At 50.7% G+C, this 71,056-nt stretch overlaps 1 protein-coding gene across 2 annotated transcripts; it reads right to left on the bottom strand.

Moving 5' to 3' along the window:
• Positions 1-22,029: 22,029 nt before the first annotated feature.
• Positions 22,030-54,343, bottom strand: LBH (LBH regulator of Wnt signaling pathway). 2 transcript variants are annotated; one of them, XM_075535351.1, is made up of 3 exons: positions 54,251-54,343; positions 44,574-44,676; positions 22,030-24,593 (listed from the first exon to the last, which is right to left on the bottom strand). In XM_075535351.1, the coding sequence occupies exons 2-3, from the start codon at positions 44,649-44,651 to the stop codon at positions 24,405-24,407; spliced, it is 267 nt and encodes an 88-aa protein (XP_075391466.1). In that variant the 5' UTR covers positions 44,652-44,676; positions 54,251-54,343; the 3' UTR covers positions 22,030-24,404. The 2 variants fall into 2 exon arrangements, with proteins under 2 accessions (XP_075391466.1, XP_075391467.1); XM_075535352.1 differs by lacking the exon at positions 54,251-54,343 and adding an exon at positions 47,354-47,621.
• Between the last annotated feature and the right edge of the window lie 16,713 nt (positions 54,344-71,056).

Raw genomic sequence — 71,056 nt, 5'->3', positions numbered from 1 at the left:
GGAAAAAGAGAGAGGGTAGTGCTTGCTGGCGGAATGTGGATTGTGGGATCCAAGAAATGTCTGCTACAGAGAGGAGAGAATGGAGCAACTTAGAACATTGCTGGGAAGGAGTGGGGAGGGGCTGGAGAAACATGAAGGAGAAAGGATCATCAAACTTGGGAGGGGTGGGAAATGACTCAAAGTCCTGGGGAAGGGATTTGAATCAGCTCTGAGACTCGCCGTCTACTGGGCTAGGACAGAGGCTGCTGAAATGGATACCTTTGTCCTTTAGGAAGCTAAGGAAGGTCCTGCTCATCTGAGTGCCTTCATCTTCTTGACGAGCTCATCTGAATGAGATAAGTGTGTGTCCTGGGAGTTCTCTTTGGAGGTGAGCGGTAAGAGGCTTGGAAATTTGAAAAGAAGTTGGAATGTGGAAAATTGAATGAGATACAGTAACTGTAGAAGTCAGTATAAGAGATCTGCGGGAAATGCTGATTGAACATTTATAGCTGTGAAAGTCTAGAATTTTCTGAGCCTGCAATGTAATTATTGATTGCTGTCTAGCAAGATGTGTATATACCAGGAAATCCAGTCAATACAACTATTATTTAAATTTATGCGCCAACCACAAAAGTTTGTGGGGGCAGCAATTGAGGAATTCTACCGACATCTTCAGCCTGAAATTGGTCAAACATGCGATGATGATGCATTAACAATTATTGGTGAGTGGAATCCAAAAGTTGGAAACAAAGAAGAACGAATAGCAGTTGAAAAAGTTGGCCTTACAGGGACTCCAGGGTGGATGATACCTTCAGGACTAGGGGTGTGAGGGGCGATGCTGGGAGAGTGGAGGGTGGGTGGGTTGGAAAGGGGGACCTGATTGCAGGGATCCACATGTGACCTCCTCCCTGGGAGAGGGACGGCAGAGAAGGGGGGGAAGGGAGACTCCGGATAGGGCAAGATATGACAAAATAACGATGTATAAATTACCAAGGGCACATGAGGGAGGGGGGAGCAGGGAGGGAGGGGGGAAAAAAAGAGGACCTGATGCAAAGGGCTTAAGTGGAGAGCAAGTGCTTTGAGAATGATTGGGGCAGGGAATGTATGGATGTGCTTTATACAATTGATGTATGTATATGTATGGATTGTGATAAGAATTGTATGAGTCCCTAATAAAATGTAAAAAAAGAAAAGAGAAAAAAAAAGAAAATGATTAGGGCAAAGACTGTACAGATGTGCTTTATACAATTGATGTATGTATATGTATGAACTGTGATAAGAGTTGTATGAGCCCCTAATAAAATGTTAAATAAAAAGAAGAAAAGAAAAAGTTGGCCTTGTTGATAGAAATGAAGCGTGTGTGTGGGCGGGGGGGGAGGGTGTCACAAGATAGAATTTCATAAGACCAATGGAATCTTCATCACGAAACCTCTTTTCAACAATTCCAAAAGTGACTGCACATGTGAACTTCTCCAGATGGAATACAGAAAGAAAGCTGAGGGTATCTATGGGAAGAGAAGATGCAGAAGCTCATTAGCAGCAGCCAAAACCAGGCCAGGGGCTGGTTGTGGAACAAACTATCCATTATTCATAAGTTCAGGTTGAAGCTGAAGAAAATTAAAATAATTCCCTGAGAGCCAAAAATATGACCTTGAGCCTATCTGCCTGAATTTTGAGGACATCTCAAGAAACAGATTGGATGCATTAAACACTAAGGACAGAAAACCTGAGATGTGGGGTGACATGAAGAACATCTTATATGAAGAAAGCAAAATGTTAGTGAAACGATTGGGAAAAAAGATCAGTATGGATGTCAGAAGAGACGCTGAAACTTGCTCTGAATTGTGGAATGCAAAAACCAATGAGAAGAACTGATGAAGTCAAAGACCAGAACAGAAAATCCCCAAGGGCAACTGGAGAGGACAAAGGAAGCTATTACAATGAAATGTGCAAAGATCTAGAGTTGGAAAACCTAAAGGAAGAACACACTCAGCTGATCTTAAACTGCAAGATCTCAAGAAAAAATCCATTCCTTGAGTTGCAATATTGAAAGATTCTATGGTCAAAAGATTGAGTGAACAAAAAAATAAATAAATAAATAAAATAGATTGTGGTGCTGATTGTTAAATTATATATATGTGTGTGTATGTATATATATATATATATATATGTATATATACATACATATATATATTCAGAAAGCATCAAAAATGGAAAGAATACAGAGTCCCTGTGCTGAAAAGAATAGTTCACATCCAAGTACTTCAGGAGGTAGCATGTGAGCAAGAACTATTGGTACCACAGGAAAAGAATCCAAGCTGCACTGAAAGCATTGATCTAAAACAAGGCTCTAGGAGTTGATGGAACACCAACTGAAATGCTTCAACACGCTGATGAAGCACTGGAAGAACTCACTTGTCTATGCCAGGAAATTTGGAAGACAGCTACTTGGCCAACTGACTAGAAGAGATCCCTATTTGTGGCCATTCCAAAGAAAGATGGCCATGTAAAATATCATGGATATCACATGCAAGTCAATTTTTGCGGAAGATTATCCAACACTGGTCGCAGCATTGCATTGACAGGGATCTGCCAGAGGGTCAGGCTGGATTCAGCAGAGGACGTAGACCAAGGAACATCACTGCTGACATCAGATGGATCTTGCCTGAAAGTTGAGAATGTCAGAGAGATGTTTCCTTGACTCTGCAAAGGTCTTCAACTGTGTGGGTCATGAGGAACTATGGATGGCTTTGAGAAGAATGGGAGTTCCAGGACACTTCGTGGTACTCGTGTGGAACCTGTACTTGGGTCAAGAGGCAGTTGGTGGGAACGGAACAAGGGAAGACTGCCTGGTTTTAAATCAGGGAAAGTGTGTTTCAGAGCTGTTTCCTATCAGCATACTTATTCAATCTGTATGCAGATTGCTGAGCCAGAACTGACCCAGCAGCACCTAACAACACCAAGTTGTGCAAAACTAGTTAAAACAATCAACATTTTAAAAATTTCTGTTTTGGATCAGGAATTTGGGCATCGCTGATCTGGGTGCCTCTGCCTCAGTGTCTCTCATAAGACTAGAATCGAGGTGTTGGTCAGAAGTGGGGTTTTCATCTGAAGACTCAGTGGAAGAAGTGAACTTCTTCCAAGTGCTCTTAGGACGGAATGGCTGCCAGGCTTTCGTTTCTCATGGGCGATTGGACAGAAAGCCTCTATTCCTCACTCACTGGACTGGCAGCCGCCTCCAGCTCTTCCACCAGGGCCTCTCCATAATGCAGCTCATAACACGCTTAACGGACTTCCTTCACAGCAAATGGAAGGCACAGTCTCTGTGTAACCTAAGCTAGAACTGATCTCCCTTTGGGTTTCTTTCATCCACGTCGTAGAAACAAATCACTCATGGACTTCCAAGAGGCAAGGGGTGATCACTGAAGACCATTTGCTTTTCAGAGACGATGTTTAGAGGCTGCCGACCACACTACCTGCATCCTGCTTTACTGGACAGGAGGCTGGAGAAGGGGTCTGGTGAAGCTGAAGGGTTACCTGAGGGGCCTTCAAAGAGTTATTTGAAAATGGACCAAAACCTTTTTGGAAGTCCTTCATGGGTGCCCGAAAGGTTTGCAGTCGTATCCCCTAGACCGTGTGCAGTCACAGGCCATTCGTACAGCAGGAGGGTGGTAGATCAGGTTGTCAAAGTTCCTCCCGTTAAAGTTGATGCTCTAAGAGGGGAATCCACCAAGAGGGACACAGGCCAGAGGGCCTGGGGCACAAAATTCCCTGAGGTGCTCAGTCATGGATTTGTGACAGTACAGATTAGTGTGACACTGAATCTCAAAAATGTTGGGCTAATCAGCATGGCTTAATGTGTTAGAATATGCATTAGAATATTCTAGAGCGTGTGTTAGAATATGCGCAATACCTGTTAGGCTCATCACCTCTAGCCCTGTGGATATAGCCCCATGTGGGAATAAGGTCTTATTTGCTATGTTAGTGGAGTCAGATCAGCTTAGCGGGTGCCTTGAAACACACATGTTGCGGATAGTCAACACGCAGAGTTGGCACCGAGAGCAGCAGGCAGAAATGGGAGCGATCCATGTCAAGAGCCCTAAGGAGCTAGGGAATGCTGGGACTAGAGACGCAGACACAGGCTTTCCCGAAAGCCTACATACAGACTTCCGGCTTCCCAAACTGTGAGAAAAGAAATACTTTCTTGTGGAATTTCCATTACAGAGGCACCAAGAAACTAAGACAGTAAGTTGTAGGCACCTGAACATGAGGTCATCCTGCAGTCATGGCTCTGAACACTCTCAAGCCACGGAGCCCGATGACTTTCAGGGACCATGGGCACTTGGCTTTGGTGGATCCTTTCTTTTATGTTAAAACAAACAGACACGGTCGTTGGAAACTCTAGCTTACATTTGGCAGACAGTCCAGATTATGCTCCTATCTTTCTGATTTAAAAAGAAGCCAACGCATGTTGCTGGGCCCCTCTGTGCGTGGTGGGACATCTGCATGGGGACTCCTATCCCTCATGGGGAGACCGGCCCTGGCAGGGCTGGCACAACCCTGGGACCTTGCGTCTTTAGAATGGGTCTGGCAGCAGAAGCGGGGCGGTGGCTGCTGTTTTCCTTTTTTCATCACAGTACAAAGAAGAGAATCTGCGCACGAGCGCTTGGCACATGCACAAGCGTCACACGCACGCACGCGGGGCATCATGCTTACTGTTCTTGCTGAATTGCTGTGGTGGTGTTCCAAAGATCGCAGGCAGGCGGGAGGGCATCTGAGTGTGGTGGAAACACAGGCTTCTCCAGCCTGGGCCTGCTGACTGCCACCCGTTACCATGGCGGATTTGATGACCAAGCCAAAGGATGCGTGGATGGCGCCTAGGGCTCTTGAAGGCATCCTAGAGCATTTACCTTCCTGCGGAAGCCTGTTGGTCCTTTTTCTCGATCAGCCTTATCTTCGGGGATTAGGGATGGGAGGTTTAGCTGAGAGATCTAAGAAGAAGGTGACCTGTGAGAGGCCAGGTGACTCAATGACCCTGAGAGTGAGCTCTTCATGTTGCGGATGGCTGGGTGTGATTTCCTGCCTTGCAAAGAACATCCTGGTTTCTGATGGAGCTGAAAGGGAAGCTCCCCGGGCCATTAGGACCCAAAGTCTCTGGAGGAATGACTTCTCTTTACACAGGGGGCCCTGTGTGCAAAGACACGACACCCAGAAGGGGACAGAAGAGTACTTCACCGATGAATTCACCAGAGTTTCTACCGGAAACAGGTCTCCCTACGACCATGTGTCTCTTGAAGCGTGTTTTAATTCCCTGGAATTTGTAAGTAGTCTGTTGGCTTTTAAGAACCCTGACGACACTCTGTATTAGGTGTTGGATCGCTAAGCACAAGGTCGGTGGTTCAAACCCATCAGCCCCTCCTTGGGAGAAAGACGAGGCTATCTGCTCCCATAAAGATGTATCATCTCAGAAACTCTGCATAAGCTTGCTATGAGTTGGCATGGTCTCCGTAACAGGAGCGTTGGGCCTTGGTATGTGGGAATGTGGATGGATCACACCTCAATGTGGAGAAAACGCACATCCTCCCCCTTGTACCAATCAACCATCTCACAATAAACAGAAAAAATAAATGGAAAGAGTCAAGGAGTTCATGTTTCTTGGATCCACAATCAACAACCCAGGAAGCAGTGGTCCAGAAATCACTCAGGAAAAGAAAGCAAGCAAAGTCTTGCCCTGCGCGAATTTGCTGCCAAACACCTGGGAAGACCCTCGGTGTGATGGAGTGACACAGGGATGGCCTCAAAGGGCCCCAACACGACAGCTGTGAGGATGGCCCAGGACAGGGCCATGTCTCATTGCGCTGTACATAGTTGCTCCAGATTGGGACCGGCTTGATGGCACCCGACAACAGGGCAGTTAGTATGTGCGTGGAGAATGTTAATCACGTCTATCGGAGTCTCAAAGAGGAGCATTACCCTCACACTGATTGATCACCGCTGTCCCTGGGGATTCGGATGTGATCTCAGAGATCAGCCTCTAGCTTCATGCCCAATGTTGGGTGGTGTGCAAGCTCCCAGGGAAGTGTGCTGTGGGTTCGACTGCACGCACACATCTGGGGACAGAAGAGGTACAAGGTGCCAGCTGCCGGTTACTGCTGAACCCTCCCACCCTCATCTCTGAAGGGAAGGGATTCGTGTTTCCACAAGCAGGCTGTGGCTCAGGAGCAGCTATTCCGCAGCTGTGCACAAATCATGGTACCTCGTGATGAGACCATCTCCAGGTGGATTGCGGTTTCTCCTCATTCCTCCTTCCAGGCGCTTGTGCTTGTGTGTCAAGGACCCACCTCAGTCACCAGGCGAGCATTGAGCAACTGTCCTCTGGAGAATGAGTCTCTAAACCCACAGAGCCCTTTAATACTCTCCTGTGGGTTCTTTTCTGCCCCAAGCAGAGCCTCAGGCAGTCTGCAGTGTCCTTTGGCCAAGGCAATGCCAGCTCTTCTGGGCCCTGCACTTCCCTGAAAGGGAGGTGACAAGGAGAAGGGTCACCAGGCTTGGATAATTTAAAGGCTTGCAGAATGACTCAGACATTCCAGGGCTCTTATTTTCCTTTGTGTCGATGTGTGAATGGAATGGCAGTCATTTTTTCCATCCACTTGATAAACAGTGATTATCATGACAGCCTCTGAGCTGCAGCCATCTCCAACCAGTGCACACGACAGAGTTCTCTCTCTCCCACCCTCCAGCACCAAGTCTGAGGTCAGAGGTGTCCTGAGCCCAGGAAAATTAGCCAACGTGCAGAATGCAAAAGGAGGCTGTGCGGGCGGGGCAGGGCGGCCGGCGGTGGTGCAGGGCAGGAAGCTTGTGAGCTCCCCGGGGGACACAAATTGAAGACTAGCAGCTCACACCCACGAGAGCCCCGAGAAGAAGAAGCTGGGTGATCTCCTTTTGCAAAATCACAGCCTCGCAGACGCCACAGCCACAGAGCCACTCGGTAGCCCGCGGAGTGCCCGTGAGCTGGAATGAACTTAGCCGCCTGTGCGCTGAGTGCCGGAGCTCTGGCCTGCCCCCCTCCAGCCCGCATCACTTGTTACCTGGGACGAGGGAAGGGAAGCGTCGGGCATGTCTCGTGGTGTAGCCGAGATGTTCAGCAAGAAAGGGAGAGGAGGCCAAGGAGGAGTGGTGAACACGGGTGGGCCAGCTGCTATGATAACTACCTCCTGCCACACATGACGCCCGCGGTCCTTGCAGCCGAGGAGGGCTGGGGAAGACGGAATGCGTGCAAAGGGAAGGGGCGGAGGCGTCCTGGATATGCTAGCTACTCCACCTGTGCTCAGCATCACCTGGAGTTGGTCAGAAAGGCAAGCTCTCAGGTCTCGCCTGGACCTGCAGACTCAAAACCTGCGTTTCAGCCTGGGCTCCTCAGACCAACGTTGCAATTCCTGGGCCAGACAGCTTTCCCCTCTTCAGGGGATTTCTCTTTGGTGGCGTCTGGATGTCACAGCGCAGGCCTGTTGAGAGACCTCCAGGCCAGGCTCTCCTACAGCAGCGGTTCTCAACCTGTGGGTCGTGCCCCCTTTGGGGGTTGATCGAGCCTTTCACAGGGTCGCCTGATTCATAACAGTAGCAAAATGACAGTGATGAAGTAGCAACAAAAATAATTTTGTCGTTGGGGGGTCCTCACCACAGGAGGAACTATCTGAAAGGGCTGCGGCATGAGGAAGGTGGAGAACCACTGTCGTAGCGCAAATGTTTGCGATGAAGACTGTTCGCGTCACTTGAGGACTTTGAAAGGAGCCTTGATGGCCTAGGGGATGACTCATTGGGCATAAGGTCAGCAGCTCAAAGCCACAAGCCATTCCATGGAGAAAGATGAGGCTTTCTGCTCCAGTCAGGATGACAGCCTTGGAAACACACTGGGGCAGTTCTACTTGCTCTAGCCCATCAGGTCGCTCTGAGATTAAATCAGCTTGATAGCAGGGAGTATTAGTAGTGTGCGGGGAGTTTTAACAACTCCTGACACCTAGCAGCAGCTCCATGGTGGCCCTGAGGGCAGGGAGTGTGGTTTGGGTTTTGGCTGTGGGGGACCAGGGCTCACTTCCCAGCCAACACCTCTTCTCCCCTGCCACCACCTGCCTGCCAGCCGAGGCTAACGTGTTGCCAAGATGTGACACAGGTTTCAGTGGCGCTTCCAGACTGAGACAAAGTAGGAGACAAAGTAGGAAGAAAGGCCTGTGGAGCTACTTCTGAAAATCCACCAGTGAATCACAGCAGACCTATCACGGGGATGACACACGACTGGGCAGCAGGCCATCCCATTGCTTGTGGGTCCCTACAAGGTGGGGCTGACCCAACAGCAGCTGACAATCACGAACATACAACATACGGATGCCTGGTCTCACCCCCAGAGGCGCTAGCTTGGTTTTCATTTCAAAGCTTTGTAAAGCTCCCCCCCTGAATGCCAATGGGGAGCAGTGGGTTGATAACCACCACCCTGCAGTCTGCGTGGGCCTGAGGGGAAGCGGGGCAGTGGGAGAGCCAAGCCGAGGAAACAGAGGGGACCCTCCCAGCCTTTCCCAGGCACCCAGCCATGGCGTCAGCACGGACTGTGGCCCAGATGTGCAGTGCTCAAAGAAAAGGATTCCTTTTTCCCAAAACCCTTTCCTGGGAAGTCAATGCCGCTATCATAGCATGCCACAGTCCAATCACATCAAGCAGTATGGTTCAGTGGTTACCACAGTTTCAAAACACCCTTTTCCTTCTTGAGCTCCTTGACCTCAGCTCCCTGTTACTCACCCCCTCCCCTCCACCACTGTAGCCCAAAGGAAATGATTCTGTTGCAATTCTACCTCCCTTCATTGGCCATGGGTCCTGAGCCTGCTAGTCAAAGAGTGGGTCAACTGTCCCACTCTGTGCCTCAGTTTCCTCGCTTGAAAGTGGGGCTATTTATGCCTTCAGCCAGAAAACCCAGCAGTTTCCCACCTCCTCTGTCCCTCTCCTGCTTCATGGTCCAGCGAATTCGGCCTTCTCTTTCTCTCCCCTGCCTCCGGCTGTCAACACCAGGCCATTAGTCGGTTCAGGTGAGCAGTACTCCTGTAAGCAGATCATTCCATCAGCAGGAAGTTCAGAACTAACCTCTGATGGCAGAGGTCAGAGTGGTGGTACCTCTGGTGGAGTCGCTAGCAGTGAAGGGGCACCAGGGAGCCCTCTGGAGTTTTGATATCATTCTGTATTTTGATCTATGGGTGGTTTAAACATTCAGGAGCCGATTCCCTGGGGATTGTGCACTCAGTTATGTGTGCATAAATTAAACACAAAGGGTGAATAGCACCCAACAGACCCGCCCCCCAGGGGCATGACAAACATGCAGGTCACATGGCAGACAGGAGCTGAGGGCTTAGAGGACTTGGGAACTCAAGCAGAAATGAAGCACAGGGAGGGAGAAGGAGAGCCAGAGAGACCTTTGGGAACAGAGATGGGGACAGAGAAGGTGCTTATGAAAATTACTTGCCCCTAGATATGACAAAATAATAATTATAAATTATCAAGGGCTCATGAGGGAGTGGGGAGCAGGGAGGGAGGGGAAAAAGGAGAACTTGATGCAAAGGGCTTAAGTAGAGAGCAAATGCTTGGAAAGTGATGAGGGCAAAGTGTACAGATGTGCTTTATACAATCGATGTATGTATGGATTGTGATAATAGTTGTATGAGTCCCTAATGAAATGTTAAAAAAAAAAAAGAAAGAAAATAACTTGCCCTTAAAAGGAAATAGAGGAAAGAACTAGGAGGCAAAGGGCATTTATAGAGGTCTAAATACAGGCATATACATATGTAAATATATTTATATATGATTATAGGAAAATAGATCTATGTATATATATTTACATGTTAAATATTAAGGTAGCAGATGGACATTGGGCCTCTACTCAAGTACTCCTTCAATGCAAGAACACTTTGTTCTAATAACCTGGCATTCCGTGATGCTCACCTTCCCGACATCACTGAAGACAAAGCGAGTGTCTAAACAATTGTGGTGAAGAAAGTGATGGTGTTCAGCTATCAAAAGATATATCATCTGGGTCTTAAAGGCTTGAAGATAAGCAAGCGGCCATCTAGCTGAGAAGCAACAAAGTCCACATGGAGGAAGCACACCAGCCTATGTGATCATGAGGTGTCTGTGGGATCAGGTATCAGGCATCAAAGACCCACAACAAAAAATCATATTAATGTGAACGAGGGGGCACGTGGAGTGAAGACCTAAAGCCCATCTGTAGATAATTGGACATTCCCTTACAGAGGGTCACAAGGAAGAGATGAGCCAGTGAGGATGCAGTATAGCACCGATGAAACGTACAATCTTCCTCTAGTTCTTTAATGCTTCCTTCCCTCCCCCACTCTCATGATCCCAGTTCTACCTTACAAATCTGGCTAGACCAGAGGATATACACTGGTAAAGATAAGAGCTGGAAACACAGAGAATCCAGGACAGACAAACCCCTCAGGACCAATAATGAGAGTAGAGATACCAGGAGGGGAAGGGGAAGGTTGGGGGGAAAGGAGGTACTGATCACAAGGATCTACATATAACCCCCTCTCTGGGGGATGGACAACAGAAAAGTGGGTGAAGGGAGACATCAGACAGTGTAAGACAGAAAAAAAACTTAAATTAGCAAGGGTTTGTGAGGGAGGGAAGGTGGGAGAGGGAGGGGGAAAATGAGGAGCTGATACCAAGGGCTCAAGTAGAAAGAAAATGTTTTGAAATTGATGATGGCAACAAATGTACAAATGTGCTTGACACAATGGATGTATGTATGGATTGTGATAAAAGCTGTATGAGCCCCCAATAAAATGATTAGTAAATACATGAATGAATAAATAAATCCTACCTCTGTATTTGCTAACTGTGTGATTAAGAAAGGTCTGAGAATTCCATTTTTCTTCTGAAAATGGGTATTAATATTTGTCATTTGGGTGATGAATTAAAAAATAAATAACAAGATTATAATAAAAATGGAAAGAAAATAACTTTCCCCCCTTTCCAGACAGCTGAATTAATCTTGGGGAAAAGGTAGGGTTTGCTTTGTGAAGGCGGTGGCCACCTGCCTGAGACTGACCAGGTTTGGCCACTGGCAGTTCTATATCCCAGGCAGTCCCTTGTGGCAAGACAACGAGAGACGGTTTACCACACTATTCCTAGTCTGAGACCCCCGGGCTGGGGGTGGGCGTATAGACTGCTGGGTCAGGAAGTGGACAGGCTCTCAAAGAGAGCCCTCCTGCTCAGGGCTGCTGTGCTGTCCCGGGTTAGCCCACGGTGTTAGGGATCTGGGCTCACCTCTCTCACCAGAAGTGGACCTTGCAACTCCAGAGAGTGCACTGAGGCACAGGCTCCTGCCTCTCAGCCCTTGGAATCTCACTCACAGCCTCTAAGTCAGTGGTTCTCAACCTTCCTAATGCCACAACCTCATGTGGTGGTGACCCCCCAACCATAAAATTTCCATTGCTATGTCATCACTGTAATTTTGCTATTGTGATGAATCCGGCAACCCCTGTGAAAGGGTTGTTCAACTCCCAAAGGGGTTGTGATCCCAGATTGAGAACCGCTGCAAGCCTGCCCTGAGCTGTGCCTTCTGTCCATCCATCCTCAGTGCCCACCAAGTTCATTGGCCATTGTCTAATTGCTGAGGACTATTTCTATGGGCTTTGAGCCCCGTGAGGGTCTGGGGGAAGGTCTTTTTGCCTTTGTACGTACACTGTGACTCTAGCTTGGCTCAGGACCCTAGCTCTGTTCCTCAGTGTGTTAGTCTGGGTAGACTAGAGAAACAAATTCATAGACACTCAGATGTGTGTAAGAAAAAGGTTTATATACATGAGCAACTGAATATTGAGAAACATCCCAGCCCAGTCCAAATCAAGTCCATAAATCTATTATTGGCCCATATGTCTGATATCAATCTATAAAGTCCTCTTCAGACTCACAAAATACATGCAATGATGCTAAGTGCAGGAAGATCACAGGCCATTGGGTGGAAAGTCTTGTGGATCCTATGGCAGTAGAAGCATCTAAGCTTTGGCTGGGGTCTTCACGTGGCTCCTTCAGTTCCCAGGGCATGGGGTCTGTCAGCTTGGTACCATGTGTCTTGTCAGTGAGTCCTGAGTCTCATCAGTAGAGACTCCAAGGGAGTGGACAGAGAGAGAGAAGAAATATAGGAATTCCCAGAATCCTCAAGGGGAAGCCATGCCCACACAGAGGCCTCATTGGCTAGGAGCTGATTGACAGGCCAGACTCCACCCCCTCACTCTTACTCGTCCTATTGACAAACGATTCCATAATTACCACAGCAGCCCAAAACACGCTCACCACGTTACCAGGGCTCTAGGTGAGTGGTTAATAAGCCACCAGGCAGCGGGACCTGAGTCGCGAACGAGAGTGAAGTTGTCATTTTTGTCCCGCCAAGGTTCGTGGCGCACACACCTCTGAATGCTGACCATCAACCCCAAATCAGGAAACCCTGCACAAGTCAAGTAAGCCACAAATGTCAGCTGTCACCAGGACAGTCTCAGTCCTGAGAGGTCAGGGAGGTTGAGAATCGAGCCAACACAGGATTATGGTGCAGTGAAGTGAGGGGCCAGAGCCAGCAGGGGCTCCTAGCCCCCCAGTCTCAGCCCCGCTGCTGAACCTCAACAGACTTCATTGGCGAGAGCAGTATTGGGTGCGGCCCTTGCAAGTGTTCTCTCCACCGGCGATCAGCTGGGTGGGCGGCTGGGCTGATAGGAGCCAGGTCACGGAGCTGTGGTCACTCCCGGCGTTGGCTAGGGAGGGGCTTCAGAAGCTGCCCAAGACTCCAGAGGGGAACACTCCAGAACCTCTCTTTGGGAATGAAAGGCTTCTGGGCAAGGCGGTGCATTGGGACCCTAAGGTTTTCATGCAACTGATGTTTTTATAAGGGAGTAAGGGTGCAGACACCCTGGAGGGAAGGGGCCCCATTCCCAGCACCCATCCTAAAGACCTGGGGCTGGAAACCACCCGGTGAAGAGCTACGGGGAAATCGAGGCACAGCACAGAGCCCGGCCCTGGGGCACTGCGTGCTCCTGCTCGGGCAGGGCTGCAGACCCCGTGAGTTATTTTTATTTGCTAGCACTTTTGTTGCCTCTTCTGGTAACTCTGCGGTGGGTTGCAAAAGCAGCCAGCAAGCCAGCAGCGAGGGCTTCCAGTGCAGCTCCCTCCTCCTTGCTCAGGCACGGTCCTCTCTCCCCTCCAGTGCACTCTGAGGGCGCCTGCAGCCTGGCCCCCAGGAGACCCGGGTGTAGAGTGGCCTTCCTACCTTGCCCTCTCCTCACCAGCACCCCGACTCCACCTGTGTGGCTTCCTGTCTTCTTGCCTCTGCAGTGAGGGACGGAAAGCCCCTCTCCCAATCTACAACTCTGTGAGCTGAAACCACTGCTTTCTAGAAAGCCAGGCCCTTGGCTTTCAAACCCGTTTGTGACTCACAGTCGGGAGGGGTGGGAGGAGACATGCCTTTCATGATACCCCCGTGTGCAGCCTCACGTGCCTTCAGACAGGCACTGGAGCTAAACCGACCTTGCAAAACATCGATTCCTCTTCTAATGGTCGCTGCATCCTGACTTCTCCAGCTCTGTTCTGTGTGGTTTCTCTTCCCCCCTCCCTTAAATGCTAGTTGCAACCCACAAATAATTTGATCGCACAACCCCATAATGAGTCACGGTTCGGTTCGAAACAAATGCTGTACCAGATCATTCATTCTAGAACGCCGTCTCTTTCCCAAAGGAAGAGACGACCCTGGAATCTCCAGAGGCCTTTGGAGCAAGGCATTCCTGCACTGCTTCAGGGACTCTCATTTTGCAGGAGAGAAAGCGGGGCCACACAGACGGAATAGCTCACTAACCTCCTCCTAGCCCAGAAGTCATGGAGCCAGGACTATAGAGGGGCTGGGCCAGAGGGGCTGGGGCCAGAGGGGCTTGGCCAGGCTCACCCTGACCCACTTCTTGTGTCTTGTCCAGACTCAAGAAACCAGCCACAGTGGGAACATTTCTGCCATGGAAATTGGCAAGCACTCCAAACCAGGCCGGGCTTTTGTTTCGTTTCGTTTTTCTCAGAGAGCAGGCTTACACAGTCCCCAGCAGCCCCATCCATGGATCCTAACTCCCCCCGACGGTTGGACGGTCAGCAGAGCTCAAAGGCCTCTGACCTCAGCTCCCTTGTCTGTAAAATCACACGGAAAGTGCCTGCTTTGGAGGAAAACCACGGCAGCCATTGACTGCAGGCTGGCCAGTACGCGGGCCACGCCTGAAAGGAGACAAAAAGGCCGACCACTCCGTTGCTACCGTGCTCAGATCTGGAAACCCGAGGCGCCCAATTCCGTTATCGCTAAACAAACTTTTAAAAAACATCATTTTATTAGGGGCTCATACAACTCTTAGCACAATCCAGCCATACATCAACTGTATAAAGCACATTTGTACATTCGTTACCCTCATCATTCTCAAAACATTTACAGTCTGGTATCAGCTCCTCATTCCCTCCCTCCGTCCCCCCTCCCTCATAAACCCTTGATAATTTATCAATTATTATCTGTATGAAAAACAGAAAGTATAATTTGCTTATACGCGGTGTGTGTGAGTCAAAGATTGCGTTTTGTGAACCTATAAGAGCATTAGAAGCCATGCGAGCAAACCCAGAGCCCCGTGTTCTCTGTGTGTGTTACGAAGGAATGGTGAGCTTGCCGGTTTTGGCTGCTTTTTTGTTTGCTTGATTAAAAAAGGAAATATCACAAGTGAATGGAATTTCAGAGAGGTGCCTCTTATCTAGGTAAAGAGCGAGAAGGCAGTATTTTGGTTCAGAGGCGACACTGATCACACGTCATACGTGAACCACTGAGGCTCAAGATTCTAGAATTAGGACTTTGCAGCCTCAGATGCATCCAGTCCCCAAACCCTCCCCCCTGCAGACATTGCCCTCCATGTGACAAATAGCCCCACTGGGTGACACCAGCAGGGTGCAAGTCCCAACTGCTGGAGAATGACCTCACCTGACTCAAACCACTGCCACTCAGTGTCATGCTGCCTTGTGGAGCTACACAGGAGCATGCTATCTTATCTCCATCATGATCACCACCAGCACACCACAAGACTGCTGGCTGTATTCATTTCCTATTGCTGCTGAAGCACAGCACCACAAAGAGAGCATTCAAGCAACACAAAGCTATTTTCTATGGTCTGGAGGGGTGTTAGTCTGGCTAGGCTAGAGAAACAAATTCACAGACACTCGCATGTGTATAAGAAAGAGCTTTATATACAAGAGCAATTGAATATTGAGAAAACATCACAGCCCAGTCCAGATCAAGTCCATAAGGTCAATATTAGCCCCTATGTCTGATTCCAATCTATAAAGTCCTCTTCAGACTCGGGCAACACATGCAATGACGCTGAATGCAGGAAGATCATAGGCCAGTGGGTGGAAAGTCTTGTGGACCCAGTGGAGGTGTAAGCATTTCAGTGTTGGCGTGGGTCTCCACGTGTCTCCTTCAGTTCCAGGGCTCTAGCATAGTTCCATGTGTCTTGTACGCAGGAATTTCTCGCAGGGAGTGTGTGTAGCTCCTCTCCAGAAAGCTATTTAATTCCTTAGCATCTCCAAAGGAGGTCATCAAGCTGCAACCTGATTGACAGACTAAACTCCACCCCTTCCCTCTTAATTCTCAAGCTGACAACAGAGCATGTGACTATCACAGGAGGTAACAAGTCCTAGAGAGGGTCAGCAGGGCAGTTTCTTCTGGAGGTTCTAGGGGAGAACACATGCCCTTGACTTGGCGCCATCTTCTACAGGTGCCTTCATTCCTTGGCCCATGGCCCCTTCTGCATCTTCAAAATCAGTATATCATCTTTACATCTCCCTCTGAATCCAACACTCAACCTCCCGGAGGTCTCTTAATTGGAAGGAGTCTTGTGTCTAGAGTGGGACCACCCAGATGATCCAGGATCATCTCTGCATCTCAACGTTGTTGATTAGTGGACCTTAATTCCAGCAGCAGGCTCACTGTCTCCTTGCCATGTAATATAACACATTCACAAATTTTGGGATTAGAATGTGGACATCTTAGGGATGATAGGTGGGTAAGCAGTTATTCAGCCGATCACAATAACTCATATTTCCTGAACACTTAGCATGTGCCTAGAGCTCTGGTGGGTTATGTCTTGGGCTGCTAACCACAAGGTCAGCAGTTCAAAACCACCAGATTCTCTACAGGAGAAAGATGTTGTCCTACTTCTGGAGAGATGTACAATCTCGTGAACCCACAGGGGCAGGTCTACCCTGCCTTTATGGGGTCCCTATGCATCAGGATTGACTCACTTGGCAGGAAGTTTGAATGTGATTGTTCTAAGTATGCTAGTTAGAAGAAATGCATCTAACTCTCCCCATCTCACATACTTTGGACACGCTGTCAGCAGAGACCTGGAAAAGGGCATCAGGCTTGGTAAAGTAGAAGGACAGAGAAAAAGAGAGCGGCCCTGGAAAAGATGGATTGACACCGTGGCTGCAACAACGGGCTGGGACCTAACAGCAGTTGTGAGGATGCAAGGACCGGGCAGTGATCACAAGGACGCTGCGCCAGGATCGACTCGATGGCAGCAAACCACAATGACTCTCTCCACAACCCCAGAGGTTTTATTTTTAAACTCATTCTTCTGATGAGGACAATGTGGGTCAGAGAAGAACAGTAATGCCCCCCAAGCTTACACCGCTACAGTGAGGCAGCACTGAGCATTGCAGGTCCTGGAGTAGGACCTCGCGCTCACAATCCTTCCATCCTTAAGAAACTCGGAGACTGATGTGTGAACAGAACTCTACCTCATCCTGAGTCCATCCTCCTTTGATGATCCAGAAGCCCCTTCAAGATGTGAGGGTCCCCCAATTCTACCTTACAAATCCGGCTTGACCAGAGCCTGTGCATGGGTACAGATAAGAGCTGGAAGCTAAGGGAATTCAGGACAGATAAACCCTACAGGATCAATAATAAGAGTAGCAATACTAGGAGGGAAAGAAGAAGGTGCGGGGGGAGAAAGGAGGCAACCGATCACAAGGATCTACTATAATGCCCTCCCAGGGGGGTGGACAACAGAAATAGTGGGTGAAGGGAGACATTGGTCAATGTAAGACCTGAAAAAATAATAATCATTTATAAATTATCAAGGGTTCCTGAAGGAAGGAGGGGACAAAATAAAGAGCTGATACGAAGGGCTCAAGTTGAAAGAAAATGTTTTGAAAATGATGATGGCAAAAAATGTACAAATGTACTTGACACAATGGATGTATGGATGTATGGATTGTGATAAGAGCTGTACGAGCTCCCAATAAAGTGATTTAAAAATAAATTAATTAAATGGTATGGTATACTTTGCTCAAAAGGAAAAAAGATGATGTGAGGATCCCTCGAGTCCATCGACACTGGTCAGACAGCTCTGGGTGTGCTGTCAATAGAGCTCCAGGCACTGAGATGCCTACTGAGCCTGCCTCCTTTCCCAAGGCTTTCCTCGCTGGGCAATGTGTTCTGTCCAGTTGGCTCCAAAACCGCATCTCGACCTGACGTGTCACCAGATGAAACCTTGCCCCATTTTGCACCGCGCTGTCTGAGCACATTGCTGCAGCCACTGCCGTAGCCCAGCTCAGGGGGACTTTCCTCTTTCACGGAGCCTGGTGTTTTTCCCCAGTGAATCCTGATGACACGAACAAAGGCAGATGAAGTCTCTCTATCCTTGCTTTTCCGTCAGAGTTCTTCAGTCTCCGGGTGTCATCGGCAGTCTCCCCAGCAGCACTATGTTAATGCGTCACTTCTTTGGGGGAGAGAGATGAGGCTGTCTGCTACTGCAAAGATTCACGGTCTTGGAAAACCTACGTAGGGTCGCAGTGCTGGGAATCTACTTGATGGCAATGAGGTTTGTTTTAATTGTTTGGTTTGCACATGCGTTCGAGGCAGTTGACAATACGGCTTGGCTCAGGTGCACCTTAGTCATCTTTAACAGGTCTTTTGCAGCAGATTTGCCCCAGCACACTGCAAAGTTGGGATCTATATACCGCAAGCGGTTAATGGTCTTCCTCCGAGCCTAATGCTGTGTTCTTCATATACACCAGCTTCACAAACTGTCCGGTCAGCATTTAAACTGAGCAAGTCACATGCAAAAGGACATCTCTTGGCAATAGCGACTCTAAAACCCAAACTCACCAGGGCCCACAAAGCACCATGCTGTCGTATCTGGCTTAGCTGTTTCTCTTCTCTCTTCCAGCTGTGCTGGCTTCACATCCAAGCCAATTTCTACCCCGGGGCCTTTGGCCTTGCCATCCCCACCCACATGGAACCTCTCTCCTCTCTACACAAACCTAATCATCACTTTAAACAGGGTTTTTCCCTACTGTCATCCCTTCCAAGAGACAGGTCATGAGGAGAAGCCTCGCCTTGGGGAGCCTGAACCCTCTACTCTGTTCATCCCCATTGGGATGAACAAAAGTAGGCAGACTCAGGGAGATGCCTTTGGTGGCGGAGTGATGACTTCACCTCAAAGTTACTTTGGCTATGATGAACCCAAGGGACCCAGGCAACAAACGAACAAAAAGGGAGGGGATGTAGGGGCTAGTTCCTTAGGCACCAGAGCTTCAATATTAAAGTAGGAAAACAAAACACTAATTAACGGAACACCTAGGAGTGCTCGATCCTCAAAACCAGGTGGCAGAAGTTCCAGCCTTCCCTCCATTGCACAGAGAAGCACCCTTTGAAAGAAGGGTCAATCTTGACTCCAGCTGCATGAACAACACAGCCAAGGCCGTGCCTTGCCACCCGAGGCTCCTCTTCGGAGAGAAGGAAGGTGAACCGCATGGGGCAGAGTGGCACGGAATTCTACTGATGGCCAAAACGAAGGACGTTCATCGAAGGCTTTGCCTTCTTTCCAAAGGTTTCTTCTGTTCTGCAGGCCATCTGGAGACAAGAGCAGACAGGAGTGACAACTCGGAGCTCCCTCCCCAGGAGTTAGGGCATAAGACTACCCGATGGTTCCAGGAAAATGTATCGTCAAGTCTGTCCTTCGGTCCCTTTGTCAAACTCTGTTGACTCGTGTGGGTCTCTGTCGGGATGCTCCGTTTTGCTCCGTTGAATCATGCCACCTCACCATACCACGACCTCATGGGTTTGATCGCCAAAGCTTGTGGTTTTGAAATTGAGACATCTGAGTCCTCTACAGTTTTTTGTTTTTTTCAAAGCTTTTTTTTTACTACCCCAGCTCCTTGACATTTCTGTATGTATTTTAGAATCAGATGGTCAAATTTTTACAAATAAACTCGGAGTTTTGATTGGGATCATGCTGAGTCTATGGACCAATCCGGAGACAGCTGACATCTTACCAACATCTACCCTTCAGATCCATCACCACTCTTATCTCTCTTGACTGATTGCTCTAAGTTTCCGCAGTGTAAACCCTAGCTTCCGACGATCATGTTTTGCCCATAATGTATCAGATGTATTCCTCAGTGCTTTACATAGTTTTGGATGTTCGTATAAGTGGCATTTTAAATTTCCATTCCCAGTTGCTCATTGCTAGTTTCTGGAAATACAGTAGCTTTTTGTGTGCCAATCCTTTATCTTGCAGCCTCAGTATAATCACAGATAAGTTCTAGTTGTTTATACATTTCCCAGATCCCCTACCCTCCACCCCCCCGCATAAATTACGGCAGCTGCAAATAAGCAGAGTTCTCTGAGGGGCTTTTTCCAGGAAGCTGCCTTCCAATAAAATCCATCCTCATCTTGTTAGTGGGAAACAGGGGCAGAGGAAGATGGAGAGGGTCTGACTCTTGCCAGCTATCTGCAGGGTAGATCCTGGTTTCCCTGAGCAGTGGATCCAGAGTTTTCATGACTTCATGAAGGCAGATTCTGGGTAGTGCAGATGGTTCATGTGCTCTGCTGCTAACCTTGTGGTTGGCAGTTTGTGACCACCCAAAAGCAGGTTGCAAGAAAGGCCTGGCGATTGACTTCCCAAAAAATGAACCTGGGAAAATCCATGGCATGTAGTTTTACCAACACAAAATGATGTCACCATACCTCAGAGTCGTCTCTATAGCCACTGGTTATGGCGGTGGACGTGTGTGTGCGTGCATATACCTGTGTGTATGTTTAAATGAATGGGCAGTCCTTAATATTGTGTGACACCCTCAGCCCACCTTACTTGATTAGCTCCAGTCACTACGGTGAGGAGTCCAGATAGGTGTGGGCAAAAACATCCAGTCTGAGTTAGGAAAATATCCACCAATCCCTTATCAGAAACCACCACCTCCTCTTGTACCAACCCCCACAAAGCTGCATCCTGTCTGGCTTTCTGTGACCCCAAGTCCACAGAGCCAGAGATTGTGATGTAAGCCACACCATGCTGGGCCCTGCACTTGGAAGTGAATTCCAACTTCCCCATCTGCTGCGTGCCCACCAACCCACCCCGGCCTAAGCAGTGGTCCTTGGACGACTTGCCCTCCCTCACCAAACTTCTTGCTGGCTCTTCTCTCTGCCCGGGGTGCCTCTCCAGGCACCACACTCCTCCTCCACACCCCTCAGGACCTTGCTGACTCTTTCCTTATTCAACGCCCTTCCCCACCTTCCCAGAGGATGTGCCATCTCCTAGCCCCTGGCTTTCTGTGCTCTGCACTGGACTCACCATGTGTGCCGCTGGCTCTTACACCAGCAGGGTCATGAAGACATGGACCATGGCTAGCTTGTTTGCTCCAACCCCTTCATGTCCGACGAGGAGGTCTTCCCTCAATGTCATTCCAGTGACTGCTCGAGCTCCTGTGAGCTCCACTCACCTCCAACCTTTACACATAAAAAACAGAGTTGATGCCATTGTGACCTCTGTATAATGTATTTTGGGGGTTCATTTTCCCTTAGGGAAGGACAATTGGAAAGGGACCCTGTGGTAGTTTGGCTGCACATTAGAAGCATCTGGAGAGTCTTCACAATTGTATACACCCATTCAACAATGTTTACATGGACAATTAGTACACTGAAAATTGTCGCTGTCTTCATATTGTATCCATACTCTATCTCCCCATATTGTTCCACCACCACTAACTTCAGGCTCTGCCCCACAAAATTCTCCCTCGTCCCTTAGCGTGACAGTGCCCATCCCTCTCTCCTGGAGATAACTCATCTTTGGGGTACAATGCTCAAGGAAGACTTTCTTCCGTTATTGAGCCACATTGGTTAGTCTAAAGATGACTTCTGGGGATAACTTTGGTTCAAGGTTCCAGTTTCCAGGCAATAGCTTCATGGGTCTCTCCAATCTCAATGTGTCCATTGGTATTCTGTGAGAATTTGGCACTCTGTTCCACAACTTTTCCTCTTTTGATCAAGGTCCATCCATTGGATCCCTGAACAAAATGTTCCGTAATGGTAGCCAGGTACCATCTATTTCTTCTGGTCTCACAACTAGAGAAGTCTAGCTCGGGGAGATTTTTCTTTTCTTTTCTTCAAGTAACCAGACACTATACACACAAGTCTCCCTAGGTATGGATACCAGCTCAGTCTTAAACGCCAGCCTCTGGGGGAAGGGTCCCGGGTGGCGCACACAGTTCATGGTGATCTTGGCTGCTGGCTCAAGGGTTGGAGAGTCCATTCCATTCTTAAGTGCCTCATAAGAAAGACCTGGTGATCTGCTTCCAAAAAGCCAGCCATTGAGAATCCACTGGAGCAACATTCTGACCCACGAGCCATCAGAGGTGAGAACGGGCTTGTTGGCAAGTGGTTTTGGTGGAGTTTAAGTATCTATATCTAAGCTGCTTGGGTGATTCTGGTGGCACCACTGATGTAGAAAAGAAGCCTACTATTATCAAGCCAGATGATAAAAAAAAAAAACCCATGAAGACGCTCGCTCTAGAAGGGTTATCAGGTGAGAGATGTCAGGAAGCTCTTTGGGGAAATCACTCCAACTCACTCAGCCTTCTTCAAGTTAATCCTCCCTCTGGTGCTCACTCAGCTATGGACGCAGAGGACAAAAGGAGAGCAGGCCGGAGTGGAAAGCATTTTCAAACTTTATTTACAACCGTCACAGTGACAAAAAGTAGTTTGGAAAAAAAAATGCTAGTTTCTCCCTGAGCCTCAAAAAAGAACAGATAGAAGTTACAGGAGGTTCATCTTACAGCAGGCATTGCTACTGAAATACGAGGGATTTCTTTTTCAATACGATCAGGTAGAAATACACACAGATCACTTTAAAAACAAAAACACAACGAGGCGGCCAGACTGGAGCTCAGCCACTTGTCCAAGATCAGCTGGGTGCCCCCAACAGGAGAACCCGCTGAGGGTCCTGACGTTAGCTGTCAGCCCCTGGCCTGCTCAGACTCCACGTGGTCGTACAAAGTGGTCTAGGGACCAGCAAAGAAAAATAAAGGGGGGGGGGGAATCACAAACCACTCCCCTACACATACATATACACAAAGTGAGTTTGTTATGCAGTTTACAAGCACATTCCCATCACACGGCACCACTGGGACAAATGAGAGAGGGTGGCAGATGAGAGGGAGACGCCAATACATGGGATTTGAAAAGGTGAGACCCCGTCCCACGGAGAAGCAAGGGATGGAAAGGGGGGCGGACACTGGAAGGGGGGAGCATAAGGACGAAGGGCTCTTTGCCACCAAAACAAGGAGAAGGACAGCCAGAGGGAGACCTGCCTTCACGGGCAGCTGCAGGCCTCTCCCAATTCAGCGAGGAGCTGAAAGAAGTTATTGCCATCGGTGTGCGTAGCACAAGCAGACAACACAGGAGGAGGGGGGCGGAGAGGCGAGAGCGAGGGGTAGTCAGATCCTCAGAACCCCCAATCCTGTGACAGCTCAGAGGGCAACCTGGTCCTGCCTGCCTCAGCATTCTCTGCAGTCACACTAACCTTGAGGTATTAGATGCAACTCTAGACACAAGTCCAAAGCTGGGGTTCAGCCTGGCCTGACTGAAGGCTGCGGGGTGGGTGGGGGGTGGTGGTGGAGCATGGCTGGCCCAGTTCCCCCCCAGCAGGGCTCTCCAATCCACCTCTTGGCTGCTGCACCCTACTCTGAGACTGAGATGGTCTGAGGGGTCTGTCAACCTGAAACTCCAGATGGTGGTTCTTAAAGAGGACAGGTGAGGAGGGCTGAGGGTACCATTCCGGAGACACCCTGGGGACAGTCACGTATCTCATGACACCCATACTTGATGCTGAGGCTGCTTCCAGACCTCCGTTCTCCTTCCAATAGCCAGCCCTAGACCAATGTTTCTACTTCTTTACTGAGGCGGAAAGATGCCCTTCCGGCCCCGCCTCAGTCCCACTGCAGGATCAGGATAAGAGTCCACTCGGAAGTTAGGCTGCTGGGACAAGGAGGAGGCCTGAGAAAGGGCTGGTAAGGAGAGGGAAGGGCAAGTCTAGGAGAGTCCCCCCAACCCCACTGGGCATCTCCGTGCAGACTGAGAATAACAGTCTTGGGGAGTCACCGATGGAGGGGCCTTTGGACCTAAGTGTCCACCGAGGGCCTTGGAGGGGGGCAGGCTCCAAGAGGGCTGGGGAGCATACAGGCATCCGGGGCGGAGGGCGGTGAGGAGGGCGGGGCGCTGCTGCTCACCCTATAGGCGTCCTTGGAGCTGTGGCCCTCACCACAACCTGGGGCAGAGAAACAGGATGGAGAAAAGCTGGGGTGGGGGTGGGGGATGCTTATTTAGCCTAAGCCCCGCACCCACCCTGCACCCATCCCCTCCAGTTGATCCTTCCCTCCACCCTGGGCTTCCCACAGACATCACACCCAAAACCGATGGTGCAGAGGGGCTGGGGAGGAAGTGGGGATAGGAACCGGAGGGAGATGAAAGCTTGGCTTTCTGGTGGCAGAGCGGAGGCAGGGCCCGGACTGAGCCTCTGCTCCACGTGTCGGTACCACACGTCTTCTCTCATCTGTGGTCCAGGTCTCACCCCTGCGGGTTCATCGTGGGCTCTGCCCGCCCCTCCCCTCCCCTCCCCTCCCAGGCCAGGCTGGACTCCCACCCAGGTTTCTCAGGCAGCTGGAGCTCAGATAGCGATCTCAGATCTTCAAGACCCAGGGCTGGCTGGCTGCTGCAGCACCCCGCCCCCTTCCTCTAGGAGCAGCGTCCTTTCTCAGAAGGAAGGCCTTGCAAAGTGTCGCGGAGCATTCCTCCGCCCGCTCAACTGGGCGCATTTCAAAAGAAGAGAGAGAGAAAACAGCGAGAAAAGAAAACCTCCACTCGGTGATTTGCAGGTGCAAAACGGAAGTCATCAGTTGACATTTTCAGATCGACTGTGGCTGGCGCTCTTCTTCCATCATGATGGGGGGAAAACACAGTTCAGGTCCCCAGGACGCCTGGGGGGTCGCCGGGGTGGGGGTGGGGGGCCTGCAGGGACGCCGCCCCTCTACTGCTCCTTGTTCTCCTTCGCCGTGTCTTCGCAGGTATCTTGCTCGTCCTCCGGGACCAAAAACTCCTCGGGGGGCCACCGGAGCTCCCCGCTCTCCACCTCCCCCTCCGTGGGCTCCACCACGATGGACGGCAGACGGTCCTTCAGCTTGCAGCAGCGCTCGAAGTCGGACGGGTCCGGAAAGATCTGGAAGGAAGCACAGGGAGCCCATGAGGCTGACATTTGAGGGGGTGGGGTGGAGGGGGGGCAGCCTCGTGGACTGAGGAGCCCACTCCTAACTCCCGTGCATGTCGGCGTGGAACTGTGCCCCCTGGGCTGACACTTGCAATGACCGACTTTCAGAAGTCAGTCATCAGGCCTTGCTTCCAGGGTGCCTCTGGGTAGGGTGCCTCAGGTTGGCATTCGAGCCCCCGGGATGCACCCATCCCTCAAGGGAAACCCACTCCTTGCCCGGGGAGCACATTGTGGCCCCTGTGCTGTGTCCCAGGTGCCCGTGGGGCCTGAGGCAGCAGCCTGCCGGCTAAAGTCCACAGGAGCCAATGGCGGCCCAGGCTTTGATGCCAGCCGAAAAGTTCCTCGGGCAACACCTGCCCACTCTGCCTTTCCTTAACTCTTTCTACCTTACTTTCAGATAAGAGATTCCAGCCTTTTACTCTGATGGTCCCAGGCATAGCATGCGCCCCATGGTCTCCGCAGATCGGATCCAAGCAGCCGCCTGCTGAAAAACAGGTGCTGCCTGTGGGTTAAAGCAGGTTGTCGGAGATGGTACAGTGGGGAAGTTCAGATGAGCGTGATGAGGTTGAAACCCAGGCCAGGGTGAATTCCTACACACAGCTTCCCCCCGCCCCGCCCCCCACCACACTCCCTACCCACCGCCCCCATAGCTCCCGGCCCTGTCAAGCAGACCCCCAACGACTCTAAAATCAAAGCCAACTCGGGCTTGAGGGCATGGCTCTCGTCTCAGGCAAGCTGGGTCCTAAACTCACGGATCCTTTTTCAATCATAAGCAACCCGACTCCTTGACTGGTCGACACTAGAATGAATTCTGTATGCCTACTGTGTGTCCTGCCCAGGTCTGGCAGAAGTCTCAACAAGGCTCTAGCACCGAGGGCCAAGTCCAGCTCGGGGTCTTCCTTTTGCACATACCAACTGCCCTGTGACTAGAGTTGACCCAATTCTTCTCCCAGCTTAAGCACTTAATCCAGCGGGCTGCTGGTCCCCTGCCATTCACAGCCCACTTGTGAGAGCCACCTTGGGCCATCCCCCTTCAAAGGCATCTCTTCCAGCCTCTGCCTTTGGTGGAAGAGGAATCCAAGGCCCTGAGGGCCCCTCATTAACCGCAAAAGAAAGGAAGGCAAGCACTCAGTACTGAGAGCAACAGACATGTAACATTCGCAGGCACGGGGCTGCCGGGCCAGGTGCAGGGCATCCAACAGGTGCTCTCCATTCCCAGGAGGTAGAAGCAACATTCCCCTGTGACCTCAGGCCTTCCCAAGCCCCACCAAGCCGTACTCTGACCACGTCACCACGGAAAATCACAGACCTCAACAAATCCTCTGCCAGCCCTGCAGACTAGTGATTCTTAACTATTTATCCAACGAAGGCCTATTGCCAGGGATTACTCATGCCGCCCTCGGCACAACTGGCACCGTCATTAATGAGGGTCACAAGGACTGCAATGGTGGCCAGGGGGACCACCGAGCGGGGAGGAGCTGGGTGGGAGAGGGCCACAGAAGGTGTGAGAAGTTGACCCCCCCAGGTGCAGGCTTCCGGGCATGCTTCATGACTCGGTTGACCCTGAGAGTGTGCCCTCTGACTGCTCAGTGCACACAGACGTGCGTGCCAGCAGGGAGGCAGGTCAGGTGACCTATCTTGGCCCCCCCCCTCCTCCCGTGGAGCCTGGAGGCCCTGCCCGGGGGCAAGAACAAAAGTGCTTGCCTAGCATGCGCCTTGGGTGGAGGCCAGGGGAACTCGGATGAGTGGAAAGTATGCTGCAGGATAAAGCTCTTTCAGATGCCGGGCCTCCAACTCCGGAGGAGTGAGCCCCTGGGACTCAGGTGTTTGTACCTGAGTGGGCTCTTTCCAGTACCTGTGCCTTTTGGAACATGGACTAGATGCCACCGTACCACCAACCCCATGTCAGGGATGGACAACTGACCGGGGAGAGCTGGGAGGACTCCGCCTTGACTGGCAGGTTGAGGAGACGTGCCTCCTGGCCTGGGCAGTTGTTCTAAACCTTTAGGCCCGAACTCTTGAGAGGGATGGACACCTGCATCTGCTCAGACCCCGGGCCCTGCCTCTATCCCACAGGCTGGGTGTCCCCGTTGGGAGAGGTGGCCTCTGAGCTCTATAGTCACCTAAGTAAAGGAAACACAAGGGACCAAAGCAAGACCAGCCCACTAGGAAAGAGGCAGAGAGCATGACTTCATGTCATGTCAGAAATGGGTCTCTAAAATTGGGGAACTCAACACAAGACTGATGCTGATGGGTAACGGGCAGGGCACACTTGCTGTGCGGAATCTCAATGAATCCTTACAATAGTTCTAGGAAGTCGTTTCAACGATAGCGCGGTTCCTCTGCACCCATGGGGGAATGACTGCAGGACCTCGAAAGGAACTCCAAACTGTGACTAATCAGGCCCCTTAAAGAAAATGGCACCGTGTTCACAAGTCACTTACACATAGCTCCCGCCTTCCTTAAGTCACCCCTGGACCACTTAGAATACCTCATACCGTGTGCGTACTAGGTAACCTACACTCTCCGTTCCCTCCGTCCCTCGCAGCCTTGGAGGGAAAGCTCAGAGCACTACATTGTTTTTAGGAGACTTTTTCCCCTCAGAAATAGGAGAAAACACAAGTGGAGAATGCAGGAGGGTCTCAGCACCCGAGTGCTGGAGGGAGGGAGATGGAGGATCCCACCTGCATGTCACCACTCCAGCCCTGGGGCTCCTCTGGCCTGGCTGGGTCACTTCACAGGCCCCAAAGGCAAAGCCTGGCTTTGGGGCCCTTTCTGGGATTTTCTTTTCCTTCCCTAAATGATTTCGTCTAAAGTCAGTTGAATCTGTGGAGGTGGAACCCACTGGATACTGAGGGCCTGGCGTATCATCCCTGCTGGGTCTGTGAGGAAACAGAAACATTCAGAGGGCAGGTCACTCGCTCAAGGCCACGCAGCTAGGAAGAGGCTGGATGGGGACTCAAGCCCAGGTGTCTGTAGGAAGTCCAATGCGGTGTTCCCTTGGTGACACACTGGGCCCAGCCTCAGGACCCAGGTTCTGAGCATGTCTTTGATGCCCGCTTGTCCAAATGCCACCAAGCCCTTCTTTGCACCCGCTTCCCAGGCCTCAGTTTCTCCTTTTGAGAAATGCAGTCCAGCATTCTCCTTCTCGTCTGAGCAGTTGGGGACGGCTCTTGATCTTGACAAAAACAATGACGGTAAGGTGCCTTGATGACACATGCGTAGTTCAAATAGCAATGTCTTCTTTGGAACGGTTTTAACAGGGCAACGCCAAGTATACAAACCCCAAGCACGAGGGAGTAATACTAACACAGTAATTAAAATAACTCCAAACAATGCCTTTCATACCAGGAGCTGCACAATTAGGTCTTTCAAGTCCTTGGGGGAAGTCTGAGCAGTGAACTTCTGATACTGCTTAGTTGCCAGAGAACTTTGCTCCCTCAATTGCTCAAAGCAGGTGCCATTCAGAGAGAGAGAGAGAGAAATGTACAAAGCCTGTTAAGTGCATTTTCAGAAATCACTGTAATAATCCTACCCGTCTACCAGAGATTTTACTTTTTTACTTTATTATCAGATTATACTGATTTGGAGTTCTGTAAACGACCAAACCCACAAAAGGACCTGAACCAAACTGCGCCTCATTTCCTTACAAAAAGACAGAAAGCCTTGCAAAGTGTTGTTGAATATTTTGCCAGCACAATCTTATCTCCAACAGCTGCTTAAGAGGCTGACCCCAAGGAGGTCAAGATTTTTCCACTAAGTCATGCTTTTTAATCATCTAGGCAGCAGAAGAAATGGGAGGTTGCAGACTGCAATTTGACGGGCTAGGGAAGAGAGTGGAAAAAAGGGCTTGGGCCGGCCTTGCCAAGCACATGACAGGTAGGGTTGAGGCAGCAGGCGCGCCTGGCATGCTGCTTGCCTGCAGGAACTGGCAGGGAATAAAAAGCTGCCCCTGTTTCTAAATGAATCTGCTTCTGGTTAAACCTCTTACCCAAAAGAGCCCCCTCTCTCTGGACTGAAGAGAGGGAAACATCCAGTCCCCTTCTCCGGGAGAAAGGGGAGAAGGCTGAGAGGCACTTCCGGCCCTCGCCCTTAGAATCAGCAGATCTAGAAGCTTTCTTCCCCAGCTGGCACCTTCTGTCCCTGGGCCTTTGCAGCCCCCACATCCAGCTCTCTGAACCGAGCTGTCAGGGCTGCTGGTTTAGATGAAACTGCGGTTGCCTTCAAAACAGACTCCAAGTGCCCTCCTCTGCAAATGGGTTGAAATCTTAAAGGAGAGAGAGAGAGAGAGAGAGAGAGAGAGAGAGAGAGAGAGAGAGAGAGAGAGAGAGAGAGAGACCATGCCCTACTGTTGAGGGATAGCAGGCATTCGAACTTGGTCATGGTGTCTATTGCCAACTGGCCTCTGATTGCAACAAATTCCAGTGTTCTGGGACCTCAGCTGGATTCACTTGGGAGTGTAGCTGCCAGCGCACTGGAGTGACTGATGATTGGCGCTGTCCGGGCACTTTCTGTGATGATGGGGGTGCTGTAGCCACCAGCCATGCACAGCTATTGAGCATCTGAAATGTGGCTACACGTGTACGGCTTGTTGAATTTTTATGACTATAAAGACATATGCTATATAAATATACTATACGTAAGTATGGATTTACTGTATATGTGCTAGTAAGCACCTTCCTGGACAGCAGAGACAGGTGGTCAATAGCAGGACCATGGGAGCAGGACAGCAGTCCAGGGGAACTCAGGGTGTTGGCTTGCTCTTCAAACATGAGCAGCCTCAGAGCAGAGGATTCTGGGGTTCAGGGTGAGCCTCTGGAAACGAGGGATTTGTCAGTATGCTTTTTGCTCTACTGTAAAAGTTGCCAGTCAACCAGCTCCCATTTCACCCTGGGAGGGGAACTGAAAGGCAATACTGGGGCTTCAAAGGCCCCAAATTTGGGGGCCTGGCTATCAACTGTCTGCCTCTAAGCCAGGTGACCTAAACCTGGCTGTCTCTGGGGTAGGGAGGTTGGCACCTAGAATGGAAACTGTGAGCGATTCTGGTTAGAGTTGCCCTCCCCTGTGTGAGCGCACCCTCAGCCATCTTCCCCAACAAACAAGCCGGCTGGCCATAGAGGAGGCAGAGTGCTCGCTGAGAGTCCAGAGATGCTAATAGGGAAAGCGGACACCAGCAGGTGGAGGAGATGAAAGGTGGTTAACTGGACACAAAGGGCTAATTACCAGCTCTGCAAGCTGAGCCTCAGGAGCATGGCCATCCTGCTCTCTGCGCTGGGGTGGATCAGAGGAAAGAGGCGTGCTGGGTGGAGGGGGTCAGGAGGTGGCTGGCTCCCCAAGACAGGGAGAGAGAGCTGCTTTCGGTGCACAAACCACATAGCAAGCTTCTCCCCATCGAGTTCTCTGTGTGGGATGGGAAGGACCAACCCCAAACCTCCTGGGGAACTTGCCCCTCACCCACATGGCCCAGGACCTCTGGTGGCATGGTGATTATGCACTGGGCAGCTAACTAATAGTTTGGCAGTTCCAAACCACCAGCCCTACTCCTTGGGAGAAAGGGAAGGCTTTCTAGTCCCTTAGTTGAGTCTTGGAAACTCACAGGGGTAGTCCTGCCTCCCGGGGAGAGAGGAATCTGAATTGACTTGAGCACTGAGTTTAGACCATGAACGACCTCTTTTTCACCCCGCCCTTGGCTGAGATGTTTTATCTTCTCTGAGTCATGAAGCAGAATCGAGTTTGGTGTGTTTAAAATATATATATATTTGGAGCCTCCACTGCCTCTTGAGGGAGGCGAGGCATTTGTACTTTATAGGACTGTTGGAATGACCACACGACGCTGTCCCGTGACGCGCACCCCCACTCCCAGCCCAGGGTCTGATGCTAGGGCCATTCCCCTGTACCCCAAGTCCCTACCTATAAACTGGAACTAATGCTAATTCCCATCTTAGAGGGCTTCAGAGAGAGGTAAATGCAGGTATGGTGAATGTGCTCTGCCAACTCTAAATTCCTAATTAGGCAAAGCTGGGGCTGCCAAGAAGCATTTTGCGGGAGGGGCTGGGGTGTCAATAGATGTAGGGCAGGAGAGAAGCCAAGCAGAAGCACTCATGGCTTCCACTCACAGATCCTTGGCCAGGTTCTTGGGGGAAATGGTTAGGACATCATGGTCTGGTTCCCCAGGGAAGCCAGTTGGAATGGGAGCCACTGGGTGAGGACCAGTTGCTGGTCTCTCCACGTAGGAGCAAGCTAGTCTTCCCAGCATACACTCCTTTCTTTGGCCTATCCCAGCAGCCTCCCATCCTGGCCTGCTCAACCGAGTCAGCATCCTCATCGCCAGCTTCGAAAAGTCTAGCTTATTTTTCCTGAAGAAGGACAATGGCTTGTCCCTGGGTGCTTATTGTTTCCTAAGAGGGTCCTTTACAGCAGCCGACAGGTCTCTGCCAGCAGCCTGCTTCCCGAGAGCCCGAAGAAGCACAAGTGAGGAGGTGCTCCTTCACATTAACATGCAGCCCCGGCTTTCTGCCCCCACACAGTCTGGGCAGGCAAGATGCTGGCCACCAGTTTCTGCATCCTTCTGAGTGGTTCAAAATGCGCCGGATGGTGGAGTATCAATCTCCCCTTCTCCCACCCTTCTTTGGTGCCTCTAACCTGACAGGACACGAGCAGAGACTCGAGGTTTCATAACAACTGCTGGGCCTCCTCCTTTGGATCAAAGATGCTTAAGCCTCCAGCCTTGAGACTTGAAAGAAGAGGAAATCCTTTGGATATACAACATCTTTCATAAACATCTTTCAAAAACACCCCCATCCTGCAACTGAAGAGTTGTAAATTCCAATTAATTAGCAGGAACTGCTAATAACTCTGGGCCCAGAGAACTGAAGGGGCTTTGGGGTGTTAGGGAACATTTGTTTGTTTTTCTCCAAATTCTCCAGGGCTGTGAAGAAGAAATAAAAAGATTGTGATTACCTGGCCTGGATGATTTCAAATGCCCGGACACCTCTATCAACTGTGCCATTTGCCCCCTGGAAGGAAGAGAGTCCTCTCTGGGTTCCGGAGGATGACAGACCCCTCTGTTGGCACGGCCTTCCTGGGCGTCACTAGAACATCCCATGGCTGTGCGTCGCTCTCTAAAAGCCTAGCAGGAGCCCACAGCTGTTTCCACCCATGCCTAATTGCTCATGTTGCAAATAACATCTTCATTCGCTGTGTGGAATGTCCTTCCTCAGCCCTACCAGGTGGTTTCCAAACCCATCCCTCTATTGAAACAACTCCTCCACCTGATGCCAGGGGATTAAGTGGAGAGCAAATGTTTTGAGAATGAGGGTAATGAATGTACAAAAGTGCTTTCCACAATTGATGTATGTATGGACTGTGATAAGAGTTGTATGAGCCCCTAATAAAATGATTTTTAAAAGTGTAGGGGTGGAGTCCAGGTTGTCAATCAAGATAGAGTCAATAAGGCCTGTGTGTGGGCATGGCCTTCCCCTAAGGATTCTGAGAATTCCTGGATTTTCTCCTTGGAGGCAGGAGACAGACACTTTATTCTATGCGCACTCCCTTGAAGACTCTCTACTGATGAAGCCACATGGATCTACCCTGATGCAACCGGACCTGTGGAGCCGAAGGAGCCACGTAGAGACCCCTGCCAGCACTCAGATTCTTACAGTGCCACTGGACCCATAAGACTTCCAACCCACTGCCTGTGATGCTCCTGCATCTGGCATCATTGCATGTGTTTTTTGAGTCTGAAAAGGATTTCATAGATTGGTTTTGGACATATGGGCTAATATTGGACTTATGGGCTTGATCGGAACTGGGCTAGGATGTTTTCTCAATATTCAACTGCTCTTGTATATAAACCTCTTTCTTATAGACAAAAAAAGAAAGAAAGAAAGAAACGACTCCTCCAAGATGCTAAGGTCTTTCTTGCAGATGGGTCTCGTGGCTTCTGCTGGGCTTTCAACCACCCTTACCCCACTGCAGCACCTTGGGCTCTGTACTCTCACTACCTGATCCCACGGTCCTGTGCTGGCTCAGCTGACCTGGCCAACCACATTTTCCTGGAGCCTTCTGGGGCTCAGGGGTGTCCTCCTGGCCTTGGACCCTGGGCGGCTTGCTCGAGGCTCACGGTCCAGCAGGCACAGACAGTTCTTTAGGTCTGCTTATCCCTCCAGTATGAGGATTCTTGAATCTATAGCTGCAGTCCCACCTTCCCACCCAAGTGTCAGGCATTGTTTCCTCCTCACTTTGTCCCAAAGGGAGGTCATCAGCTAATGACCCATTTTGTTCTCAATGCATTTTGGGTTTTGTTCCTCTTTCAAATGGAACCTTTGCTTGACAGTAGGTCCATGAAAGAGACTTAGAGATGTTAGTCTGTCTTCACTTCAGTAGCAAAGCGTAGAGTAGTCCTAGACTACTCTGCATGGGAACCATCCAGTGTTGAGTCTACACTAAAGGGGGGAGGTCATGGTCCCATTGTTCTCAGATTAGAACATGGTCCATTCAAGTTAAAGCAACGGAATGAAGCTCAAGAGCCAAGATCCAAGGGGGTCAACATAGTTAGGAGATCGTGATTGTCCAACTGATAGTAATATGACCGAACCACTGAATTATAGGATATGTGGATTATATTCCAATAAAACTTAGAAACAACATCACCATGAACAAAAATATTTCGGAGATCAAAACATGGATCCAAGTCAAAATGTTTTCAGAATGCTGAGATGTTATTTGCCTGGTTTAGTGCTGACACACTGAGGGTCAGTAGCAACGGTGGATGAAATGGCAGGTTCCTCAGCCAGAGTAGAGGCAGTGACAGCAAACTGGCCCAGCAGCCCCTGCAGTTTCCACTGCCACACATGCACCATGAAAAAACCCCACACAACACGCGTGGCTTTGATGAAGCAGTAGTTGCTTCAGAGTATAGTTTTGAGCCTTAGGAGACCCGCGTTTTGTTAGCATACCTCCTGAAAGAATTATTTTTAATTATATATCTTCTGGGACATTAAAAAATTTACACCTGAACGTCTGCTATGTGATAAATGTTACATGTCAAAGAAAAACGTGTACACTCTTCTTATTAAGTGCCTCCAATGAACTACAAAAACATTTGTATCGGCCATTACCCATTCAAAAAAAATGAACAAAACCCACGAACTCCGCCTTGAAACCCTATTGCCACTCTATTTCCTCCACAGAATTTTATGCTTGAAAAGTGTTAGTATCATTTCATGATTCTCTACAATAAAAGCACGGATACTCAATTTTTATTTCCTGTGACCCCCAAGAAGGTTCCCTGGTGACGCAGTGGGTTAAGCAACGGGCTGCTACCTGATTGGAAACCCCCAGCCACTCGGTGGGAGGAAGATGGACTGTCTGCTTTGGTGAAGGTGCACAGACAGCCTCGGGAGCCCTGTGCCGAGTTCTACCTTGTCTGATAGTGTTGCCCTCAGTTGGCGTCCACTTGATGGTAGTGGTGGGTGACCTAAGTTTTTTTAAATTAGCACTTTGGATGGACTAACCGTGGCTATTAGCATGCAATTGATCACTAAGCACCATACAAGTAATTGTTAACCCCAAAGGTCAGGTATTACTGGATTGCTATTTCTTACGATGAGAGAGGAGTGGGATTTACGGGGTTTCCTAGGCAATGGCACTTTGAATGGCCCATTTGTGTGAGGCTCCTGGGGTTTCTACTTAAAAACAAAAACTCACTGCCATTGAGCTGATTCGGACTCTTAAAAGCCCGATAGAACAGAGTAGAACTGTCCCTGTGGGTTCTTGAGACTGGACTCCGTTATGGGCGTAATAAGCCTCATCTTTCTCCTGCAGCGTGGCTGGGAGTGTTGAACTGCTGACCTTGGGGTTAGCACCGCCACCAGAGCTCCATAGCCCAGAGAAAGGTTTCCTACGAGATGAGTGGCAGGCCCTTCTCTTCCAAAGTGGGAGCAGGAAAGGTAGGAAAAGAAAACTGGGTGCAGCCTGTCTTTAGGAAATCCGATTTTAGAAAAACAGCAGAGGAAGCTGAAGATTTGGACACTGGTTTCCTGAAAACACCCTCTGCTGCCACGTCCCTTGGAAAGTTCCTGTGACCCTCGGGGGTGGCTAGCTGCCCTCCAGATCTCCCACGGATTGGAAGTGGTAGGAGCAGTGAGCATGGTTAATTACTTTGTTCTCCAGTATAAGGTGCCAGGAAGGATCCTGAAGGCTCCCCGAAGGATCCTGAAGTTTCCGTGTACACATCCTAGGGAGGCCATTTGAAAAGCAACAAGCATCGTTATTTAGTATTGAGAGGATCTCTCAGGCTGGGTCTTTAAGATCCATCGAAGAGGATACCTTCAATCTGGGGAGAGAAAATCCTTAACACATACAACACGGACACCCCCCAAAAGATTTGTGCTGGTCCTTGCCCACATGGGTCAGTGTTTACCAAACTTGGGAAGTTGGGGAACTCCCTACCTTTGTTGTCCCTGCCATGTTCACACACAGGCCACATTTTGAGCATGCTCACTTGGCTGGAAGTTGGTCTTTGCTTTCAAATGGAACTCCACTGCTACAGACACGGAAAAATCCTATTCCTTCTCACTGCCAAGGGGCTGACCCATTACTTACCCCCCCCACACACACACACCCACTGCCATCAAATCAATTCTGACTCACAGCAGACCCTGGAAGACAGTACAGAACTGCCCATTGGGTTTCCAAGGCTGCAGTCTTTACCGAAGCAGACTGCCGTATCTTTCTTCCTCAGAGTGGCTGGCAGGTTAGAACCCCCACTCTTTAGGGGAGCAGTCAAGTTCTTGAGCATTTTGCCATTCCAAAGAGTAAACATCATCATCATCATCATCATCATCATCATCATCATCATCATCATGTGTCTTCCCAAGGAAAACATAACAGGATCTGCTGCCCTTACCTGAACACTCACCTGCATTGTTTCCTGGTTGCCAAAGTCCAAGGACTGGGAGCCCAATCCAGGGCCCTCTGACATGGGGTCTAAGACGATGTCTGGATTTACTTCTTAAGGCCCCTGTCTATCCTTGACTTCTAGACTGAGCATTCCAAGAGCCAGACCCAGAATCCCAGGAGAATCAAGCTCGATCAGAAGACAAAGCCTAGGTCTGGCCAATCTTCAAGGATCTCTAGCCCCAGATTTCACTGGTCTTCCTCCAGGTCAATGGTGCTCAGGGTCATTGGCCGAAGAAAGGATATACTAGGAGGGTAATCACTGACCCAAACACACATTTATAATCCAGACCGCGTCAATATCACCTCCCAGGGACAAGGACGTGATCACCAGCTTGGCTAAACGCTGCCTAACCGTACGGGTCATTATCACCTCTGCTGGAAAGTAGTACTTAATAAACTAATAATAAGTACTAACAGATTAATAACCACTTTTCTGATTCTGTCTACCAAGCTCCCACCTCAACAGATCTTACCCCTGAGTTCTTATTTGCCAGAGGAGTCAATGCTGGGGCGTTTATTTGGACAAACTCTCTCATGTTCCCAGGTTTTAAAGTAACATATCCATCGGGAAGCTTATTGATGCTGAGTCGCTTAGAGTCAGTAATTCTGCTGGAATTTTGTTCCCAGGGAACAATCAAACCTGTGTGGAGATTTATAAAAATTCCATTCACAGCAGCATTGTTTCTAAGAGTAACGTAGGCCACAAGCTGGGCGTCAGTGATAAAAACCAATGGTTCATAACAAAATCCCATGGTACGAGGAAAATCAAATGACAAAAATACAGATAGGGGTGAAAAGGAGAAAGGGGTTCTATGCGACACATATAGTGTTACCTGAATCTTATTTTTTATTAAACTAAGTGCAAAGAAGAATATAGCAGCAAATATACCAAAATATTCTGATGCTAAGATTATGGGCAGTTTCTACTGCTATTTTTATACTGTGTTTACCTAAATTTCTCTGAGGAATGGATATGCTTTAAAATGAGAACACAAACACACACGCTCACTCAACAGCCTACTCTTTTTTTTTTAATAGTCTACTCTTGAGAGTCTCTGCTAAGGAAATAGGATAACTTACAGATAAATCTCTCGCTATAAAACTTTAATGATTACTGCAAGAAGAACAAACATCTATAACATGAAAACTCCAACAAATGGAGAAAAGCAAAACAAACGATGGCTGACCTTTGTGATCTAACATTGCGCCGCTATTGAAAAAGGGGCTTTGGTGCAATGTGTGATGCCATGGCTGCCTTGTAGACCACAGCTGTATGTGACCTTGGCTACATCGAAATAAAAATGCGTGGGACAAGAACGCACAACGGCTACAATGGGAACGTCGTCGTCTGTACGTGATGAACTCACGGAAAAGGGAACAAAATGCTGGAAAGATAAACTACCACTTCTCCAGTGGGCACGGATTACTTTTCTAATGTGGGGAGTTAGGGCATAACGATAATAAAACACAAGCTAGACTGTTTCAATGGAAGTACCAAGAAACTTTTCCCAAAAAATGGAAAAGAACACTCACCTACAATGATAATACTAATTCAAAACAACCACAAGTAACACCCCGTGGTCTGCCTGTAGGCTGTGTGTGTGTACACGCGGAAGTGAAGAAGTGCATGGGAACCTTGGTAGGTACCACCTCTGTTCACGGGCATCAGTGACTGGCCTCCTGGACTAAGGACCACTCACTCACTGTGGACTCCTCTACAGGCCTGTGTCTGAAGAAGATATCTAGGACTTGGGGCAGACCTAAGAAGTAAAGCTTGTTAAAGCAGACGGTCGGTATACAAGAAAGACTCTCAAGGAGATGGACTGACACAATGGCCGTAACCATGGGTGAAGATGGTGCAGGCCTGGGCAGTGTTTGGGTCTGTGGCTCTGAGCCAGAACTGACTTGATGGCACCTAACAACAAGAAGGATCCTTTCAAATCCAGGGCAGGCAAGGTTGTTAGGCTCTCTGACGGGAAGGCAGAAGGTGAGCTCAAAGGTATACTATGAATTCAATCTGGGAACTGTGCTAAGTCGAGTTAGGGAAAGGCCTGGCTGAGCTGTGTGGACATCCTCCTTGTTCAGACCGATTCTACTTCGTGTGCAAAATCCAGAATCTTCCTTCACATTGGCTCCCAAAAAACACTCCTATGAGGTAGTTGATACCACTCGGCACAAAAGGTCTTGTGCCTCTGCAATTCAGTTTACCTGACATGAGCTTCAGACAGGGCCAGGCATGTGAGTCTAATGGGCCAGGGGGGTGGGGGTGGTCAGTCATGAGTCCCAGAGCTTCCCTTCAGGTCTAAGCTTTAAGCTTGACAATAGCTAGAAGAAGGTTCGGGCAAGTTTTTGTTTTTTCCAAGATGGCTCTGTGCCAGCAGAGGCGGATTTGGATGGCTGATGAAGAACCCCCGTCGGGGGAGGCTCAGGGCAAGGGAAGAGTAGGTGGTGGGGGGTGGAGGGGGGAGAGGCAGGCAGAGGCTGCTAGTCTGGGAAGGAATACAGACCGGGCCACACTGAGCCTCATCTGAATGAGCGCCTGCCTTCCTATCCTGAGGATTATTTCAGGCCTCCAGCCTGAAAGAGCATTTCAGGACATTCTCCAGACACCCAGGAATAGCTCTTGGCTCCAGTCACAAGACTCGACACTCAAACTCATCTCTCTCTCTCTGCCTAGTGGTACGCGTCTCCTCTCTGTGCAGTCGGGGCGACGGAGTGGACTTACAGAAAGTGCTGATCCGGGAACTGCCAAGGTAGAGGGGAATTGTTCAGGCAGGAAAAGGAGGGCCCAAGCCATCATGGTTCCCCACTCATTGAGAAACTTCCTTGGAGGACACTGTGCCTGGGATTGTAAGGTCCAAGAGCTGCCGGAGACACAGTCCCGGGCTCTGGGCGGCAAGGCACACATGATGGCTTTGAGAGGTGTCGGGTCTAACACAGGCCCTTTGAGCGAAGGCTGGGTTGTATGGATCTAGTGTGCAACACGCTGGCTGGGGAAGTGAAGAAAGCTTGTTCTATCCTTGGCTGACGTACAGACTCACGGCTGTGACAAGGAGCGTGGGATGTGTATGTGTTGGGGGCTGGGGACCCCGTTGGGAATAATCCCAGCCCTCTGGGGGGCCCTAACCCAGGGGCATCACAAAACCATGAACCTGGTGTTTGTGTCAAGGCCCTGGGCATAGGAAGGAAGATGCCCGGTCCCTCTGATAAAGTAGTCTGGGTCTGAACTCAGAAAGAGGCAGCACAGTTCCAAGGCTGTTTAAAGAAATGGGTTCCTTGTTCCTCTGAAGCGCACCACCCTGCCTGCCTGCTTGAAGTCACCTTCTAGTGACCGTTACCAAGGAGGGTGTGGGGTGGAGGAGGAAGGGACAGGGGACAGTCCACCTGCTGCCACCATTCCTGTAACTTCCATGCCCACTCTTGCAATGCCTCTTGCCAAGAGCTGTGGAAGGTCAGCTTGATTTCTCTCCAGACAGACAACGGGGGCTTCTAAAGGCGGCTGGTGAGCGGGGCGAGGTGGGGGCGGGGGGACTTGGGTGCAGCCACTGTGTAGGTCTCCAAAACTCATGAGCGCTGGTTGGGGATAGCGCCCCGGGGCCACCAGCGAGCCAAGTGAAGCAAGGGGGTTCTGCCCACGGTTAGACACAGGCCATTGAGAAGTTATGCCCACAGTGGCCTTCTGAGCGAGCGCTTCTGGGAGCAGGAGGCAGGGTCATGGAACAGGCGCCTTCCTGTGACCTACCTCTCGGCAGGGACAGGAGGGAAGAGGGAAGGAGCCCCTAATTACAACACCTCTTCTCTGATAGAGGCGCTACTGTGGCCTGTGAGGGCCTGGGGAAGGGGAGAGGGAGGAGCTGGCTAGGGCTGGGCTTCTCAGAGAGGAGAGACAGACAGAGGCCCTGTCCAGTGAGAGGCAAGTTCAAGGCCAGGAGTCCTTTAATCCACTCCTTTCCAAGGCAACTGTTCTCCAACTGCAGGAAGCCAGTGGGTAGGCCTGGGCAACAAAAGGTCAGCCCACCACTGTCCCTGCTCTCTGCAAGACCAAGGGCCACCAGTCGCTTGCTCCTGCTTTGAGAACCAAACAGGAAGATGCTGTGGGGCTCTTCATCATGCAGACCAAGGGGAAAGGACAAGGGACAGGGCTGGCCGCTCGGGGGATGAAGAAAGTGCTCCTTCAGCCTCCTAAGCCTCCTTGAGAAGGAGTGCTCAGAGCTCGCCAGCCTGGAGGACGGCTGTCAGGTGTTGGGAGTGCAGACCAAGAATACGGGGCGGAAGAAATCTCAGGGGCCGCTGTTCACAGACATGTGCCATGATCTGAGGGGAACAGAAAGAAGCTGGGGAAGGGTACCAGAGCCCTGGTGGGCGAAGGACTAGCCCACAAACTGAAAGGTAGGTGGTTTGATCCCAGCACGGGAGGAAGATGGGGCTGTCTGCTGCTTCGGACAAGACTTCCTGTCTCGGAAATCCTCTGGAGCCGGTCTCTGTCCCATAGGGTCTCTTTGAATTGGCATCGTCTCAAAGGCAGTGAGTTTAGAGAAGGATAAAGCTGTCCTGTATGGGTCCAGAGACTATAAAAAGAGGCCATTAATTCTGTCGTTGCTAGTTTATTGTGAATTGGGGAAAGATTTACAGAGCAGATGAGTTTTCCATTCGACGATTCATACGCTTTTTGCTTTAGCTCGCTGACTGCAATCCCTGGGACCTTTTCTAAATCTCCCTTCCTTAACACCACACCCAGGAGTTTTCCTAGACCTAGGCTTCAGCAAGGACCATCAGGCTGTGGGATAACGGCTGAGTGTGCCATGCTGGGAGATGTTCAGAAGCAAGGTCAGAATCCCAGGATCCTCTGGGGCGTGGCAGCACACGTGCCTACAGACCCAGGACCTGCGCTCACACAGAGCCCAGGCCAGTTTGCACAGAGCCACAGAGGGAAAGCAGGCAGAACAGCACACCACAATGCCACCTTCTTCAAATCTCTGCTGTCGGCAAAGGGACAGGCGCCCGAGGCAGCGGCTGACTTGGAAAGGAGGACAGCATGGGGCAGTTGACATTCCTGGCCTCACTGGCCAAAGAACCTGAGTCCCCCAGACACAGTGTGAAGAGGGAGCCCCAGCCATCAAGATGCCCCCAAGACCCTCTGGCTCACTGACAAGCTGCCTCCCACAGCCACCACGAAGCTCACAGGCTTTCTAGTAAAGGATCACTCCCTGACCCCCACCCCGATCCTGGGGGGTAGGTGTGGTCATTCATGCCAAAGGAACGGAGATTTCACTGACTGAATGTATTCTCTAAACCAGCAGTTCTCAACCTGTGGGTTGCGACCCCTTTGGGGATCGAACGACCCTTTCACTGGGGTCACCTGAGACCATGGGAAAACACATCAATATCTCACAATCTATAATTACACATTGTTTTTGTGATTCATCACTATGCTTTAATTATGTTCAATTTGTAACAATGAAAATATATCCTGCATATCAGATATTTACATGACGATTCTTAACAGTAGCAAAATGACAGCGATGAAGTAGCAACGAAAATAAGTTTATGGTTGGGGGGGTCACCACCACATGAGGAACTGGATGAAAGGGTCACGGTATCAGGAAGATTGAGAACTGCTGTCTTAGACATGCACCCGAGGAGGAGGCCCTTTACAGCATCTGAGACAGAAGTGGACCTGGCAAGCTGTGGAGTCAGGCGGTTCAAATTTACAGAAACGGCCAGTCACAGAGCGCCTGCTCTCGTGGGGGCAATGAGCACACTTTGGCCTGCTAACGGCAAAGGTCTGGAGTTTGAAACCACCAGTCATTCCACGGGAGAAAGAGGAGGCTTCCCATGGAAGCCATGGAGATTCACACCCATTGAGATTTCCAGTCTCTGAAACCCATGAAGGCAGTTCTCTGTTCTACAGGGTTGCTATGAATTGGAATCAAGTCGATGGCAGCGACTTTAGTGTGGTTGGAGCTCTTGGGCATCTGGGGTGGGGTGAGAGGTGGGTGAGGGGTGACGACTGATGGGTACAGCAATTAGATCATGCCCTCCCCTCCAAGATGTCAGCAGGTATAGGTAAGCCAGGCTGAGGAGCCCTAAAGCTCAGTGCAGTAACAGTTGAAAATACAAAATGACACAGGTGTTGAGAGGAGAAAGGGCATTTCATTCTTGATGGGTCCCGAACATGGGGGGTGCTTGACAAAGCCCAAGATGCCTATTTATTTTATGACCTTGTTTCAAGGTCAATCGCAAGCCTGAGATTCTCTTTCATTTGCCAAGTCAGGAATGGATGTCTCCTTCCCATGTTCAGTTCTTTGGAAAAGTAGGTCTCAGTAAAAGCCACATGCTATTATTATCCTCCGGAGGAGTGCCAAGAACAGAGCTAGCAAGCCCCCCCGCCCATCCCACCCCAGCTCTGAGGCAGAGCCCGAGCACACAGGTCAGGTGGTTGGCCACCCATTGCCAGCTCCAGCCAATCCCAGCAGCTCTGGTGGGACTCTGTTGAATCGCCCTTTGAGTGGGCCCACCAGGCCCCCAACTGTCAGACCTCCATGGACGGGCATCAACAGGGGGCACCAAGGTGTCTCTCTCGAGGTGTGACCAGACTCCATGAGAGAGGGAGGTGGCCTCTCAAAGGCTTCCTGCTTGTTCAAGGCCCCAGGCTGACCTCCTTCTTCCAAGCCTTCTCCAATTCCATCCGTCAGATGTCATCACTGCCATCCCATCCCTGGGCGGATGGTGGCTTTAGTGTCGCTCTACCTGACTGCATTGGGTTACAGTTGTTTAGGTCATGCCCCTTTCCCACAGTAGCCCTGGGCCCACCCTGCAGCCCCCAGCAACGTGCTGTGCACGCCGTAAGTAAGCACCCAACCGATGTCCTTTGCTCTGCACCAAGCAGCCAAGAGGCCTTCCTGGGACCATCACCAAACAACTGTCCTTTGAAGTTCCAAAGAAGCTATTTTGGAACTCTTTGGATGGTAACCCCAGCCCCCGCCCCAGGGAGCAGATTTCCCAAGGAACTGGTGAGATTCATAAAGGACCACAGGTCAACACAAGGGACAATTTAAAGGTCCCCTCCTCAGGCAGCACAGAGCCATCTCAGAAGCCCCCAGGTGGTGGTGTTCTTGCCATTCAGCCCCAGGGCAGTCGTTTTGACCCAGGGCTGTGGTCCCTCTGCCCCCGGACCCTGTCTTACCCCTCAGACCCAGGCAGCAGGCTGGACTGAAAGACGGGAGAAGTCAAGAAAACGGTCCTGCAGGCCTGTTATCCTGGAGCATGTTTGAAAGGGGAACATAAAAGGCTGGCGGAAGGCAGGCTGTTGACTGCATCTGGAAAGGTTCTGCAATGGAAAGCTGAGACCCAGAACTGAAAGAAAGCCTCACCTGAAACTACAGAGAGGTGCTGTCTGACTCGGTGGCTTGTAAACCAGTATCCAAAACACCCCAGCCAGAGGGCCAGGAACCATCTACACCTCCCACCAGGCTGTGGGGCCCTCCGTTGTCTGCCTCAGACCCACTCTGGGGCCGAAGGCATAAATCCAACCCAGGAAAGAGGGCCTCTTTTACCCAGACAGCCCTTTTGAGCTAACTGAATGAATACTCAGGTCCAACCAGCAAAAGCGACCCAGTTATACCGACACAAAGCAAAGGAACCTTACTGAGCTTCCCAAGTAGCAGAAGCTCCCACGCCCTGCCCTGTGCCTTCATCTCTGCCCTCTTTGACAACCCCCACCACCACCCCTACCACCTTGGCCTCCAGCACACTTTACCACACTCAGTAGGCTTCCAACCTGTTTCTTTTGCTAAAAAGCAAATGTCCCTGAACCTATTCTAAGGAAAGCTGAGTAGCCAGAGTAGCCTCAAGTTACAGAACACCCCCCCCCCTCACCCCCACCATATACCCTAGGACCACGTGTTGGGAGTTGAGGAGACTGGAGTCTTCGACTCGTTCTTCATGGGTGCAGTGAGGCAAGAATTCCCACTGGATCATGAGCTCACCCTTGCCAGATGCTTGGCACACAGTGGGCATTCGACAGATAACTATCGAGAGGACCCAGCCTGTCCCCATTAATCAACACAGAAGCCAGCCTCCCTACAAGGGTTCCCTGATGAAGCTCCGCCCTTTCCCAGACTTCACAGCCACCTGGGGACTCTCCTAGCCAAACCACTCACCAGCCAGCGCACCAGGGAAGGGGTGCATATGTGGCCCTAGGGCCCAGTGGCAGGGCAGGAAAGTAGCATGCAAAGGCCCGGAGAACACTGGAATAAAGCCTCCCCCCTCCCATCCCCCCACCAGGTGCTACTGCATTCCTACATGGCTGTGTCTTTGGGTCAGTAGCATTCTGGACTCGCCAGACAGGACAGTTTCTGAGCTGGAGCCCAGCAATGGCTCCCTACCATCCCATGAGAGTGGCCCTACTGGGAGCATAACACTTCAACTCTTACGTAGTTTGAACCTGAACTCTGACGTGCGATGGTCAACAGTTGGCCTGAAGAGGAAAGACAGTGTTTGGTACAGTCATTTCCCTAACAGACCATCCTTGCCCATAGACTGCCCCTCACAGCAACGTTTGTTCTGCCCAAGGTGTATGTAGTCGGAAAGGGAAGCTCTGGTCTAAGCTACCTGTGTAACTCATTTCCTCCCCCAGAACAGGAGGGGTGATTCACGGCAGCCATGGTGCCTCATTGATAAACAGCTAGCGTTTATGGAACACTAACTTGACTCCAGTAAGGGACTCTGAATGCCTTGTCTCATCTTGTTGACGCTTCACCACAAACCAAGGAGGGACAGACAGACCAGGGCTGCTCCCATTTTTTAGATGAGGAAACAGGCTTGCTAGCACTCACCGACTTTCCTGAGGTCACCAAGTCCTGACAACTGGCACAGGCTCCTGCTGCTTCCAGCCAGGGAGAGGGCAGAAGCCAGCGTCCTCTCAAGAACCAGCGGGGGTGGGGCAGTGTCTCTCAGGACTCAACTCACCTGGTAGGAAAGGCCATCCTTCCGCGGGCTGAGTCCAATCTCCTCCATGGATTGGGTGTTCATCATCACCTCAGTCATCTCGGATGATCTCAGATAGTCAGGGCTGCGGAGAAACCCAGACCAGAGTCAACACACACACACACACACACACACATCCCCACTCTTGGTGCGCGTGCTATTGCTAGAGCAGCGGCCCTGTCTGGAGACAGGATGAGAGATGTTCAAAACAGGACTCACAGAAAAACAAGCTCACACCCCCCAGGAAGCGCCTTATAAGCCCACAGCCCCAAGGTTTCAACTTCAACGGGTCTGAAAACCTCTCTGGCAAACCCCACTCCTCTCTTCTCAGCATCAGACCCAAAGCCAGTTGTGTTTCAAGAAGTACAGAGCAACTCTGGATTCTCTTTATAAAGGGCAGAACTCGAAGAAAAGAAGAGGAAGAGGAGGAGGAGGAGGAGGGAAAAAGAGGAGGAGGAAAAGGAGGAGAAGAAGAAAGTAGGTAGGTAGCTGAATTTACCTATCAAAATGTAAACCAGTCCACGCAGATCTCCCTTTACCCCTCCCGGATGAAGGATTAAAGAAAACAAATCCTCATGAAGTTTGTCCAAAGATAAACTTTGTTTGCTTGTTATATAATAATGACAATAGGTCAGCCTCAGGGGAACAAAGTCCAATCACCCTGCCCTACACGTCTCCGCATCTCTCTGGTGCTTTTCTTTGCAAAAAATCCCACTTAAAGCCCCAAGGGTCAGCGGCTCTGCAAGCTTCACATCTGCCGGTCCAACCCTGGCCGCTAGCCCCAGCCCCAGCAGCTGCAAGCTCCGGGCTTGGGAGACATGCCCTGGGTTAAAAGCTTTTAAGGACACCCGGCACACTGATGGCAGGGGAAATTTCCAGTGGGGCCAAGCTGGCCCACCAAGGGCTGACATGTGAAAGTGCTTTGTACTCTGCAAGCAGGGGACAAATGTTCCATTATCCTCCCACATCGGCACATAAGCCGCCCATGGACGCACACCGGGTCCTGTACAAACCGTGCCAAACAGTACACACTGAAGTTCACAGCCCTCTACACAGCACCCAATGTTTTCACCACCACACCTTACACACACACACACACACAGGCCAGGTTTTAAAGGGAAGACAATTAAGAAAGGGGGACCAGACTCCTTTTCATTCTACAGTTATTACATGGAGTAGAAACAGCACAGGATTTGGAAATGGGAGCCATGAGCTCTAGGCTCCGTCACTACTACCTGTGTGATCTTGAATGAGTCAGAGAGCCTCTCTGAGCTGCAGGTGGGTGATGTGTTACCAAGGCGAGGAGAATAGGGCCTGTCTCACAGTTATATGGAAAGGTTTACATTGGGCGGGGAGTGGTGGTGGTGGTGATGGTGATGTTACTAGCTAATTATTAGGTGTCAACCAACAACATAAAATAATCCTAACCCTTCATGCCTCAGAAGATAATAATATCAACTCTGATGGGCTCTCACATCTCCCGTAGCTACCTCGACAGATTTTTTTTTTTGCCTCGCACAGCACAGAGGTGGCAGAAAGGGGGTGTCCAGAGAGCAAGGGGCCCACAAGCTCAGGGGTGGGGGGGGGTGTGTTTTGAGAACTCAGTTCCCCCTTTAAACAGCACCGGGTTTGGATACAATGAAGGGGTGAATGGAAGGTGATGGGTATTAGGGAAAATTAGGGTCAAGATCCAGGACTTTGGAAGGAAGTTTCTCCTCCTGTCATGGGTAAGAAACAGCCAGCCTGCAGACTCCCAAAGCAAAGTGCAGGAGGAGTGGCCATTTCCATCGGATGTAGGGGCGCGCTCTTCTCCTCGTCTGGGGCCGTGGCGCGGGCCCCGAAAAGTTGAGGCGTGAAGCGCCCAACTTTCCTCTTTCTGGGCTGAGCAGACCTGCGCCTAGGCTACAACCTGCCGCGACCCCTCCCCACCCTCCCCACGACCCGCCGCGGCTCGGGGCTGGGTGGTCCACACCGTTACCTGGGAGCCTTGGGCGCCCGCTCCTCCCGCTCCCCCCACCCCCAGTCAGTCCTTCAAGTCGCCGGCGCTAGACCTCGCTCCAGGTCCAGAGAACGCTCACGATGCTCCGCTCCTGGGGTCCGATCCGCGGCCCCCGCGAGAGACGAACCCCAGCTGCACCCTCCCCCCCCGCCCCCCGCCCCCCCCCCCGCCGCCAGACCCGGGCTCCATCCAGCTGGGTGTCCGGATCGCCACTCCGCTCCAGCCCCCCGCAGAGCCGCTACGCTTGTTCGGGCTATCTATGCGTGCAGAACGCTAGCGGTGTTCAGGGTGCTCGCGTCCCCGCCCCGCCCCCTCCCACCGCCCGGAGCCCGGCGAACGGCGCCCGCGGCACCCGCTCCTGGGCCGGCGTCGAGCCTTGCGTGCCGCGAACAAAAAGAACCAGGGAGGGGAGGGGAGGGGAGGGGAGGGGATAGGAGGGGAGGGGCCGGGCCGGCCGGAGCCGGAGTCCGCCGCACAGGCAGCCCTCACGTAGGAGGGGGCTTCGGGCGCGACCTCCGCTTCTCCGGCCCCCTCCCGCCGCACCCAGACCACCCCCCTCCGGCCAGCGCCGGGCCCAGGGCTCCGAGTTCACTTCCTTTGTCTGGATGCTCTCCGCGCCCCCCACCGCGCCGCCTGGTCCACCTTGACCTGGACTCCGGAACCGGCACGGGCGACGGGAGAGCGCGGGGCGTCGGCGGCGCTCGCTGCGCGACCACCCGGCATCGGCACGAGCGGGTGCCCGCCGAGGGCACAGGATACTCACCAGTGGATGGGGAAATGCACAGACATGAAGTCTTGGGGGAGGCTGACCCACGCCCTTGCGAGTGAAAAGCGGTCACCGCGTCCCGAGCAAGGATGACTCGGGCGCAGGCAGACGCACGGCCGGGGCCGGGAGGGAGGCAGGCGGCCGGGCGCGGGCACGGGGCGTTCACCGGTCCGCCTTCCCGAGACAACCTCACGGCCAGCGGCGTCGGCAAAGCAGCCGGATAGCTTCTCTCTGCCCCCAGAGCTCCGGGCCCCACAAAGAGCCGCGGAAGCTGTATTTATAGGGGCGGAGGCGGGGCTTGGCACCAGGAAGCCCCGCCCTCCCGCGCCCACTCTTGGAATAACGTCACCAAAATCATGAATGGCTTCACCGCTCGCAGCCCGTGCGGGAGGCGGCTCGGGGGCGCGCTCGGCGCGGATCCCCGGAGCGCTGTGGTTTGCTGCAGCTCCTAGTGCGCCCCCCTCCCCGCGACTCTCACACACGCAGACACGCGCGGGTACACACGCAAGCACCCGCGCGCGCGCAGCCGAGCTGGAGTCCAATGTCAACGCCGCTTTCCGCTCACACACACATCCGCGTCCGCATCCGCACACCCCTTTCCCGCGCACGCCCCAGGGACCCTGGGGCCGAGGTGGTGGTGCTGAGGACCCCGCGAGCCGCTCCGGACGTGGCTGCTTCGCGGCTGACTGCGCCTGGGGACCGCGGCGTTCTGCGAGCCTGGCCGCCTGGCCTCAGCGCCCTCCTGCGTACCCCATACCCAGCCCACCCATCCAGACCCTCTTCAGCGTTCAGTCCCCGCACCCCCCCCCCTTAGTAGCTTGCGCTCGAACCACCGCCCCTGTCCCCTCAGGCATGCTGGATGGAAGCTAAAAGAACCGCTTAAAGTAATGACAAGGTGGGAGGCGACACGGAGCTGGGGGGACTACGCGGCCGCAGAAGGGGAGCTGGTCTGCAGCTCTCCGAGATCCACAGTGGGATCTTCTCTGGACGCACACATACACGCGGCAGGCTGCTGCGTGAGAGCGCGCAAGCACACCCCACCTGCCTGAGCTCCCAGGTGGGTGCCAAGGGGTCAGTCCATCAGTGAGAGAAGAAACAAAGAGCTGGTGATGCGTGCGAGCCCTTCCCGCAAGTCCAGCAGCAATTGCAGCTCTGAGGGAATCAGTCCAGGCGGTCAAACTGCGCAGCCCCAGAGGCTGAAAAGAGCCTCACTCCAGACCCTGCGCTGCCCCTCTGTGGCCGGAGCGCGCCGCTGCTTCAATTCCTCCTGTAAAATGTTCAGCGCACCCCGACGTGTGTGTGTGTGTGTGTGTGTGTGTGTATGGGTGGGGGTAGATGGGCCATCAAAAGAGAAACAAAATTAACTTGCTTTACAATCAGCTGGTTGTATTGAAGAAAGGCAGTTAGTGTATTGAATCAACGGATTCATGCATAAAAATGGAAACCGGTGAAAGGATGCCGAGATTAGTGGTGAGCATTAGCAACTCCGGTATCATAAGGAGGCCGAGCCTTAGCACGCGTTTTTTTCAGCCCACACCAACCCCAATGCAAACCTTCTAAAAGACTGTATAAGCATAATTTTTAAAATGTAAACTTTGCTATGTTTAATCATCCATATCCACAATCTGAATTATAATTCATAGTGCAGGGAGGGGCCTATGAAACGTAGCTCCAGGACAATTTCCCCACCCCCCTGCCCCTTTCAACCAGAAACCCACTGGGCTGCAGATCTGGACCTCCATTCTGTTGCCCGGATGGCGGTGTTGTGGCAGAGGGCCATGTCTTCATGGGCAGGAGCTAAGGGCAGGTGTTTTGGGTGTGGGGCCCCTATGAACAGTAGGGACTGTGTGCATAGGATGGAGAGCCTTCAGCATCATCAGCTAAGGATGACCTGTTGCCTTCCATGTGACTGAAGGGGAAGCCAAAGCTGGAAGGCCAGGTTTATAGGCTGGGATCTTAGGAGAACCTAGAGCTCTGCCCTGGGTGAGCAGGGTCTTTTCTCTCCAGACTGGCTTGGGCGGGCAGGGGGGGTGGAGTGGAGATGAATGACTATCTCAAGTTCTACATCCCAACAGCCTCACTTTACCCATTTGTGATTATTGCCTTGTGAAACTTACAAAACTCTTAGAAAGCTAACTTCCTACTGCTAACACACACACACACACACACACACACACACCACACACCACCCCCTACCTTAAGTGTCAGAATGTTCTCTTTTGGAGAAGTAAAGTTTCCACTAGCAGGTATCTGGTCTCTGGGGGGTGGGGGTGGGGGGTGGAAATCCCCTAGATTGGGGAACATTGGGGTCACAAACTGATATCGACTCTTTATTAGGAACCGTGGTGGTTCAGCAGTTGAAGTCTCACCTTCCATATGGGGGACCCAGGTTTGGTTTGTGGCCAGCGCACCTCAAATACCGACCCTGCTGGACTATCACTGGAGGCTCCTGTGTTGCTGTGATGCTGAACCAGTTTCAGTGGAGCGTCCAGACTAAGACGAACTAGAAAGAAAGGCAATCTAGGTGCATGAGGTCCTCAGGAGTGGAGAGGCTAGCCAGCCTCTGACAGGAGCCTTGGTGGGGTTTGTATTAATGACCTATTGCCCATTGTAACCTAGGAAGAAAGAGGAGGCTTTCTGTTCCTATAGAGTCACAGTCTCGAAAACCCACAGGGGCAGGTCTACCCTGTCGCTAGGAGTCAGAATCGATTCAAGGGCAGCGCATTGTGGTTATATTGTGATTTAACATAACCTCTGTGGGTAAGTTAGAGAAGAAAGTAAGCCTCCTGGGACTTTGGTGATTCATTCATTTGAAAAACAAAACAGAGAGACGAGACGGGCCACTAAACTTGGCTGCAAGGGCAGCAAGCAAAGTCTATGTGTGCCAGTTCTCAAACATCTTATTTTATATTTATATCATGTATGGCAGATTTTCCCAGAATTTTCACAACTTGCCACCCCCAGTTTATAGATATTCAAAGCGAGTCTGAAATAAATGAGGGGACTTGCCACAGATTATCCAGCTAGTGAGTGGTTGGAACTCGAGAACTTGGAGACACGCTCACTTTCCATTCTGCAGCAGAATGTTCCACTTTGCTACATGACATTGCTTTGGGTCGCTGCATTTTCTCCCTTCCTCCACAACAGTGGTTCTCAACCTTCCTCATGCTGTGACCCTTGAATACAGTTCCTCATGTGGTGGTGACCCCCCCCAACCATAAAATTATTTTTGTTGCTACTTCATAACTGTCATTTTGCTACTGTTATGAATCAGGTGACCCCTGTGAAAGGGTCGATTGACCACCCCAAAGGGGTTGTGACCCACAGGTTGAGAATCGCTACTCTAGAGTCTGTCACCAGGCACTCTGGTTATTGCTTATCAATGGTCTGTGAGACAGGTTGCACCTCCACTGCCTCTGAATAAATGAACAAAGAGACATATAAGCAAATGCATTACCTAGAGCCCCAGAACCTTAGAGCCAAAAGAGACTTTCCGAACCACTTAGTCCAGTCTCCTCATTTTACAGGTGAAAAGACACTTAGGAGATTAAGTGGCATCTCCAAGGTCACCAGTGGTACAGATAGAACTTGACTACAGGCCTTCCATCCTTGGTCAAAAGCTCTTTCCACTGCAACATCACCCTTACAACTACGTTTGCCAAGAAGTCAGCAACAAAGGTCAAGCACAAGACCTAACTCTACAAGCAGTCTCAGTCTATGGCCAACTTTTATTGAGCAGCTACTATATGCAGCACAGTGAAGTTAACACCCATTCAGAGCCACCTGTACCCACTTCTCTTACCTTTGCCTCCCCAGAAATTAAGGGGCCGAGTTACAATTCTGCTTGGATAAAAATCTCAGAATCTAACGGTGTAAACAGAATTGCTTAACTTTCCAAAATTAGATAAATCCAATTCTTTCAACTCCTCCTTGCTCTCTCACTTAATATATATATATATTCTATTCTATTATATATACTTGATATTCTGTGACAGTGAGCCACAGTCACTAATCTGCCGTGGTATAAGGGCTGTGCATCTAATTATTCATCCAACCAAAAAATCAAACGCAGTGCCATCAAGTCAGTTCTTACTCATCGCGACCCTATGGACCGGGTAGAATTTCCCTTGTCAGTTCCCAAGACTGTAACCCTTTATGGAAGTAGAAACCCTTCTCCGTCTCCCTCCCTTGGCATAGCTTAGCCTCAAGGTGCTCACCTTCTCAGCTAGCAGCCCAAGACTTTTGTTTTTTTTTTCTTAAAGTCTCTATCTAAATTTATTTGGCAATGCATTCTCACTTTAGTTCCCCTTTGGCTTGCAAAAAAAAGAAATCTAAGTATTGCGTGCAATTTGCCAGTGCTGTGGTGAATGCTACACTTTGGCTAACTATTTACAAAACAAAACAAAAGACCAGTTGCCCTTGAGTTGCATCTGACTGCTAGCAACTGTCCCCCCATAAGTGCAGGGTCAGACTGTGATCCATCCTTTCAGAAGCACAACACCAGACCTTTCTTCCGAGGTACCTTTGGGTCCGTATGGTGGTGGAGGACTGCCTCCCTCGTGAGCTACCAGGGACTCTAATAACATTGTGATTTGACCTTGGGAAAGAAAGAACAACAGCAAGGGAAAGGGCATATTTGTTGAGGTTCACTCTTAGCTGTTTCCACATTTATTCCTCACAATAGCCCTAAGACATCTTTGTTACCAACGAAGAAATAGAGGCGCTGAGAAGTTAAATTGGTCACAGCCACCACAAGCACATAGTTTTTAAATGGTGAAACCAAGCTTTGATTCTGGGCCTTCTTGATTCCAAAGGCAGTGTTTTCCCCCACAATACTTCACGGACCATAACCTCTATGGGTTTGTTTGTGTCTTTGTCTTAATAGCTAAACTGCAAACTGTATGGGAAAGTGTTGGTTCCAGTTGTACGGACCAGGAATCCTGGTACCCAGCCAATAAGTAAGGACAGTCAGAAGAAACAAGATTCCCACCCTGAGAATCCAGGAGCTTCTGAAAAGATATTAGTCAAAGATTTGAGGGGGTTGGGGTTGGGGGGGTGTTCAAAAAAGTGAGTGGGAGAAGGGGAGTTTCTAAGCCAATTTTTTGGGTAAAACTCGTTTGAGTACTTAAGAAATTTGAAAGGCAAGAATGTGTGTGGGTTGAAGTGAGGATGAAATGAGATAATGTTTTGAAAACACTTGGTAACTTGGAAAGCACTGAGCACACACGGGGCTTGTTTTTAAGGTGCTCGGGGGAGGGAGGGGGGTTTAGTTGCACTGTCTGCGGTTCTTGATTCATTTCAGCTATATTGTTGCTGTCCTAGAAATGGCGACTCGTGGCGGCCTGTGCACGGGGGGTGGGAGGGGGGTGCCAGACCCTGCCTGGCCTTCGCCAGCCCTGTGATTTTATAGGCTTGACCAGTGTTGGGTTGTTGGGCACTTGTTCTGCCGTGGCCATGGCGGGGAGGCAGGCTCACACTCTCAGGACACCTTCTGTCACTGCGATGTTAAGTGTCAAGATGTCTGTGGTGGTTAACTGCCATCACACCACCAGATGAAATGCTGGCTGGTCCCGGGACTGGTTGTGGTTGGCCCACTGAGATCCATATGGTTTTCGTCGGCTGACTTTTAGAAGTGTACCATCAAGTTTTCCTCCTCGCCCCTTAGTCTGTAAGCTCTGCCGACCCCTGTTCAGCATCACAGGGACATGACCACCTCCCCTGACTGATGACAGACAGAGCAGGAGGGGCACTGACTGCGAATGAAACCCAGATCTCCCGCAGGGTAGGCACGGATCCCACAGCTAAACCATCCCTGGCCCCACCTTCCGACCACAGCCTGCCTTGTTTGCCCCATCGAGTTCCTTTGAGTGAAGCTTCTCTGCTTGAGGCTGATGCCCAGCAAGCAGCAAAGCTCCACCTGGTGAGCACTGTGGGGTGGGGGGTTACCGAGTGTCTCCCCTACACCCTAGGAGTTCCCCCAGTCTTGTGAGCCTCCCAGTGAGTGTCCAACTTGGCGCTTGATGGGTGGTGGCTGAGTCCACCCTGCCTGTGTGAGTCTGCCTTCTCCCTCCACCCTCCCCAGCCACTTTGCACAAACTCTCAGGAAACAACACAAACTCCAGCCAAAGCCTGAACAAGATTACACCTGTGTCTCGGCGCACTTTCCTGGTAGTCTCAGGCAGTGTGCTTGACCTCTCAGGGCCTCGGATCCCTAAGCAAGAGAAACAGGCAGTCCGTGTCTCATGCTAGCTCCCAAGACACTAAGGAGGTGGAGAGACACTGCTTCCGGGAACATGTGAGCAGCAAATTGCTTTGCCTCCGTAGTACTGGCGCTCTGCAGACAGCCCTGCCTGTGCCGTCTCAGGAGGGGCCTCTGTCCCCGTTCCATCCCAAACCCTGGGGTTGGAACTCTTACCTTTCTAAAGATCAAAGTGATTTTCACCTTGGTTTTTGCTTCATTTCTATCCTTTGGACCAAAGGGATTTTTCTGAACAAGAAAACGCTATGGATTATTTAAGATCCAGGGCTTAAAAGAATACACTCAAACTGCAGCCAGTTCCAAGCACTCGTGTCCAATTAAGGACATGCACACATTCCTGCCCTGCCTCTAGCTCCCGCGTGTGTTCTCTCGTTCCACGTCGACACAGGAATGCTCTCTAACAGCCAGAAAAGCAGGTTACTATCACGGGGACGCACATCATAGAACAGAGTGCTCCTGGGCCGGCCCTGGGCTCCAGCAGGCTGATACCTTCCCTGAATTAAACCAAGAGCACAGACGGCAGAACTCCCTTCATGTCCCTCTCTCCCCTCCCGGGTCCCGGTCTCTGTCCAGAGCTCTGTCCTGGAGCCATTCCACAGTATCTATGGGATTGCGAGAAAGAGGGAAACACTTACAGTTTCTTGTGAAGAAAGGCGCTTTCGGTTTTACTTTCAAGTGCACACAGGATGCCTGTCCACTTCCTCCAGGGCCAGCTGCTGCAACCCTGCTGATTTCACACTCACTGTGAGTTATGCACCAGGGAGCAGCTCCCTCTGACTGCCCCTGCCAGCTCCTTAACCTGTAACCGGAGCTAACATCCAGCTCACTGGAGTCCAGGGTGTAGTTCACACCCACATGATGCTGTCTTGAGATCTGATAGCGGAAGCCACCTTATACCTCGCTGCTCTTCAGTAACAATTCTACCGGCAGGCAGTTAACACCTACTATATGCCAGGCGGTAGAGTGGGTTATGTATTGGGCTGCTAACCACAAGGTCAGCAGTTTAAATCCACCCTCCTCTCCTGGGCAGCAAGATGAGGTTGTCTGCTCCTTTAAAGACCTCTGGCTTCAGAAACCCTAGGGAACAGTTCTACTCTATCCTGCGGGGTGGGTTGCCATGAGTCAGAATCAATCTGATGGCGGCTGTGTGTTTGGTTGTGGGATGATGGGTCAGGGCTGCTTACTGTTGGAATTGGCCTGAGGGTGGTGGGTTTGGGCTTTTAGGTTTGGCTACTTTTTCATGCGTCAAATGGCCCCAAGGAATCACTTAGGAGAACGTCAGTCCTCTGCGTTTTCATCAGTGTTCACAGCACCATCCCACAGGCACAGGTGCTGGAAGCGAGGTCAGTGTGCTTGCCAGGCCGTCGCAGCTCTAAGGTGGATCCCCTAGCTCAGAGCATCAGGGGTTCCCCCAGCTCATCATCTGGCCCAGGAAAAAGACCGAGCCTGCTGTGGGAGGGCAGAGGTCAGGGCCGTCCTCCGGCCTTCTTGCTTTCTTCCAGATCTGCCGGCACTGAGTTCCTCTTATAAAGAAACCAGGACTGCCTCTGGTGCTTGGCATGGAGTCGGCCATTGGAGACACTGAGGCTGGAGACCCCACCTCCCTTGAGTATATTAGGTAATAGCTGTCGTAGAGACCTGTGCCTGTGGGGGGGGGGCGGGGTGTTGGTGGAGTGGGGGATGATGTCTTGAGAAAGGAGGGGCAGGGAGAAGAGCACCAACCACCGGAACACACGTTCTGGTGGGATAGTGGGCAAGGTGAGCCCTTCCAAGCCTCCAGCCGCTCCTTGGTAGAGAGAGAGAGATTTCTGCTCATGTGAGGAGTGAGTCTTCGGAAGCTCTCGGGGGCAGTTCTACCCTGCCCTACAGGGTCACTGTGAGTCAGCATTGACTCGAAGGCAGTGAATTTGGGCTTGTCCTGTTTTCAGAAGGCTCTGATTGTATCTGCTTGGTTTACCCGCTGGGCCTCCACCACCTGGTAGAGTGACTGGTACCCAGGAGGCACTCAAGACATAGTTGCTGAGGGAACGAATGAATGAATGCTATGGCAATTGAGCCAGCATCTGAGCAGGTAGAAGCAAGAGAAAGGCAGCCCTGCCTCAAGGAGGACAGCAGCAGCAGAAGCACAAGGGTGAGGAGGTAGCAGGGGAGTGCTGGGAACTAGCGGGGAGCAGAAGGCGTGCCCAGATCTTGGGGTGCGGAGTGGCAAGGAGCATCACCCAGCTCTCAGTCTGCATGTCAATGAAGTGCTGGTGCTCAGCAGACGGGGTCACGCACAGCCTCAGTGACAGGGAAGCCAGGTCTGTCACTTTGGTGAGCCTGACTGACCCAGTTTCCCTGATTCCATGTGCCTGGAGCCAACGTCCCTGTTTCTCTTCCAGCCGGGGCAGGCCTCCGCAGGAGGTCAAACTGTGTGTGAGAAACAGCACCCACTGCCCACAGCCGAGTGCTCTTTGTCAGTCTGTCCTCCTCCCTTCCTCGTTTCAACCCCATAGTCCTCAGGCCCAGAGGGCCAGGTCTGGGTCTGACAGTGAAGTCACTCACAAACATTGGCTGTGCCTTGAAGCCATAGAGAAGTTTCGGGTTGGGTGAGTGAGTCCCAGAGAAGGAGACTGTGAGGAGACAGGAAGGGAAGAAGCTCCCAGAACAGCTGGGATGGGTGCAAACACGGGCATGGGCATTACAGGACTTTTGCAAGTGAAAAGGCAGGCCCTTTCCGAAGGGCCCAATGGAATCCTTGACTCGGTTCTAATCCACAGGTTCCCAGATTTATTTGGCTTCCCACCTCATTACCAGAAAGAAAGAAAAAACAAAACAAACAAGCAGCCACAAAACTTAGAGCCGTGTTCCTGGCAATTAAAAATGTCAGTACTACAGTCTATGTTCCAGCATAAAACAGAGGTTATCTCTTTGGTAAGAAGTTCTCTCCTACTAAACATCCCCGGATGAGACAAGTGGTTCACGCCGCCCCTGTGGCACCGCTGTGGAAAGGCCAGTCCATACGCTTCCATCAGGAGTAAGCCAGGAAAACCCCAGAGGACGCAGTTCTGCTCTGGGTCACCCATGTGGTCCCCAAGAGTCGTAACTGATGCGATGCCAACAAGTCTCACTTACTAAGAAGGGACAGAACATCAGACCAAAGAGGGACACTTCCAAGTGGAACCCAGGTACCCAGAGCCCCTGCCCAGGTCAGACCACCCTGACAGCCCAGGGGTCCAGCTACTGGGCACACTGACCTCCCTGCAGAAGTCATGTGGTAACTTGAGCCAAACCTTGTGACAAGTAATGGCAGCAGGAAAGACCAAGTGCCTTTTAATGTGTTTAATGAAGCCCTCGGGGCAGCTGGTGACTATGCTGGAGGTTTGCAAAGTCTAATGAGCCCAAGGCAAGGTTTGCTGTGGGCTCTGGCAGACACAGCGACCCTGAGGCTCATCAGCTCCTGAGGACAGAGGCTTCTGAAGCCCAGGCTGCTCACAGCTGCCTGACTGTCAAGGGTCCCTTCGGTTTTCCTCACCCAGGTCTGCTCTTAGAACAGGGAAACCAGAATCCTGGAAGACAATTCTTTCCAGGCTCGGTTACAACCTCCTTCTCTAAGAGCCTTATTTTAATCATTGAAGAAGTTTGAAAAAAAGAAAAAGAAAGAAAAGTCAAAACTTGATGGGCAGGTGGGCTTTTTGGAGGATGAGAGGCATTTTTTTTTCTTTTTGAAATCATTTTACTGGGGGCTCGTACAATTCATCACAATCCATCCATCCATTGTGTCGAGTATATTTTTACATTTGTTGCCATCATCATTCTCAAAACATTTGCTTTCTACTTGAGTCCTTGGTATCATTTTCCCCTCCCTGCTACCCCTTCCTTATGAGCCCTTGATAATTTATATATTATTATTTTGTCACGTCTTACACGGTCCAACATCTCCCTTCACCCACTTTTCTGTTGTCCGTCCTCCTGGGAGGAGGTTATATGTAGATCATTGTAATCGGCTTGCCCTTTCTACCCCACCTTCCCCTGACCCTCCTGATATCGCCACTCTCATTATTGGTCCTGAGGGGTTTATCTGTCCCGAATTCCCTGTGCCTCCAGCTCTTATCTGTACCAGTGTACATCCTCTGGTTCAGCTGGATTTGTAAGGTAGAATTGGGATCATGAAAGTGGGGAAGAGGAAGCATTAAAGAACTAGAGGAAAGCTGTATGTTACATTGGTACTATACTGCAACCTGACTGGCTTGTCTTCTCCCCGTGACCCTTCTGTAAGGGGATGTCCAGTTGTTGTCTTCAGATGGGCTTTGGGTCCCCACTCCACACTCCCCCTCATTCACAATGCTATGATTTTTTGTTCTTTGTTGCCTGATACCTCATCTCATCAACAACTTGTGATCACACAGGACAGGCTAGTGTGCTTCTTCGATGTGGGCTTTGTTGCTTCTCAGCTAGATGGCCGCTTATTTATCTTCAAGCCTTTAAGACCCCAGATGCTATATCTTTTGATAGCCGGGCACCATCACCTTTCTTCACCACTTTTACTTATGCACCCACTTTGTCTTCAGTGATCATGTCAGGAAGGTGAGCATCATGGAATGCCAGTTTAATAGAACAAAATGTTCTTGTATTGAGGGAATATTTGAGTAGAGGCCCAATGTCCATTGCTACCTTAATACTCAACCTATAAATATATGCACATAGATCTAGTTCCCCATCCTCATATATAAATATATACAAATGTACATGCCTGTATTTAGACCTCTATAAATGCCCTTTGCCTCCTAGTTCTTTCCTCTATTTCCTCTTACTTTTCTCTTCTCCCACTATCATGCTCAGCCTTTATTTGGGTTTCAATAATTCCTCTTGGTTACATTGCCTTTGATCAAGCCCTACCAGGCCTCCTACACCCTCCTCACCATTGATTTTGGATCACTTGCAGAGATAATAATATGCACACAAAAAAACAAGACAGAGCAAAACAAAGCAACAAAAGAAAACAAAACAAAACAACAACAAAAACAATGACAAAAAAGTGCCTGTAAATAGTTCGTGGTCTGTTGACATTTAAGAGTGTTTTCTGGTAGAATCTGATGGGGTGCCATTCCCTGGCCCCAAAGCTTATTTTTGGTATTTCCTGGGGACTTTGTTACTCTGTTCCCCTTGCTGTTCTGTTGCAAGCCCTTAGTGTTTTTCCTCCGTGTGGTGGCGTGAGATCGAGCGCAACTCCTGCACTGTGTCTCCAGTGTTGTCCTCCGTGGGGCTATGGGTCAGTGAGGGATGTCCTGTCTTGTAGTGGGGCCAGCCATATGGTCCTCTGTGTGCATTGGCTGCTCTGAGCAGGGATATCATGAGAGGCATTTTCTATCCCTAGGCACCTGCTCTTTTTTTATTTTGAGGGTGTCTGGAAACTGTGCGAAAGGAGTCTCAGTGGCCTAGGGGTTACCCCTTGGGCTGTTAATGGCAAGATCAGCAGTTCAAAACCAGCAGCCTCTCAGCAGGAGAAAGAGAGGGCTTTTCACTCCTGTAAAGACTTACAGTCTCGGAGACCCACCTGTCCTCCATGGTCGCTGTGAGTCGGAATCAGCTCAATGGCAGTGAGTTGGTTTGGTTTTGGAAACAGTGCAGAGTTCCTCGACCATCCAAATGGTTTGCACAATCAGCTGCTAAGCAAGCAGTTAGCAGTTCAAGTCCCCCCCCCCACCCCACTTCCTAACATCATCTCCTGAAAGCCCATGGAGCGCAGTTCTACTCTGACACACACGGGATCACCAGGAGTTAGACCTGGCTTGTGAATCTAGAATGTGCTTAATAATGACTCCGACCCCTGCTTCCAGTCCCACCCAAGGGGTGCCCTTTCACCCCCAGTTCCCAGGCTATCTTCGCCTGAGTGTCTTCATCTTTGGGGCCCCAGCCTTCCAACATGTGCATGTATTTCTCTATCCCCAAAAGGGAGAGAGACTCATGATCTATCCACCAGATAAGACGGTGTTATTCGAATAAGAGAATCAGCCTGCCTTTCCCATTGGCCTCAGTTTACTTGTCTTTACCTTGTGCCTGCTCCCCACAGCCTGGGCTCAGTGTGGATGTAGGATACAGCGGTGACAAGCAGGAAGGCCCTGTGGAAAATCATCCTCTATTAGGCTTGCCTGAAGACAAGCCGGGAAAAGACAGGAGAGAGGAAACCCACACCCCGGATGTGATTTTATGGCCGGTTCACAGGGGTTTCAAGGGCAGCACCCCTTAATGGGTTTCTGTGAAAGGGAGGCCAAGCTACTTCTCTCAGACGACAACAATAACCAGATGTGACCGTTGACATATCCTTCCCTCCCTCTTTGCCCTTACGCGTTTTGGAGGGTTTGCGGCTGGCTCCAACCCTGGCTGGCGCTTGGACTGGAAGGATTCACAGCGGTCTGTGAGCTGTTGGATTAGCGTGGCGGCAGGGGGAGGTCAGACTAGTCCTTGCTGGCATGCCTGCAGTCCCCCACCTTCCCATACAGCCGTTGACTTGGGCGTTTTAAAGCTATTTGTTCAATGGGAACATTAAGAAATACCCTGGCATTCGGTGCCAGCAGGTCACCCAGCTCATCTTTTGTCTCGGGAACTGCCACAGGCCCACACAAGCACGTCCCTTCATGCGCCAGGAGCCTCTTGGCAATTGAACAAGCGCTCTGTTTTCTGGGTCTGAGCTAGGGCAATCACGCCGACCTCCACCCAGACAGACACAGAGCCTTCTCATCCAATTCACAGGGTTGTACCACCTTCTGTTTGTGTTTGGGTATTTCTCCCAGGCGGCAACAAACACAGCCCGGTGACTTCAGGGGAAACAGGTGTGGGTGCCTGGTATGACTCCCACTGCTGCTCCTTCAACAGAGCAGTGACTCAGCTGATGGGAGACAGCAGGGGCCACCCCAGGGACGAGAGCTGTGTGCCAGGGCCAGTCGGGTGATAGTCAAAAGCTGGAGAATGGGAGGTCAGAGGAGGCTGCTGCTACGGCCCCCGAGCGGGAGGGAGTGTTTGTGGGCGATGGTAGTGACCATGGGAGGCAATGCACACAGAAAGGCTTCCGAATTTAGTAACTGGATGGAGGAACAGACAGACGGGAGCGGGAGCGGAGAAGGCCTTGGCGTTGTGTCTTAGCTGGACACAAAGTGAAGAACATCCGGCTGTCTTGGGAGAAGAACGCCATGGTCATGTCTGGTAGACAGGCAGCAGTTTCAGGCCATCGTATGGCCGCTGGCTGCATTCCGCTGGAGTCCCCCGTGTTGTCAAGCCGTCTATGCTGGCTCGTTCTCCTAGCTCTCAGGCTCCTGGGGGTTAAGACTTCAGTGCCGAAGGTCATGAGTCTATCTGGCAAGTCTCTGTCTTGTGGAAGCTCGGCCCTTGTGGAAGGTCGGGATCTTCAGAAGCGAAAGCTGAGATGGGGCTTGTGGTCAACACCGGTGAGAGGAGGCGGTGGATGCAGGCCCAGGCAGAATGAGAGTCCAGCTAAACAAACTGCCCCACTAACTCAGGGCAGAGCTTCCGTGAAAATATTCTCTTTCCTTTGGGACACAGTGGCTGGGTCCTTTGACGCCAGCCTGCATGCGGGTCCCGGGGAGGCAGGATGTTGGAAGAGGTGACTGCACAGAGGCCCACTTTGAACGGGCTGCCAGCTGCCAGTAGGCTGCTGACTGCACTTCCTATAGCTGGGGAGCAGGGTGTTCCAAGGGAGATCTGGGGCACCGACTCCAAAGCCCGCATGATGCCTCAGTGCCTCTCTTCAGTGCACCGGGCATGACGAAGCACTGGCACTGGGAGACTCCTCAGGGAATGGTTGGGTTAGATGCCAGTCTGCCTTCTCTTTTGTGCAGGCAACAGGCCCCCAGAGAGGAGTGGCCTTGCATGAGTTCCATCAGCCAGCCAGTCGGTGGTGCATTTGGGGCCAGCACCTGGCGTTTCTGGCTCAGGGAATGAGGTCAGCGGAAGACTGGGAACCCCGACTCTGAGTGACACCGCTCAGGGGGGCGTAGCGATCACAAAGCAGTTGCATTCTTCTGCTCCTTTCATCCTGAACTTCAGCCGGCTCCGCAGGGGCCATTCCAGGTCCTCCACCGTGCTCCCTCTGGTCTGGGCCCAGGCACAGCCTGGGAGGTGCCCTGGGAAACGCCTTCGGAAACACCCCAGGCCAGGGACACCCGATGGATATACCGGAGAGCCGGTTTTGTGTCTTCTCTTCACGCCAGTCCACTGTGTCTTCTGAGCCTCCCGTTCCCCACGGAGATCCTCAGTCTCAGGAAGTGATGGATGGACCACTTCCTCTGAGGCCGCGGCTTCCCTTTTACTGCATCATGTGCTCAGGGACTGTTGTCACTGATTCTCTTGCCAATTTTCTCCGAAGGTTCGGAGGTGAGAGCTGGCTTGGCAGGTGCCTTGGACCGAATGTGAAGAACCCCACCCCCAGCATGCACTAAGCTCCTACCAGAGCTAGGCTGCCCTTCGCTTGCCTTTTCTGTTTCCCTTCCCTTCCCCCCCTTCTTATTACCTTGCGCAAACTCCGCTCGATTTTATTTGATTTTTGATGAACGACCTCACATGTTTTGGAGTGATGGAACACGGACATAATGAAACGACATGGAGCTTCCTGGAAGCCTTCCATTTGCCCCGAGCCTGGATGCTGAGTTCTTGCTCAACTGCAGGGATGAAAGTGTCGAGGTGCTCAGGAGAGCCAGAACCCGGCTGAGGTAGTTAGTTTATTGTGCCAACCTGGCCGATAACCACATGTGGGTTAATTGAGGGGCGGAGGGATAAATGGCTCGGTGAGCCTAACCTTTCTAGTTCTTGGGTCTCTTGCTTTCTGATGGTCGGACTAGGATGCAGTTCCCTGCTTTAACTGGCAAGGTTCACTTCCTGCAAGACATTCCTGAGGAAAAGCCACATGGACCTACCCCGATGCAGCCCTGGGTGCTGGAGAACCTATGTGGAGACCCCTGCCAGCGCTGAGATACTTACACATTCACTGACTCGGCTTTCCTCCTGCAGTCTGCATCATTGTGTCTGTTTTGTGAGTTGGAGGAGGACTTTATGGATTGGTGTCGGACATATAGGTCAATGTTGGACTTGTGGGCTTGGACAGCACTGGGTTGTGATATTTTCTTGATGCGCACTTAACCTTTATATAAAAATCTCTCTTATACGTGAGTTTCTGTGGATTTGTCTCTCTAAAGTACCCAGACTAACACACCGGCCTCCCCTGCTATACGAAGTGTGGCTGGGTCTTGGAGTTCCTGACCCTTGGGGCCACTGGAGATGTGCTTAGCATGTCAAGGGCCTCTTGGGATTCAACCCAACTTCCTGAGGGGCCTTCCCATGGTTGAGGTGTTCCCGTGGGCTGGGGGTGGAGTGGCATATAGTTCTCCACTCTTCCCTGTGTGTAGCACATGGCCAGGGTCAGCCGGTCAGCCTGCGGCTTCCTTGTGTTCCAGACATGATGCCAACTTGTGCCTGGAGGCTGCCTGGGTGTTGCGAGGACACAGCGTAGTTCTTTCTTTGAAGTGTTTCAGCATCCCCGTGGGAATCACAGCGATGACAATTACTTTCACTGTGGTGTTTGCACAAGTCAGGGCCATTGTTCTCCTGGAGCCCGGAATGGCACTCCAGATGCATCCTTTCCAAGCTGGCACCTCCTCTTGGTTTTAGGGATTTTCACAAACTGCATGTCCCAGGAGTGAACGCCTAGCACCAAAGGGATCTGAAAACCTGACTCGTCCACTCCTTTAAGCAACTGTTTCTACCGTGACCGAGGCTTGGCAGCCCGAACACTTGAGCCTTGGATTCCTGAGTTCCTGGACTTGGCTCTGCTTCCATTTGAAAGGAAGTGTTCATTGACAGGTGTCAGGAGAGCCAATCACCCCGAGCAGACAGCACCTGGCTGGACCAGGGTTGTTTCTCATCCTTTGTCTCTGGGTTATTCCAGATCTCTGGGAAAGGGGGAAAGGTAGCAATTAAGGAGCTTTGAAATGGCAAGTGTATCAGATGAAATAACCTCTCTTAGGTCTCATTCCCTTGCCTGCCAAGGGCAGGGGTGGAGTGGTGGGTCCCAGTACAGACCTTTCTGAGAGCAGGCAGAAAACACCTGGTACAGCACCTACAGCAGAGTCCATACTCCCTTGGTGGATGCTATTTTAACCGTTTAAAATACACAGTCTCGCTGTCATCAAGTCCGTGCTGACTACGAGTGACCCCCTGTGGGTTTCCAAGACTGTAATGGTTGAACGGAAATAGAATGCCAAGTCTTTCTCTCTGGGAGCTGCTGCTGGTTTTGAACTGCCGACCATGCAGATCGCAGCCCAATGCCAAACCACGACACCTGCAGGGCTCCATAAAATACACACAGTCTTGTGAATATTAACGCTGCTGATCAGAGTGTGGGCCGCAGATCAGCAGCACCCAAGAGCTTGTTAGAAATGCAAATTCATGGTTTTAACGAGATCCCCCCCTCCCCAGGTGACTGACTGCACATTGCGGTTTGAAGATGATTGAATTACAGGTCATGACAACAGAAAAGTGGGTGAAGAGAGACACTGGACAATGAAAGACATGAAAAAATAATAATTTATAAATTATCAAGGGTTCATGAGGGAGGGGTGGGGGGGAGGGAGGGGAAAATGAGGAGCTGATACCAAGGGCTCAAGTAGAAAGCAAATGTTTTGAGAATGATGGTGGCAACAAATGTACAAATGTGCTTGACACAGTGGACGGACGGATGGATGGATTGTGATAAGAGTTGTACGAGCCCACAATAAAATGATTAAAAAAAGACGGGTCATGGATTTTTACCTTGGAAGCCAGCAGATTTGATGACATTTCTCTTGGCAACCGATAGTCAGCCGCTAAACGTTTCTATCAATCAGCTATGGGCAATGCTCGCCCAGCGGGCAGGCTCTGCCTGGGCTCTGACCCGCCTGTGGCTCGCTCAGCTCACCTGCCTCTCTGGCTACCTGCTCGCGGGGTAGCCACGTCTCCGGGAAGATGGAGGGTTTCTTGTTTACTGGACGCGCAGAGATCAGGTTTCCCACAGTCCCACCTGAGCGCTGTGCCAAGGTAAACGCGCTCCCCAGAATCACTGCCTGATTGGAAAGTGTGTCAGTCTATTCAGTTCTCACTCCAACTGGAAAAAAAAAGGTGGGGGTGGGGTGGGGTGAAAGTGGTTGGCCATGATGTCATACTTTCCACAGAACTTCTCAGAGGCATCGAGTTTCACGGAGACTTCCAGGTACTGCTTGTGTTTCGCTGCACAGTGGGGCCTAGAACTTGCCAAGAGCATGCGGCTCCCTTCTTTCTCCCCTCCCCACCCCCCAAATTCTGTGTCTCCCTCACCTATGGATGGATAACCCATGTCCTTTGTCATTTCCACCACACACACACCCTCCCCCAGGGTTGTTTGTCTTCTTGTCATTTGTTTGAGAGAGTTCTTGGCATGCAGTATTCATTGAAAATGCCGTCTCGTGGGCTTTGACTTCATGGGCGAAAGTTTGAAGTCTTCGTGTCATTAAAACGAAACCGTTTAATGATGTCTGTATCCTGCGCTTTGCCTAAAACGGTCACGAAGAAGGTTTCTGTGCCTTTGTCTTTTGTTTTAAAGTCTTGCTTCTGTTTGCAGTGCTGGAAACCCGCTGTGCTCGACCTAAGGTAGAAATGTAATTTCACACATTCCTTTTGGGTAAGAGCTGTTCCTAACACTCACTTATCAAGTAGACGGCCCTTCCCACGCCGCTCTGTAACAGCAGCATCGTTTACCATCTACTGGTTCCCAACATGTGTGAGCTGGTTGCTGGGCTCTCATTCTGTGCCCGTAGAGCTGTTGGCCTATCTTCGTGCCCAAACTGCATTGTCTTAATGACTACCTATTTGAGAGCCTGTCTTCATATCTGGTAGGACAAGTTCTTCCACCTTGTAATTTTTTCAAAACTATTTCTCAGTTATGTATGACCCTTTGCTCTTCCAAATGGATTTTAGGATTAGGTAACCTAGTTACACACACAGAAAGAGAGAGAGAGAGAGAGAGAGAGAGAGAGAGAGAGAGAGAGAGAGAGAGAGAGAGAGAGAGAGAGAGAGAGAGAAGAGCTGGCATCTTCATGCTTTTCTGGCTCCTTCCATTCCTTTTCTTTCATGTGGCAAATGCTACATTTCCTAAGCCCTATGAGACCCTTCACTGTGTCCCTCATTTATTCGTTCTCCTCATCCAGAGTGAAGCATTCCCAACTTACTGTGTGTGGCAGCTACATCATCTCCTGTCAACATGAGTGAGGGGATGGAGGCTAGTCTGTCAATCAGGTCACAGCCAATGAGGTCTCTGTGAGGGCATGGCCTTCTCCTGAGGATTCTGGGAACTCCTGTCTTCCTTTCTGGAGGCAGGACACACTCTCTGCTTCACATTCCTGTTGACAAGCCACATGGAGATACACTAATGGAGCCAGAGCCCTGGAGCTGGAAGAGCCACATGGAGACCCACGCCAGCGCTGAGATGCTTCCACCACCACTGGATCTATAAGACTTTCCACCCACTAGCCTGGGATCTTCCTGCATTCAGCATCATTGCATATGCTGCATGAATTGGAAGAATGTATAGACTGGTATTGGACATATGGGCTAATATCAGACTTATGGACTTGATCTGAACTGGGCTGGGATATTTTCTCAATATACAATTGCTCTTGTATATAAAGCTCTTTCTTATGCACGTATGCGTGTCCCTGGATTTGTTTCTCTAGTCTACCCAGACTAACACACTATCACTCTATGGGAGTTTTCTCCTTTTTCTCCCACAGAACAGCTGGTGGGTTCAAACTGTTACCCTTTGGTTAGCAGCCCAACACATAACCACAATGCTACAAGGGCTCCTATACATGTATGTACATACATGAAGGGGTACTCCCAAAAAACCTCAGGGGAAAGACGGGACTTTCTACTCCCATAGAGTTACAGTCTCAGAAACCCACAAGGCAGTTCTACCCTGTCTTACCAGGTCTGTATGAGTCAGAATCGAGTTGATGGAGTGGGTTGGAGTTTTGATTGCAACAATAGGCTCATACAAAGCAATTGTGAGGGTGATGTTGGCAGGGGCAGTGTCTGGTTCTGTTGTGCATAGCACCACTGAGACCGACGGACGCCACAGCACCTGGCAACAAGTGATGACTGCTGATGTTTCAGCTGGTTTGCCATTTGTGTAACCTCAGAGAAAAAAATGCCTATTAAATTCCCTTGCCTGTTTTTATTTGGATATTGGTCATTTTGTTGTTAATTTGAAGGGATTCTTTATAGCTGGATACAAAATCCTTATTAGATATATATATAAGAGCTCCTGCTTTTGTATTGTGCTGTTGAATCTAAGATTCCATCATTAAAAGTGAAGTCCTGAAGCACCCGGTCCATGCTGTCTGCTAAGAGCTTTCTTTCTCACCATTTCCTCCTTGATTTAGCTTGAGTTAAATTTCATATATAATGTGAGACATTTGTCCCACTTTATTCTTCTGCATGTAGAAATCTAAGCTTTCAGATTTGGAGCAGGGAGGGAGGGAGAAAATGAGGAGCAGATACCAAGGGTTCAAGTAGAAAGCAAATATTTTGGAATGATGAGGGCAACAATGTACAAATGTGCTTGACATAATGGATGCATGCATGGATTGTGATAAAAGTTGTATGAGCTCCCAATAAAATGATTTTTTTAAAAGAAAAGAAAGCAGAAGATATTAAAAGCAGATTTGGTTAGGTTAAAATGTAAAAAAAAAAAGAAAGAAAGAAAAAGGGAAATCTAAGCTTTCCAGCACCATTAAAAAACAAAACCACATTCTCTATTGTCTAGGCTTAGGTTGGCAAATTGCGGCTCTCGGGCCCTACACAGGGGCACACGTGGCTCTGAAGCAAAATTGAAAAACTTCTAAAGATATTATTCAGATCGGGGTGATTCCATTTGCTTGTAACATATATTCATGGTTCTTGAATCACGGTTAAGTTGTGAGGGACAGAACTGGCTCTTCCATCTCAGAAGTTTTCCAGCCCCTGGTCTTGACACAGTGTCCTTGTTGAAAACCAGTTGACCATCAATGTATGGGTGTAATTCAGAATTCTGAATTTTGTGCCATGGTGTGTCTATTTGTATATCATTATGCCAGTAACAAGCCGCTTGGATTACTGTCGTTTATAGTGTGTTTCCCATGAGGAAGCGGGAGTCCTGCTACCTTGCTCTCTTTCATGATCGCCTATTTCAGGCCCCTTTGCTTTCCACATAAATTTGAGAATCAGATTTTCTCATTTTCTGGAAAGAAAACTATTGAATTTTGATAAAGACTATTGAATCTATAGATTATATCAGGTAACATTCACATCTAACTAAAACTAACATAAAACATCCTTCCATTTATGTAGGTCTTTCATTTTCTTTTAGCAGTGTTTTACGGTGTACAATACCCAGTAACTAACTTATATGCACACTTAGCGGTTTGCAAATGACCTTTTCCCGGGTTATTGCAAAACTCTTCTGAGGCAGCGATTATCACCTTCCCTTTGTGCGTTTAGAGACAGAAAATGATCACAAGCCAGAAAATGCCAGAAGAGGGCCCTTTTGTTGATTCTGTTCAGATCTGGTACGGGTCCCCATGTCCGTTGCTGCCCCTGGACTTCAGGAGATATTGCCCTGCCTTCTGGCTTCTGGCCACTGAGGAGACGGCATTGCTCTCTCTGCCCCTGGCCCTCAGATGCCCTCTGCCTGATCCTCGGCTCTACAGCGATCCACTCTGGCTCCCATTCTACTCAGTCTTTGGGTGTAGTTCTAGAAAGGCATAAGCCCTTGGCTCCCAGGTGAGTCACAACGAAATGACCTTACATTAATCCCCAGACTTCTGCAGGCTTCCTGTGGATGAAAGCATCTCAGAACGGCAGGCTTCTGCCCCCACATGGTGATTAGGTAGCATTGTATTGACAATTAATCCACCCATTGCCCCAAATGACACACTCACTGCCATCTAGTCAATGCCGACTCATAGTGATCCTATAAGACAGAGTAGAGCTGTCCTGTGAGTTTCTAAGACTGTAGATATTTATGGGAGTAGAAACCCCACCTTTCTCCCAAGAAGCTGCTGGTGGTTTCGAACTGCAGACCTTGTAGTTCATAGACCAACACGTAACCACTATGCCGCCAGGGCTCCCACCAAATCCATTTTTATCTCTTTGAGACCAATTTTTTTCTTGAGAAAAAGAAATACACTGTATCTTTGCTCTATTTCTGAATAAAATGAAGCATAAACTGTGTTTACATATTTGAGCATCAGATTTAAAAGTCAGGAGGCCTGGGCTTGAGCTACTTGTCTTTTGTGGGCTTATTGGGCAAGTCCCCCAGCTTATTTGAGCCTCCATGTCCTTAATGGTAAAATGAGCATGATATGCTGTCCTCCCGGGGTGGTTGTGAAGATTGAACATTGGACATCTCTGAGAGTCTCAAAGCACAGGCCGGAGGAGGGACACAGTCACGCTCTGGCCATGCTCCCTGCTGCCAGCAGGCTGCAGTGTCACCACTTTGCCTTCTGAATTCAATGAAAATATTGCAAAGACTCACAACCTTGGAAGATGGTTAGCGACGGGCCACGAAGCTCATTTGTAGAGTTCCCTTGGGCACAGTGGGGCTGCTAACCTTACGTTTGGTGGTTCGAACCCACCACTTGCTCTGTGGGAGAAAGATGAGGCCGCATGTTCCCACAAAGAGTGACAAGCTCTGGGTCACAATGGATTCGAGGGCAGTGGCTTGTGTAAGGCACATGTAAAGTGCCCACCTCCTGCCAGCTCATAAACTGTCCTTGGAGATCCTTGACCTGCAGGCTGGTCTGCCCGCGATCTTCAGGTAGCCTTGGTCTTCCCCGTGTGAGCCCTTGTCTGTGCCTAATCGGGCCTCTAAATCTCACAAGGGACGGTTAAATGGAACCAGTAGTCTGGAAATGATCGTGAGAGAATGTTCGTGCATTGGGAAGGATGTAACCGTGCCACTGAGCAACGTGTGGAGTAACTGAGTGAGAAACAAACCTTCACTGAAAACACAATCAAGGATTTGGCAAACCAAAAGGGATTGACTCAGGAGGTGCCCCACATGGTATGGCCTTGTTACCCTGTTTCCAGATGGGACCACATCCTGAGATATGGGGTCGTATGCTGCCGAATCCCTCCCAGCCATGGCAACCCCACAAAGCAAAACTACCCCCCGACGGCTCCCTAGATGATCTGGAGTGCCCCGGTGGTGTTGTCAGGTAAGTAGTGAGCTGATAACCCCAGGGCCGGTGGTTCAAACCTATCAGTGGCTCTGAGGGATGAAAATGAGGCTGTGCACTTGGAAAGATTTTTCAGCTGCAGGAACCCTGTATCAGATCGTTATGAGTTGGAATCGACTCAATGCCCAGTGGGTTTGGGTTCTATCTCTCCACAGGAGCCGTTTGCCAGGTCTTTCTCCCGCAGGGTCCCTGGTGGGTTCAAACGCTCGCCTTTGATGAGCAGGCTGATCTCTGCACTACCAGAACTCGTTTCCACAAGGCTAGAGGTTAGGATTTTGAACACATAATTTTGGGGGGTGGGGAGGGGTACTATTCAACCCACAACATGTACTCCCTCAGCCCCGCACTAATGTCCCCACACATGGTTTTCAATGTGCAGCTCGCCGGTACAGGAAGCGGCCTATTCCCGTTTTGGACACCTGGGTGAAGAGGATGGCTTTGGACATATCCTATTTTCTGCCAAACTCCCTCATCGTGGAGTTGTTTTCAGATTACTAAACTCCTCGTGGGTGATATAAATATTCTTGAGCCGCGTCTCTTGGCCATTTAATGACATCTCATTATGAAGTCCAGCCCAACTAAGGGGCACGTGCCGCTCTAGAGTCAGGCCGTGCCTGGGGAGTGTAATTTGGAGCACAGAGCAGGGGCCGAAAGAGGCCATCTGGGAGGAAAGGCACGTGAAGGGAGGGGAGGATCAGGGAGAAGGCGTGCTTGGCGGCGGAGCTGCTAAGTCCTTAGTGTTCCGCCTTTTCCATGGGTGAGGCAGGTTTGCATCCCCGCATTGGGAAATCACCCCGCCGCAGCCTACCCCACCCCGGACTGGAAGGGTTCACACGCCAGCCCCCCGCAGACCAGCCCTGGTGCCTCGGAACTCAAGGCTGTGGAGCCCTGCATCTGCCCAACAGTCTGAGATGCTGCTCTTTAATCTCTACCCTGGTGGCACAGAGGTTAAAAGGTGGGCAGTTCGAATCTCCCCAGCTGTTCTGCAGGGAGAAAATCCGGACCATGTGCCCCATAGGGACTACCGTCTAGAAAATCCTAATGGCTTCCCTGTTGTCAAGTGAAGTTGCAGTGAGTTGATGATGGACCGGAAGGGACACAACCCCCGAACCCCCACCCCCGGAATGAAGGGGGTGAGGACGATGGGGGAGATGTGTGCAGATC

Source organism: Tenrec ecaudatus, chromosome 17 (assembly GCF_050624435.1).
Source record: "Tenrec ecaudatus isolate mTenEca1 chromosome 17, mTenEca1.hap1, whole genome shotgun sequence".
NCBI classification, from domain to species: domain Eukaryota; kingdom Metazoa; phylum Chordata; class Mammalia; order Afrosoricida; family Tenrecidae; genus Tenrec; species Tenrec ecaudatus.
This window is presented reverse-complemented; position numbering and strand designations above follow the sequence as displayed.

What these genes read in the sequence shown, in the direction of transcription:
- LBH (XM_075535352.1), bottom strand. Translation starts at nt 47,379, where the DNA reads ATGTCTGTGCATTTCCCCATCCACTG. An exon ending in GTGCATTTCCCCATCCACTG is followed by an intron (nt 44,677 to 47,353) that starts GTGAGTATCCTG and finishes GTTTCTCCGCAG; the next exon opens with CCCTGACTATCTGAGATCAT. An exon ending in AGGATGGCCTTTCCTACCAG is followed by an intron (nt 24,594 to 44,573) that starts GTGAGTTGAGTC and finishes GCTTCCTTCCAG; the next exon opens with ATCTTTCCGGACCCGTCCGA.